The following is a 72,089-nucleotide window of genomic DNA, read 5'->3' on the forward strand; positions in this document are numbered from 1 at the left end:
GGTTTCCATTCAACTGTTTCACATTTTTTTTTACGTATTTCAAAAAATTAGAATTTTGAATTTAAAGAAAATGCGATTCATTGCACATTTCGATCCACTAAGTCATGTGCATTATCTTGAGGGAGCCTGCCTTGTCATGATGGTGCAGCTGAATGACTGCCTTGCTTCTGTTAGAGTTGTATTTGTTGAAGAGTTGAATTTAAGTTTATGCGTATATCAAGTGTTTCCATTCATGATTTTTAAGCGCAAATAAAAAATTCAGATAAAAATAGTTGGATGGAAACCCAGAAATTGACTGATTTCTAAGTGATGATGCTTGTCCCTTTTTAGCAGAATCAGCCTCCACTTTAGCTTTATCAAACTCATCATATTCCTTGCTATGTCGAGTTTTAGGATAATCAAATTAGTTGTTTTAAAAGTTCCACCTCCTGAAATTCAAGCAGCGCAAAGCTGCTTGACTAGGGCTGGGTGATATTTAAAAAATATTTTAGCGATAATCACCTTAAAAATTATCACGATATACGATTATATTTTCAACCCCCCTGCCGAGGGTGGGTTAATTTTTTTGCTTTATTGATTTCGCTTTAAAAATTACATTCATTTATTGAAACACAGAAAACATAAAAGACATTTCTAAATTCAAATTGCACTTTCAACTAAACGAAAAAGCAATAAAATAATGAAGTGATCAAAAAATCTTATATAGTGCTTTTTTTAACCTTAGTGGTTCCAAAGCACTTTACACTGTGACTCATTCACCCATTCACCCACACACTCAAACACACCAATGACCAATTTACCATCTCCAACGGCTCCATTTGCCATCACGCAAGAATCCGTCAAGGAGAACAGGTGGTAAATTACTAATAGCCTACAGATTAATAACTAAAGACAATTATAAATGTAAAGATAACAATAATTTTAATTATAAAACCAAATAAATTCCCTTGTGTTCCCAAAATAATGCTGTCAAATGTGTGTTCTTATCGAATTTGTATTTGTATTGCATTTTGGTTATACAGTTAATACTACCTAAAGAAAATAAAATAGAACTCAAGTTTAGGATCAAGGTGAACGTGTCTTGTATTGTTTTATGATTTAATCACTTTCGTCTTTGTTTCTTTAAAGTCGCATGAAATGAAAATTCACACTATCTATTTTCTAAATGCATGTTATTGATCTTATTGTGAACGATTCATCCATGCATATGTTTTTATTTTTTACATTTTTACCTCGTAATCTTTAATCAAAATGTCACAACACAATCTCCGGTGAAATGGCAGACTTCTCTCTGGTGACATATGCAGGACTTCTCCAATCATTTAATCCACTTGAACACTGCCCCTTTCTTATAAATACCACAACCTTGCGTAGAGTTGAATGACGCATCAATTGCATGTTGGTGAAGATGACAAGGTGTATTTTTGTCCGTTTTCCTTCAAAACTATCATTCCTTAACCCAAACTTTCTTGGTTATGGGCTATGAGGAGGAACAACAGCAAATTCCCAGTTGTGTTCGAGACATTTCATGCCTGAATTGCTGAGGTGATCACTAATGAATGCAATGCTTTGGATGCCTCTGGAGTTAATTTATATTTTTGAATGCAATTATCTTGGAATGCACAGCACGAGTAAGTGTTTTTTTCTTTATATTTACTGTATTATGATTCAAAACATTAAAATGTGGTTATCTTTTACTCACTCGTTTTTCAATGGCTACAGCATCTTCGTAAGCAAAGACCGCAATGTACTTGTGTTGAGATTGCTGCTCAATTTCACCGATAACCGGCTCTGACTCGAGCAGCACGGTGGAAAAGGTCCATGGAAATAAAGCAGACTAAACTCACAGCACCTCCTGAGATGATCAGAGATCATTTGCAGCATTCTCATAGATGACACAATTCTTGCAAACAGTTTTCAGATGAATGAAACAGAGAAAAAAGAGTGAAAACTCTTTACATACGCTCGTTCCACGAGACAGGCTCGCGCTGCACGCCTCTGAACAAACAGCGAGTCAGACACAAGCACTGACAGCTTTTCTTTTGTCTGTTCTTAAAAATATAATAAAGTGTGTTTCTTCAAGCACATGTCTTTGTGACTAACAGCTGTTCTTGTCATGGGTCACTGTGAGACGTCTTACAGGTCACCTGCCTGTTGTGGGCAGATGAGCAAAATTACCCAAACGTGAAAACATTTGGACGATGAGCTTGCGAACTGGATTCAGCCTCGTCGGATTTGGTGGGTGGCGGGTGCTAGTTTCACACCCTGTCCACTGTTTAATATATTTGCCAACTTCCCAGATCCATGGTTTTGCCATTTCCCAATTTTGTAGATCATCGTCTGTCAATTGAGTGTCGCAATCGGCATCGGGATCTTTGTTAGATAGCGTCGACATCCGATAATATAGTCCTATCACCCAGCCCTGTAAATTCATTATTAAACATGTTTTTCTGCCCCCTTTTGACAAGAAATTATCGTCCCAGTTGGTTTTAAACAATTGGTCAATGTCTGATTGTAAAGATAATTAATGATTTTAATGGGAAATACACTGGTGTATTTCTAGTCAATATTATGATTTTCAGAAAAACACTTATAAATTAGACTTATTCACAAAAGTCAACGCTATTTGCTTGCCGTAGTTAACATCACGCTATTACTGCCAAAAAAAAAAGCTACATTTTATTTAGAAGAGAGCTTTGTTTAGATTTTCTAGTGATCATGGCAACAGTATGCTTCTTTATCAAATGATGATCAAATCATGGAGAAGAGCGTTGCAACCTGGTAAACAGTATAGACTCTGTACCGAATTGCACCCTAAGCTCTTGCAGTTTTCTTCTGAGTCCAGACTTTGGTGATGTAAGCGAGTGCAGACCGATGGGGCACTAGTCAGCAAGTCCACGAGGGTGCATAAATTATAAAAGTGTGCATTTGGCACAGACTTCAAGACTTCAGTCAGATGACACATTTTTATTATGTTTTTCATATACGTGCAGTATCACAAATTATTTTTTGAAAAGTCATAACACTGATAGATAGGGTAAAGGAACACACTTTAAACTAGCTCGTGGATATTTGTTTTTATTGAATAATTCCAAGCAACACACTCGCAATAAAGTATTAGACATATGAATCAAGAACCTCTGAAAAAAGTGCAAATAACAACAACAACAAAAACCCCATCTTCATCAATTTCTGCATTTTAAAGAGCTGATTCAGGTGTCTGGATCACAGTGATATTATGCTGCACAATCCCAGTAAAGTATGCTAGATTGTGGTGGTCTGCAGCATCCACTACAACCTACGGTAGAACTCATGGTCAGCAAGAAGGGGAATTGTGGCATGTAAACTGCATTCAGCACTAATTTTGTGGGCAATTACCTGATTTGCATTTAATTCCTTTAGTGAATCGGGCACTAAAACTAAGCAGAAAATGTGCAAATAAAAGGCACTTTCAGCTGGCACAATGGGTAAGCTTCCACATTTGTTCAGGTAGCTGTCAAGTGAAGTGTCCCTGTAGCTCAACAGCATGGCACTAGCAACACCAAAATAATGGGTTTGATTTCCAGGGAATGCACACACTCTGGATAAAGAGTCTGCTAAATGCATGGAGGTAATGGGGATGTGCTCAATAAGTGCTCATATGGATGTCTTATGTGTGTGTGCATGATTCTGAACCACAAAGGATTTTCATTTTCCAACCGAATTCACTTAGCAATGACAGAAATTATAGCATTGAGGCCACATTTGAAGCATAAAGCTGCATTTATTACCCTCAAAGTAAATCAATGCTCTAGAGATAACCGGAGACCACAGAGAACTAAAAGAATTAGGGATGCAACTCAACATTCAAGACATTCAAGTTGCAAAAGACACCAGGGACTCAAAGCGAAACCTCTGATATTTAGAATTCCCTCTGGGAGTCGACTTTCAAAAACACATTTCAGACTGTCTTTGGCAAGAAAATGCTTCTTAGCTGCCAAGGTCACAAAAGCGAATTCAATGCGTCAGCACAATTCATATTGGATTCCAAATAAACCAGAGAGAAAGCGTGAGCTAGTGTTCATTATTCACAACAAGACAAGTGACTTCCTGCCTTTGATTTGCCCTACAGAAAAATGCCTGGGAAAAACGATACTCATCAGATGCCTATTTTCCTTCTCCAACAGCAGGTTGGCAACTTGAGAACCACAGTAAAGAGAACAAGAGAATATGAAGGAGACAGCACAACCATTACTGTCAGTCTGTATCTGAATAGAGCTGTAGATATGAGCATCGACCAAAACAGGTGATGTTACTAAAATCAACATGCAGCTCCATCAGAGAATGCATACTGGCATATGGGTCATTCTGCCTTTCGGGTTCCTCTTACAAAAATTTACAAAATGACTTAAAGGAATATTCCGGGTTCAGTACAACTTAAGCTTAATCGACAGCATTTGTGGCATATTGTTGACTACCACTAAATTTTATTTCAACTTGTCCCTCCTTTTACTTAAAAAAAAAAACAAAAAAAAAACAAAATCAAAATCAAAAATTGAGGTTACAGTACTTGCAATGGAAGTGAATGGGGCAAATTTTTGGAGGGTTTAAAAGCAGAAATGTGGGGGGCCTGGGTAGCTCAGTGGTAAAGACGCTGGCTACCACCCCTGGAGCTCGCTAGCTTGCTAGTTCAAATCCCAGGGCATGCTGAGTGACTCCAACCAGGTCTCCTAAGCAACCAAATTGGCCCGGTTGCTAGGGAGGGTAGAGTCACATGGGGTAACCTCCTCGTGATTGCTATAATGTGGTTCATTCTCGGTGCGGCATGTGGTGAGTTAAGCGTGGTCACCGCGGTGGATGGCGTGAAGCCTCCACACGCACTATGTCTCCGTGGCAACGCGCTCAACAAGCCACGTGATAAGATGCGCAGGTTGATGATCTCAGACACAGAGGCAACTGGGATTCGTCCTCCGCCACCCGGACTGAGGCGAATCACTATGCAACCACGAGGACTTAAAAGCACATTGGGAATTGGGCATTCCAAATTGGGAGAAACCCCCCCCCCCCAAAAAAAAAAAAAAAATGTGAAGCTTATAATTTTATAAAAGCACTTACATTAATTGTTCTGTTAAAACTCGCATTTTACTTGAGTTGTATAGTTGTTTAAATTTATGCTTTTTACGGTCGTTTTAGGGTATGGTGACCAGATTACTGCTTGTGGAAAACATGACAGCCCCTTCCAGCAAAAATGAAATTGACGTATTCTTACCTAGGTGCAGATCAATGCGAAGTATAGGATGCATCCGCATCTGAAACTGCTGTCAACTTGTACTTTTCGCTGGCAGCAATTTTTCTCAGTGTGCGCTTATCGTAAAATGCAGAGCAGTCCAATCCAAAATTAAGACGTACGAAAAGCATTGCCTTCAAGACTGTTACACTGAGTCGAGATTTATCCGGTGTCCACGCTGCCGTCATTAATGAGAACACGCGCTCCACAGATGCAGATGTCCCAGGCAGGCATAAAACAAACTCCACAACCTTGGCTAAGACTCCGAAGTTGATGGTCTTGCTCTCCAGCTCATGGAAAACGTCTGTCCATCTCTCAGACATGGCCGTCTTGTTCATGTTCCACTCAGTGATGCGACGAGTGACAATGTTATTCATGCCAGCCCACTCATCAAAGAGTGTGGTTTCGTCAATCAAACTGAGAGTTGGGATTCTGGAGTAGAAGTGTTCAAGGCTGCTCTGAATGTCTTTCCACTCTGGGATGTCTCTCAGTAGGGCCCACTCAAGTTTTTCTGTGTTCTCCAATGAGCGGCTCCAACTTTGGAGGTAATCCACCAATGCTGAATAAAAGTTTCTCACTGCACAAAAGAAATCATCCGCTCGCATGTCACCAGCTTCTACCAGGGCATCCAACTGCTTTTTAAATGTCAGAGGGTATGAATGATTCCTTCAGCCTGACCTGCAAGACTTTTCTCAGGTCATGAATGTGCAAAGCCACTTCTGTGGCTGATAAGTGGTCCTGCTCTACTATCTCCAGTGCATGGTTAAAAGTGTCAGTTTGCTTCAGTGTGAAGCGAGTCCAAAGTTTAGTGCAAGGATCGATGAAAATGTCTCTTAGAAACTTTGGGCATTCTTCATTGAGAAAGAAAGTATGCATGCAGACCACTGAAAATGTGTAGTATTCTTTCAAGAGCTGGACCAAGACAGAGGAAACGTGTGTTGCCATGCTGCAGTAATTTCTGATAGTCCAGCTGCACAAAAGCGAGTACGTTGCATATGACAGCTTCAGATTTGGTGAAGGCAGAAGAAAATTTCAGATCATACAATTTCTTGATCAATTTCACAGTGCAGTCAGCCGACCGAAAACTATGGCCGTGCACAACAGAATGATAAGCAAAAAGTCCTTCACTTGCATGCATCTTGTCAGATTCAGAAATTTGCTTTACAAAAAAAAAATCGCTAACACTTTGTGTGGCACATGCTTTCTTGTATGAACATGCTGTGCGATGTCTGTGTGGCCTCCATGAGCGATGGAAATGTGAGCTCCACACATCTCACACCTCACTTTACTAGGCTCTGTCTGTGACTCCTTTTTTAGAAATGTAAACTCTTTTTGAAGATCCTCATTAAATGTATATACACGCTTCCTTGACATTTTTCCAGCCACAATTTAATCTGTGTGCTCTTTCAAACTGACTCTTCAATCAGTTCACTAACTGGACGTCTGTTGATAGGAGATTGTGATTGGATAGTTTAATCCAATCATTTACTTCAAAACACAGTGTGATTTTATCGGTTTTACAAGCCTTATCCTTGGCTACCTTTAATTAGAATACTCACGTGACTGTGAAAATCGCATAGGTGATAGAGAAATTTTAGGAGAGGGGAAATATGGGACAAAACACGGGATTTTCACGAATAAGTCGGGACACTATAAAAAGTGTTTTAATACGGGACTGTCCTGGGAAAAACAGGATGTCTGGCCACCCTATTTTAGGGTATACAGCATTATGTCTTCATGGCAACAAAGTGGTAAAATTAGATAACTTTTACACAGAAAAGGTTTTAAGCGATTTTATCACAAATCAAGTTAACGCACATTACTCACAACGTGTGGCTATACTTTTGAAACAGTACGAATTTTACCGTTTACGGACTGGCCCTATTCACTTTCATTGTAAGTGCCTCACTATAACCCAGATTTTTGCTTTTTTTTTAAAGAAAATAAGGGTCAAGTCGAAATACATTTTTGAGATAATCAACAATATGCCACAAATGCTGTTGATTGAGCTTAACTTGTATAGAAGCTGGAATTTTAGGATACTTTGTGTTATTCTAGAAATTAATCTATAAAACAAGTCCCTGTTGTCAGCCATATTACTTTTTTTAAGGCATAATTATATGTTCCATGATATATTTAACCCTTGTGCATCAATTTAAAAAAGTTACTCAGAGGTGCTTAGAGGACAAAAATGTCTGCCATAATAATATTATATATTAATATTATTTTCCACTTTCACTGACATAGATTTTTTTAACCAAAACCAGTCCTGATCATAACTACCAAATATAAATTCATTTTCAGGATTTTAACCCTTTAAATGCCAGTATGTTTACATAATGCCACTGATTTTTACACATAAATTTCTCAATACACACATACAAAACACTCTGACATCCATACCAACATACCCACACAATTTAACTGCATCATTTATTCAACTGGCCTACAGTGCTCTACAGCAAACAGAAAATAGGAAAAAAGCATGTATTTGCTCCATAATATAAACATGAGAAAAATGGCGCCATCTGGTGGAAAATATTTACATTTAAATTTTGAAGACAGGGCTCCAGAATGAAAGCATAATATCATAGGATTCATGATTTTAAGCTTTAATGGCACTGGGATCAAATATTGCAGTTTTATTGGGTTTCAATGGGGACATTTTTGTCCTTAAAGTCCTGAGTGTAACTATTTTGTGTACACAGTGTATTATAGATGTATTATAGGAACTGAGGTTGAAATATCAAAATTCCCCAAAAAATACACACATTTGGTCAAATTTATGCTGTTGGCATTAACACAGCCAAAATGATCGAAAAAATTAAAATGAAAAAGACACAAATGTCCAGAATGTCGCACAAGGGTTAAATGTGTTAATGTAGCTTCAGATGGCACAATGCCATTTACTAACTCTTTAACACATTTTATACCTGATATATAATGTTTTAAATCTAATCAAAGTGTGCTCCAAATGTGCTTTTTACACTGGTCGAAGCTACTCATTTCATACAATGACCCATTTTGACCAATGTGCAGGCACTGTAAAATTTTTGAAAAGAGAGTGTATGTAAAATGATAATGCAAAAACATCACTACCAAGTTCTGTAACTGTTAATTCAAATTATGCAATTAACTGTCACGAATGCAGAGGCAGGACCCAATAGCAGAGTTAAAAAAAATAATAAAAAACACAAAATAACAGGAATTTATTAAATACAAAAAGAAAAAGGGGAAAAAACTCAAACTCTCACAAGGGGAAAAACAATAAAAAACCCTGTAGGGGAAAACTAATAATCCAGAGCTGGGGCAGAGGGAAACAGGGAACCAGGACAAACCAGAGCGGACAGGGATGGGATGAAGAACAGGACCAACAAACAGGCAAGACCAACTAACTAGACCGACTGGAGACACAAGACCAACTGAGTAACACAAGACGAACTGGCCCTGGACAGCACACATGAGGAAAACAGCTAAAATAGGGAGAGAAATCAACAGGTTAACAAGACAGGGCAGGTGTGACTAATAAACTAATAATGGGCCATCAAGGAGGCAGGGTATGATGTAAGACAGAGAGACACGTGGCGATACAGAAACAAAACAAAGCCATGTGCTCTCACAAGACAAAAAAACACCTGAATGGCATGAGTGCACATCGCCAAGACAATAAGGTAATATACACCCATGCCAACCGACAAACAAGATGAGAGAATGCGTAGCAATGGCAAACAAAGCAATGCCATGCATTCTCACACTAAACGAAACCTGAGCATATATCGCGAGGCAAACGCCACGCAATGCATGCAACAGGCAACAAAAACAAGACAGGACACCTCTACAAGAGTTCGGCCACACACAAACCCGAAATCTCAGAACCTCAGCACAACGTGAAGACAGCTCATGACCCGGGTGCGCAGCGCAATGTGAGGCGCACCCGTGTTCATGAGAGACAGACATAAACTACTGATGCGAGTGCATGCTGCCAAGATGACATAAGTGCGATGCACCCACGTCAATAACAGACAGAATATGGAGCATGAGGCTGTAGCCTTTAGCCTCCTTGTTAGAGACGCCGGTTCAAATCCCGCTTGGAGTGGGTCGAGTAGGACCAGTTACAGTGGTGCCTAGACCCCAATGGGAGTGAGGTTTAGGGGGGTGAATGTAACGGTAGCCAGCTGGTAGGTAGCTGTACAGTGTGTAAACCTCACTCTCCTGGCCTCAAGGGGCACACTAGCGACTGACGCTAGAGGCTGTAGCCTTTAGCCTTCTTGTTAGAGACGGCAGTTCAAATCCCGCTCGGAGCGGGTCGAGTACGACCAGTTACAGTGGTGCCTAGACCCCGATGGGAGTGAGGTTTAGCGGGGTGAATGTAAAGGCAGCAAGCTGGTAGGTAGCTGTGCAGTGTGTAAACCTCACTTCCCTGGCCTCAAGGGGTGCACTAACGACTGATGCTAGAGGCTGTAGCCTTTAGCCTTCTTGTTAGAGACGGCAGTTCAAATCCCGCTCGGAGCGGGTCGAGTAGGACCAGTTACAGTGGTGCCTAGACCCCGATGGGAGTGAGGTTTAGCGGGGTGAGTGTAAAGGCAGCTAGCTGGTAGGTAGCTGTGCAGTGTGTAAACCTCACTTCCCTGGCCTCAAGGGGTGCACTAACGACTGATGCTAGAGGCTGTAGCCTTTAGCCTCCTTGTTAGAGACACCGGTTCAAATCCCGCTCAGAGACGGTCGCACATTACCGGTTAAGGTAGGAGATCAAAATATAATACAAAATATGAAAATAACTCATCTTCAGCAGTAGTTAAAAGGCATCACACTACTCAGATATCAATGAACTTTAAGAACGAGATATGTAATCGTCTTTTGGGATTTCTCTCAAAGTCAGTGAATCAAAATTTTTAAGACCCTTGTATTGGCTGTCCTGCTGAAGTTTTAGGTTGGCAAAGCAGTATTCTACAAAGTAATTCCAAAGTGATGTTTCTTACATATTTCCTACACTCTTAAAACATTTTGCCAGTTAACCTATAAAATGTGCTTCTTGTCAGAACATATCAACTGCTTTTTAGTCATAAATCGTATTTAATAGGCTACAGTATAAGACTGCATCAACCTGACGCCATTAGGTAAAAACAGTTACCGTAAAGAAATTTTAAGGGTCAGATCAGGTAGAAAGAGTTTTTATATGGTGGACTGAACTAATATGGCTCTGTATTTTCTCATATTTTGTTTAATTTATGAGTAATAATTCTGTAGAGCGATTAGCTGCGAATAACATTACTAATCGTAGATCACTGCATGAAATAGCCTCAATAGTTCAAAAATGTAAACACATTAAAACACGAGTTCTTATGATATACAATTACATTCAGTATGTAATCGGAACAGCCTAATTATTTCAAAAATATTCTGAATAAATATGCAAGAAAAATTTCTCATACAGCGAACCATAACTGAAGGAGCAACAATTAAAAATGTCAGTTAACACGTAAACACTTCAGTACACAGTAAGCAACATACACAACTTAGCGCGCGCGCACTCAAGTAGAGAATAAATGCAACAAATAGACGCAAACAAACACACGCAAGTGCGCAAGGATATGTAGTTAGAAAGCTTTTCGCAGTTTCAGTACCACGGACAGCGCAACTAGAGCTCAGAATACAGAAAACTGGAATAAATGGAGCCTCAGACATTTCTCTCACGTTCAACACTCGACCCGACACATACTTCAGCGTACAAACTCCGTCCTCTAACAAACCGCGGTCAGTTTAATGACAACACCACAAAGCTCACGAGGGCTGACTTTCCCTCAGATTGACCGGTTTCAGCACCTAACTGTCCTTAACTGAAAAGTAAGAGAGACATATTTCACCCACCGGTTTTGTCGCCTCCATCATCCGGACTTTCACTGCTGTTGCTCCGTGTGCTGTGAGTGTGCGCGTTCGAATGAGCTCCGAGTTCTCTGCTCCAAGATACTGATGGTGGAGGCTGTTAGATGACAAGCGCGCCGTCCAATCAGATCGCTCTATGGCTGACTCACAGCCAATCGGCGACGAGAACAACCGGTCTGCTTTACATAGCAAGGTTGATTGACGTTGTGAAAAAATTCGAGGGAGTTTCGCTCCCAAATGTTTTTTTTTTTCTTTTTTTTTTTTCTTTTTCTATTTTTTCAATTTCTATCAATTTTTGACCCTCGATTATATATATATATATATATATATATATATATATATATATATATATATAGGTTACAGTAAGGGACTTCATTGGAAATTAATGGTTACAAGTAAATAAAATGCACATCATTTCAAAAGTATAGTGACAAGATTATACTTATTAAAATTATGATTTTAGTGTGATAAAATCTCTTCCTACTTTGCGTAAATTATATCCAATACCGGGATTACAGGGGTTCGTTGTCATGGCAACAAAGATGTTATAGTGGATATAACTTTACACAGATACAGTTAGTAAGCCATTTTATCTCACTAAAATCATGTTAACATGTATAATGTTTACGTTTTGTAGCTATACTTTTAAAATGGCATGTATTTTACTGTTTATGGACCGCCCCCATTCACTTTCATTGTAAAGTGCCTTATTGTAACCATGATTTTTGGCAGTGTAATTGAGTTTGTATGGTAATCTGCCCTTTTTAAAAACTGATGCAACCTTAAAGTGTCCAATTGTTGTGCTAAAATACTCTTAATCGAGTCAAAGAAAAAAAATGATTGCTAAATGGAAGTTAATGTGCACAACTGCCATGGTAAAAAAGCAACAATGCACTGCCTTATTTACTTATTTTTCCTCTTCTAAAGTTGCAGTTTGTTTGTTTGTTTATCCACTAAAACTCAATAAGAGATGACTGTGCCAGGAAGGTGTGCTCCATTCTTCTCTTGGTATCATTTGACAGCATCTCTATGGAAGATGGGCTTTGCTCAATGATTCATGTGCTCGTAAAGATCTTATGAAAGCAAAATAGACAAAGACACATCATATTTATCCAGCCATACAAGTGTGTGTGAAATGAGATAGACTAACTTTAAATAGCAAAGGAAGTGGCTTCATGAAGAGTGTAGGACTGTGTTTGGAATTGCATACTACCTCACTATTCTTATTTCTGCAGTATAGAGTATGCATAGAGTATGCTTTTTAAAAACATATGGCTCATAAGTTCAGAACAGCATAGGCTACTACTGTACTACTCTTACTATTTTGGCTGGCAGAAACTGTAAGTGTAGTATGGTAGTATACTATTCCGAACTACTGTATAATCTTGGTGATTCTGTTTTGAACCACTAGTGGAGTAAAATTTACACTTCACCTTTATTATTCTTACTTACTTTGGTGCAAGAAACACTGACTAAAACTACAAGGGTATTGTTATTGCTAGAAAAACATGACATTTGAAAACTGACATTTATGCCCTTTTTATTATTTTTTTGTTCATTCAAAAACACAAATATAATAGAAGATTGTATAAGATGAGTTTCATACCTTGTGATTTTCAAGCCTTATCCTTCTAATGGCATTTACATGGCAGCTGGGGTCTGGATGAGAGCTTTTTCAGGTCCTGAAGTTGCTGCTGTGAAATAATGCTGAGCGCTCACACTTCCATCAGTCTAGTGCTGCTCCCCAAGGCGACTGTACAGCAAGAGCTATTGATTAACAACCGCCTTACAGGTTTGCTAAACCACTACACCTTGAAATTCTCACTGTGAGTGATGCTGAGGGATTTCAGTAAAAGCACAATATCTGCTGAAGTGCAGATGAAATGACCAGTAGTGCTTCATGTGATCAGGGTGTCAGCATACTTTATCTCGCACTTGGATGTTCAAAGGAATACGGTTCTGCTCATTCAAAGGGTTTTTGAACTAAAATACTTTGTTCTGCAGAATCTGCACTATTGCACTAAACTGTAAAAACTAAAACAATCAGCATCCTAAAAGCTCTATAGCATTTTCATTCTGAAAAGATAATTATGCTGGTAACTGTCAGTGGAACAAATGATACGTGCTGCTATAATGACATTTTTTTATTTTATTTACTAGATTGACAAAAAATTCTATGAGCCTTGCAAATCGTCCTGAATGCATTGAAATGATATTTAATGGATACATATATTTTGATCTACCTTTAATCACATGTAACATAGTTTTTGTCACTTTTTTATCTCATAATTTCAGGAAATACCTGTTTAAATCGCATTTTTTGATATATATATATATTTTGTGTGAGGAACAGACTTGAATTTAAGTTGTTATTCACTGATAATCTTCCCCTCTGACAAAGCTCTGAAATTCACATTTGTGTTCAGATTAAAAAAGGGTGCGGTGATGCATCACACCAGATTTGATGCTAAATGCTATTGGTTCTTGCCACAGCAGAGGGAAAGATTTTCAGAGAAAAATGACAAAAATGTCAGTGTTTTCCCTATGCAACATGTACAGTAAAAAGTCACCAGAACATTTGGAATATAGATTTTTGTCATTGTTGGAGTTTGATCATCTCGGTCAGTATGTGCTGTAGTAAAAAGAGCATTGTGAACATACCACAGAAAAAAAAAAAAAAAAAAAAAACAGAATACAGGTTTGGAACGGTATAAATGTGATTGAATTAAACTTTCAATATTTTGGTGTGAACTTTTTCTTGAACACTGTTACTAAGTGAAGAGAATGGTGTATCCTTATAATATAAGATGAAGAAATCAACAAAAAGCAGTAAAAAAGAAATCAAGACTTCTTTATTGTTATCCCATCAATAAATTAGCATGACCTCTTTGTGAACCAGCCTGACTCAAATTATCAATCAGGGATTGTCCAGTATAAATCATAGAAGACAACTCTAAAAATATAATGTTCCTCACAAAATATCTTCTGTTTATAGAAGGACATAAACTTTTGTTATAAACAATACAAGTGATTTACAAATGTGCTTTGTTCATATTCGTTCCGTACGGCACTCCAGGTGCTTGTATACATAGACATAAAAATGTTGAAATGTGGAAAGATTCTGTAGGATATAGTATAACCTCATAAAGAATACAAAAATATAGGGATGTGAATCAAAAAATAGTTCAAATAAGTGGTGAATTTGTCTTCCCTCCATGGACTTTATGAAATGCAAATATTGCAAAACGTCTGTTTCCCACCAATGAAAAGCTAAGACTAATTTTGAATAGGCCATCATTTTCATACAGTATAGAGCTGAAAGGTTTTGCAATTTTCTGGATCTGTAATGTTTATAAAGTCTGCGGTATTACTGAAACAGACCTTCATATCTGGCACCTGAATATTTAATATCAGATAATCATAATAATATTATGATAATATCTTTAATTATAGCTTTGAACTTGACCATTTCAACAATCAGAATATACAAATTGTTGCATTAAAAATCTGATCTTGTTGAGTATATATATATATATATATAAAAAAAAAATCCCTAAAACTATGTATGAGGGTGAATCTCATGAAAACATGTCCAGGACACATATTACCCTGAATAATAATAATAATAATTATAAAGAAATTCTTTTCTGAATGAAGAAAATTAAACCTATTTTAGGATAATTAAGAATTTTTGCATTGTAACATTATTTTTTAAGACAATTAAGCACATATTCACCCCAAATTCTCATCACTGTAATGCTGTAGTACAAACATGTCACTTTGCAATTGCCATTATTCTTGTTAGATCCTCATTACTGTAATATAGATTTTTTTTTACTGTATTACAGTTGAAATGATTGTGATACAATGATATTTTTAAAGGCAGTACAACAAATACTACCATGATTTATAAATAGTTTAAAATTAAAATAATACAGTATATCATTACTTAACATATCATTACTTTACTGTTTTATTATTACAAAACTAAATTAAGATAATGCATTTTTCGCATTCCAGTAATAAGCATTGGGGGGTACATTTGCTTAATTATCCTAAAAATTATTTCATAATGCAAAACTTCTAAAGAATCTTACAGGTCCTAAAAATAGGCTCCATTTTCGTTCAGTAATATATCATTTATATATATATTTTGTGAGATTCCCACAAAAATTCAAAGTCTAGATTATTTTAACTAATTGGTGTTTCCACATAATCAGTTTTATATGTTTCCTTCACTTTTTCATGTTCTTTAAGTTCTTTCTTTTGCAATAACATACAAGCCCTTTAAACACCTTTTTGCTTTTTATATATTTATATAAATATATACAGGGTTGGGAGGGTTACTTCTGAAATGTATTCCACTACAGATTACAGAATACTTGCCGTAAAACAACATTTGTAATGTATTCTGTTAGATTACTCAAGGTCAGTAACGTATTCTAAATTCTTTGGATTACTTCTTCATCACTTGTTTTGACTATAAAAACTCTGCCAGTACAGTAAGACAAAATACACATGTAACCTAAATATCTTATGCAGTGTTGTTTCTAAAACAAGATCAATCAAAAAGATTTTCTGATATTTTTACAGGAAAACAATACAAAAATTATTATCGAGAATATGATTTTTGCCCTAATATCAAAGGTCTTACTAGAAAAAAAGAAATTATGATCCAACGTGAATTTTCTTGATAAAAAAATATCATCGTGCCTGGTAACATGTGCATGTAAAATGGCTAGAAATAGCATTTTAGCTTAGCGTAAAGCTGACAATTTACACAAGGTTTATTTCTATTTCTTCTGCTCCAAACTTACTTCAAACTTACTTCTCTGTCTGCTCGTATGAATGTAACACATCATAAGAAAGTGTTTCACCGCTGTTCAAATGCACTTTGGATCGCATCATTTATATGTATAAATGTTTTCCATCTGAAAGGACTAAATATTAAATGAAACAAATGACAATAAAATGCAAAGTAATCTCTTCAGTAATCAAAATACTTTTTGAATGTAACTGTATTCTAATTACCAATGATTTAAATTGTAACTGTAGTGGAATACAGTTACTTATATTTTGTATTTTAAATACGTAATCCTGTTACATGTATTCCGTTACGCCCCAAACCTGTATATATATAACATATTTATCACTTCCCATAATCCTTATCAACTTCCTGTTACCTTTTCACCTCCATTGTCTCTCTCTGCACCTTTCTCCACACATCCAAAAATGAGATTTTCACCCTGCATTCAAAGCTCTTCATCATTGTGATGTGCTTTTGTGTTTTGGAAGTTTGCACAATTTTTCATGCTGTTATGACAATCTTTGTGTGCTGCAGATAAATTAGATGTCTCCACTTTCTCTCTCTCTCTCTCTCTCTCTCTCTCTTTCACCCTCAAGGCCTTGTTGTCGTCTTCCTAAAATGTGGTCCTCTGGGATGCTTTCTGTCACTGGTATTTTGGAGACTTTTTCTGAGAACTTTAGCTTTTGGGAGGCCAAATTGGTTTAGCTAATTTCACATCTTGATCCAAAGAGAAAATCTTTTTTGGAGAGGTTGTTTGTGAGGGCCACACTACGGAAATCTTGTTAGGGTTTTGATCAGGTTTTTCATTCAGTTGATTTGCTTCTTTTTCAAACATATCTGTGAGTGAGTAGATGCTGCTTTGAGAAAGTGAGTATCTCCAGTCCGACCCTTCAAGGTCTGTGCTCCTTGCCTCCCTGGTGTCCAGTATTTCTTTTTGCAAACCATGTCCAAACCCATCCTCGAAATTCCCTTTAGACTTGAAGAGTTGTTTATAATGTGGTTGGCAGTATAAATGTCCATGGAGAGAGACAAAGTTTCCAAGGCTGTGAGGCAACAGTCACAAAAAATATACTGAGCTGTTGGCATTTGCACAACTTTTTAAATGAATACTGCACTGCAGGATGGACAATGTTATGCTGGAAACTTTATTATATATCTTAAAAATAATGATACTTTATGTACACTTCCAGTCAAAAGTCAGAAAAACTATAAATAAGTATGGGAATTATGTAGTGATCAAAAATGCGAAACATTTAAAATCTTCAGTCATTAGAAAAAAGCACACCTTTCCTCAACAAGCTGCAAGATTTGAGATATCGTTCATGGTAAATGTTAGGCACAAATGGTTTTGGATAAATTTCACATCAAAGTTTGGTAGCCCTCTTTTAAGAGCACTATCGCGAAGTCATACATGAAGTCAATAGGCATTGCCACGAAGTTTTGGTATATTCGTGCAAGCATGCGCTAAGTCTAGGCGCAAGTGGGTTTGGTGAAATTTCGTACACAAAACGCTAATGGGCTGGGTCAAGTGCAATTTAATTCTGAGGTTCTTCTCTGGTTATTGAACTGTCTGCATCCTATTATATAGTCCATTCCCTGTCAAGCACCAGCGATATAAAGACAGCACATTCATAAGAAGTTGGTAGTGTAAATGGACTGTATGCAATGAATTATTATTTTGCTTTAAAAATGTAATTAATTCATTTATTGAAACACAAAAACGTAAAAAAAATAAAAAAATCTAAATTCAAATTACACCTCAGACGAAACAAAAATATAATCAAAATAATGAAGTTGTCAAAAAATCGCATGTAATGACCTCCCCATATTCAAATATTTTACCCTCTTCAACTTCTTTCACCGTCCCCTTTTGCAGTGACTTAAAAATCACTCTACGACAACAGGTAGACAATTACTATTACAAATTAGATCATATATACATTATAAATATAAACATAACAACAACAATAATCATAATTTAAAAATAAACCATGACCTATAGATAGTTTAACAAAAATCGTATACATTTTTATTTCATAAAATGGCTACAACAGTGATTGTCAGGGACATATTCTGATGTTCCACAATATTTTCAGAGTTTGGACATTAACTTTATTACCACCTGCTGGTGGAATCTCCAAACTGCAAATGCAGGAACTGATTATAGCGCAAACACTCCAACCCACACCCACTTGCGCTTTGCTCTGGCATGAAAATTGTACTTAGAATTAGCACTGTCATGAAAATTGGTTATAACATAGCACTAGGTGGTTGCGCGTAGCTGTGCGCAGTTTAAAAACCAATGTAAAAAAAAAAAATAATAATTCTGGCAGCAAAAGGTGACGTTTAGTCCAAACGTGTTCATGCAGTGTGTGCATGCATGCAGGAGAGAGTTTTAGGCTATTAATTATTATTTAGATGGCCAGAAGTATTTTGTCAGGAACCATTTGGAAAGGAGGCTGCGGAACTTCTGAACCGGAACAAAAAAATACTGTTTCTACTCAGAATAAACTGAAAAGAAAAATATTTAGTTTTTAGTTTCTGACCCTAAGTATGTGCAATAGTGTTAGTGATGCATGCCATAGCAACCACAGTATACTAAAAAAATATATTATGGCATACCTCAATTTATTTTTGCAGTGTTCACAGAAAAATACAGGTTTTATAGAACCTTTTTTTGTCGGCTATCAGGCCTTCCATTGGGTACACCCTCTTCTTGCACATTGCACGCATCTCGGATTTTGGTACTCGAATCTGGAGAGAAAACAACAGAGATTCATTAACACTTTATAACTGGAATGAAGTTTTACATCTAATGAAATAAATGTAATTGTGAAACATATGTATAAAATCATGAGCACTCACATGAGATGAGGACTCTAGTCATAACAGTAACCTTATAAAAGCTGTTTTATTCTACATGGGGCAGGGGCGCCCTCATGGGGGCTGCCATTTTAGAATCACATGACCAGCTAAATACTACTTGCTTTATCTCAGTAATCATCTTGTTATTGGACACTTTCACTCTTGGATTAAATTAATCATGGCTGATTGTGAATAGTGAATTTCTGCACTGACATCTGTAACTGAAAACTATTGATTTTGAATGATGCTGCATCCACACCACTAGGTATCACTGTAAGTCCAAGATGACACGAACAAAAAGTTACTGAGTTCACCTTTAAATATGGATATGAAGAATTTAAAGGTCATATGAAGTCTTAAGCCTGGTTTGTCAAGGTGTGAGGTATCTGACACTTTACACAAATAGATTACAAAATAGGGCCTGAAACTCTTACTTCTTTTTTCTTTTTCACCCAGTGGTGTGAAAGGAAGGGCTTAATATTCAAAAGATTTTCCCAGGGTGCTGAGTGACTCCAGCCAGGTCTCCTAAACAACCAAATTGGCCCGGTTGCTAGGGAGGGTAGAGTTACATGGGGTAACCTCCTCGTGGTCACAATTAGTGGTTCTCGCTCTTAGTGGGGTGCGTGGTAAGTTGTGCATGGATTGCGGAGAGTAGCATGCTGGGAGTCTCCACGGTGTCATGCATGATGAGCCACGTGATAAAATGCGCGGATTGACGTCTCAGAAGCGGAGGCAATTGAGACTTGTGCTCTGCCACCCAGATTGAGGTGAGTAACCGTGCCACCACGAAGACCTGCTAAGTAGTGGGAATTGTGCATTCCAAATTGGGAGAAAGGGGATACATTTTTTTTTTTTTTTTTTTAAGTTCCCAGGAGGTAAAAATACATTTTATATGAGCGGTTTTTTCTTCTATGTATTTATATGAGCAAGTAAATGTTGCAATTTTAATAGGAAAATCTAGGAAATCCAATTAATCATATTTTTTTACACTCAATACTAATTTTATCTTATTTTAATTTGAGCCTTATAGTGTTTGGTGTTGGGAAGTTTTTTGTATAACCCACCATGCTGGGTTAGTTAAGGCCAGCATGTTTTCTCCTATATTTACCCAGTGCAGGGTTTTTCAGTTCATTTATTTTGAACCCAGTTATTTTTAGGGTGTGCAGAATCCTGAATATGAATTGGGTTATAATTTGTTTAAAGTGATAATTTACTATAAGTTATTATAGGAAATGCAAATCTAACAGATAGTTTCAAAAAAAATTATAATGTACAGATAGTGTATACAAATACTTTTAAGTTATACAATTTATGAATTAAAATGTATAACAACGCTCTAAAAATCAGCAATCTCAAATGCAAATAAGACCGAGATGAATGCCAATTAGTGAGAAAGCTCTCAGTGTTACTGCTTTACATACGTGAAATTCTAAGCTGTTAAATAGCCTAATTTGATTCTTTGAAGGTAAAAATGTTGACACTTGGTGTTCCATGTGTAACACTGCTTATATTTACTCCATGTAAATAATAATAGTTCAATCTAGGAGGAATAAAATGTCTGAGGAAAAAAATTTAAAGAACAAATGCAGTGCAGACACCAAAAAGGAGTGCTAATATTCATATTATAGAGATGATTGATGCAAAAATTACAATTCTGTCATCATTTACACACCCTCATTTTGTTCCAAACCCACTTTTTTTGTCGTTGAACACAAAAAGAAATGTTATTCAGAATGACTGCCTCAGTCACCATTCACTTTCATTGCACGGCAAAGATGCCATGTGAATGTTGAATGAGGGTTTCAGTCCCTAGCATTCTGCCTAACATCTCCTTTTGTGTGTCATGAAAGAGTCACACAGGTGTGCAACAACATAAGGGTGAGAAAATGACAAAATTTTCATTTCTGGGTGAACTATCCATTCAACCGTACCTATAAAGCAAAAGTGCTATTTTAGAATTTAAACAAAATGTCCCGATGTGTCCCACAAAGTATGGCAAAGTTAGAAACAAGCACACAGTCTGAACCAAATTAGCCATCGGCTCTAGTACCTCAGAAGATGTGCAGTACATTTCCATTCCAATCATGCACCGCAAGCGTGTTTACCAGTCACAGCAGTCTTTGTTTGAAGCACTAGCGAATGTGGCATGGCTCTCTCACCTGTGACACCCAAGCTTTTGAACACACTCTCACTTTCTGTCCATGTCTTGTGGAAATTCTTCATCAGTTCCTCTGCAGAGGCCTCGGGCGAATCCTTCACCTCTGTTGTCTTTTTCTTCACAGCATCAGCATAGGAGAAAGGCACCCGTTGCGTTGTAACACTTTGGGTGTGTTTGGAAACTGTTGTAGTGTTTCTTGATCCGATAATTTTTGTGCCGAACCCATCAACAGAGGAATAATGTTCAGTGACTGTTTTTGTCTCCGAAAAGCCTGTTGGATCGACAGACGTGTCTACTTTCACTTCTTTGCACACAGGTGCCGGGAAGCTCTGCAGGGTGCCTTGTTCCCTCTCTGAAGGAAGCTCGGGCTTTGAACCGTCAGACACAATTTCACTCACTCTTGACTCCTGTTCCTCCTGTTTGTTTTGTAGCTCTTTGATGTGGGAATTTTGCTCACTCATTTCAAAAACATTTTTAATATCCTTGAAGTTGAAAGCAGGCATATCCTCTTTTTGACTTTCTTTCTTCTCCGTATCATGCTCCAGGTCGTTGGTATCACTGCCAGTCTTCTCTGTTTTGTCAATTTGGTCTTTTCTAATAACACCTTTCTCTGAGAAAGTCTCAATTTTGTTGCCCAGCTCAGAAAGCTGCACCTTGTTGAGCTTTTCTTTCTTTTTCATTTGACTCTCTGACTTGGTGCCTTCCTTGTTGAGGCCTAAATGCTCTGGAACATCAATGGCATCTCCCTGTATGTTAGTTTTAATCACTTTAACTTTCTGAGCCCCCTCATAATCCAATGACGTCACTGTTGCCAATTCAGAAGATCCAAATGTCTCTTTTTTGGTCCTTTTCTCTTCATCAGGTTTAGAATCTATTTTGAACTGTCGATGGAATGTGGCAGGAGTTTCCACAATTTCAGACTTTTTCTTTCCGGTTACCTGCACTACGTGAGGCATCGGATCGGGCGAGGCTCCGCGGGAGAGCGTAGCTGTTGCATTTCGGAGTCGCGTCAGACTATCCGCCCTGCTCGAAGCGTGTGATGGAGAGGCTCTGCTTATGCGAGAGCTTTCAGACGTGTGTGGCGGTGGCGTAGGTGGCATTGGCACTCTCTGAGGGGAGTCGGTTCTCCTTGTAGACTCGATGGTGATGAAAGTGGGTGAGGGAGAGCGCATTCGTAACAATGGAGATGGAGCTCTGGGAGCTAGAGTTTTAATGTCGCTGTTTTGCTGCTTTCGGCTTTTGTGAGTTGTCTTTGTCTCTTCTTTGACTATCTTTTGTGTTTCACACTTTGTAGAACCAATGGTAATTTTTGAAATCCTTTGAGTTGCTCCACCAGGGACAAATTTTTCTGATGTATCTTCACATTCGTGTTTTTCAGTCGTGTCTGAACTTCTAATGAAGTGCATTAGTTTAGCTTCAAAAAGGTTTTTAACGTGAGCAAGAATTTCTTTGAACTTCTGTCCGTTGTGCTCAGCTGCTGCCCCTTCCAAAGTACTCTTCTCTTCTGGCTCAAGTAGCCAAGCTGGCATTTCATTAAGCCATGTCTTCACAGACTTAAAGTCAATTTTTTCTGCACCCTGTAAGTCTGTGATACGAGACAACATCTTCTGAGCTTCAGCATGTCTTAGCGGTGTGCCAGAGCTTTCCGCAGAGGAATCAGCAGGCTCCCTTTGTGCAGATTTGCCTCTTATTTTTATTGGAACATTTTGGCTTTCATCTTTTGATTTCTCTGGAATCTGCTGGCTTCCGTTGTCCTGTGTTTGAAGTTTCACGGTTGTGCCCTCCTGATGGAAACTCTGCTGTTGGACTGTACTCTCAGTTATGAAAACCTCTGTGTGTTCCCCTCGAAAGGTCTGCTGTGTTTGCACAACAGTGACTTCCTCTTGCTTTTTATTGGATAATAACACTGGCCATTTTGGCTCAGCTGGCTTTGCCTCTGTGGGCGAGGTGGATGCTGCACTGGCATTGCCATTTTGGGCTTGCTGAGCTGTCTCCCTGTCTTTCTTATTTTTACCCCTCCTTTTCTTTTTTGGAGTGGCAGGGGGCTCCTCGAAAGGTTTCTCTTTAGCCTTCTTCTCCACTTTAACCTGTGTTTCTTTTCCCTCATTATCCTGCATGAGTCTCACGCTCTGTGTCTGTTCCACTATTGTTTTCTCCATACTCTCTAGCTTAACACTCTTACTAACTTTCTTAGCCTTTTGACTGTCTGCCTTTTGCTCAGCATCTTTAATTTGACCCTTGGATCGTTCAGGGGAGGATTTTTCCTGATTTTTGTTTGGCAAAATTTCCTCCATTGTTTTGTCTTTAGACTTGGATCCATGTTCAGTTTGAGTGCTACTTTTTAAACCTTTTCCGACAGTTTCGGCCTCAGAGGCACTCTGCACATGCACATTTTTAGTCTGAGGCTTGTATGTGGTGACAGATGCCTTTACTCCTTCAGACACTTGTGCTGTATTGTTAATAACTGTCTTTGTTTGAATAACAGATGTCACCTGTTGTATATTAGTTGTCATGGATCTCTTCTTTTTCTTCTTAGTTGAAGTGGAGGTGGTCTGCTGGTGACCTGAAGAGGCTTGTGATGGCTGATTAGAGATAATGTTCTGTTTAGCTGAGGAAATAACAGGAGATTCTGGAGGAGATTTCTTATTTGCAACAGCGATCAAAGTCTTGCTTGGGGGAGTGTCTGAGAGAGCTGGATGCTTGGATGAATCTGTGGCTGATTCAGATTTGGTCACACTCTTTTGAGCTCTCTCTTGAGTGAAATCAAATGATATGCTTGCCTCTGATTGCACTGTGCTCGTGCTCTCAGAAGAAAGCATTTCAAGGGCTGCGCTGACAGACTCGTGCATATGGATTTCAAAAGCCGGGGAGTGCGGTGGCGTGCAGCTCCCCTCCCTTTGCTGTCTGTATTTTTGCTCAGCTTGTATTAATGGGGTTTTGAACTTGCTTACAGGGGATTTGCTCGGTGGGGGAGAGGCGGGAGGGTTAAGTGTCAAGGGGGCGAAAACTTTCTTGGGAGGCTGTGGAGACTCCGGCTGCTTTGTAAAAGGAGACTGAATTTCAGAGGAGATCAGATTGGACTTTAATGATGAGGTGGTGCTTTGAGTAAGCACTTTGTTGGCATTTTTCACCATTTCACTGATCCTGGTCTTTTGTGTAGCCTGCATGTCCATTTTGTCAAACAAAATTGCAGGCTTGAGCTTGGGTACTTTGCACAAGGTTGGCGCTTTGACAGGCTTGACAGTCATTTTAGTGGCTTTGGCTGGTGTTATGCTGGGTACTGGGAGGAGGTCTAGCACTTGCTCAGTGGGAGGGGGAGGGAGGATGTCTTGCTCGACTGTGGGCAGAGGAGGAGGAGGTGGGGTTGGTGGAGGAGGTGAATGGTCAAGTTCTGACTTTGCTGGATCACAGATTGGTGGAGGAGGTGGAGTTGGGGGAGGAGGAAGATCGTAATCACCCCTGATGCTTGGAGGAGGAGTGGGGAACGAGATGCTATCATAATTTAGAGGGGGTGAGGGAGGGGGAGGCAGAGGGGGTGAGGGATCAGATGGTGGGGGTGGCAAGCAAATTTCTAGTTGATTTTCTTTTGCTTTATCCAGTCTGATTAATCCCTTACGGCTACTTTTGAGGTTAAGGAAGTCCGTCTTTAAAGTTTTGACACCATGTGTTTGAACGATCGTTTTGTGTTCCAACATGGTGGCCTTTGTCTCATGGCTGTGTGTTGTGGTTTGAGTCTCTTGAGATGTATATCTGTTGTGCATTGATTTGGAAGTTGTAAGCTTTTTAGCCTTCCTCTGTGATTCATTGCTTATATCGAGGTTTTTAACTGCAGGAGTGGGCCTCTGTGTCTGGATCTCCTTTACTGATGGTGATGGGGTTTTGACAGGAACTTTGACCTTTCTTATCGGCTCCCTCTGGGGAATCGTTGGGCTTGCTCTCTGCGCTGTTTCCATTAAGGATTTTATTGTGCCCTTAACATCTCCCTTTATTACCTCCTCTTTGTCCGATTGTACTTGCTCTTGAGTCTCGCAGAGTGCTTTTATGGAAAGCTTCACGTCACCCTCTGTGCTTGCCTTATGTTGCAATCTGGGAGATGGAGGAGGCTCAAGTAAGAGTTGAATCTTTCCTTCCTGGACACCAATATCTTGCTGGTAAACCTTTTTCTCATTAGAAGCTTCTTGCAGACTCTGTATTGCTGTGTGAACATCACCCTTTACAATAATCTCCTTCTCTACTTCTTTCACTGCATGTCTGGCCTCCTCCAGTGATTTCAGTTTACACTTGATGTCACCTGGCACTAAATCTTCTATGACAATTTTCACCTTGGTGGAAGCAGAGTCTTTGAGTGACTTCAGTGCTCCTTTGATGTTACCAGAAATGATTTCTGGTTTCTCCACCTCTCTCGGCTGATTTTGGGCCTCCCCAAGAGACCTAAAGGCTGAAGGTAGGTCACCTCTAACCACCTCTTCTTTCTCCAGAAGAGCCATCTGGTTTATGGACTGAGTCAGTGAGGTCATTGCTGCTTGTAAGTCCCCTCTTATTATTTGTTCTCTTTGTAAGTGCTCAAATGAGACTGGAGGCTCCGTCATGAAAACTTTGACTGTATTATGAATGTCGCCTGGGACTATATCTTCCCTGTCTACCAGACGGCCAATTTGTGCATGATTACTTGTCAGGCTGAGTTTCGTCCCTTCAGTATCACCACCAATGATATCCTCATTTTCAATTGTACCTGGCTCGGTCTCATCTGGCCCTGCTTGCAACTTTCGGAGGTAATCCAGTGCACCCCTTTCAATACATGTAGAATAAAACCTCACCTTTCCCTTTTCTGCTTCATCCACTTTAATTCTCACAATCTCCTCTGTTTCTGGATTGCAAAGTCTCTCTAGGCACCCTTTCACGTTACCTCCGACTATGTTTTCTTTCAGAGTGGTTGATTCCTCATTCATATTTAATAAAGAGTAAATGGTCATACGAATACTCCCCATTTCGTCTTCCTGAATGAGAATACCCTGTTTGCCAGTGCTCTCCTCTTTGAGCAGGTTGTTTATGGCTTCTTGAATGTCACCTCTTATTATCTCCTCTTTCTCTACAGTGGTGCCACTGTGGTGGTGGAGCAGCTGTTGTATTGTGCTGCTGATGTCCCCTCTCTCTTCTGCATTTATAACAATTCCCCTCTTGGCTTTCTCCTGTCTGTTTAGGAGGTTCATCATGATGTTTTGTAGATCACTTTTAATGATTTCTTCTTTTTGGATCCGAGGAGCCTCTTTATTCATTAGATTGTACTTAGCCATGCGAACATCTCCAATTTCATCTGCCTCAATAATGATGCCATTTGATTCTACCATTTTCTGAGTGTACAGCTCATCCAGCGTTGCTTTGACACTTTTACCAACAACCTTGGTTTTCTCCAAACTGCTCTCATTGAAACCAGGGAATGGAGTGGTTTCGAAAAGCCATGTTGTCGTTTTTACATCCGCTTTGGGGATCTCTTCACGCACCACCTGTTTTGTTTCATCACTTTCTTTAATATGATCGAGAGGATTCTTCTCAAATAGCCATACAGACTGTTTGACATCCCCCTTCAGCTCTTCCTCCATAACAACAGTCTTCATTTCATCCTCTGACCTTTCACTGTGGATCTGATCAATTGTATGAGTTTCAAACATCCATTTCGCTGACCTAACATCACCTTTATGAATCTCACTCATGCTTACAGTATGCACCAATTTTTGAGACATTGCTTCAGACTCAAAATGCTCTTTGTTTGTTTTAACATCCCCTCCTTTAATGTCTTCGACAGTTTTGATTGACATTTTGGCATCCTCTGCAATGTTATCCAGGGGTTGGGTTTCAAACCGCCACCTCGCTGAGCTGACGTCACCTTTGTGGACATCTTCCTCTGTAACAGCTTTTAAAAGGTAGACCTCATTTGTGTCTCTAATTGAGTCCAGAGGCTTAGTTTCGAACAGCCAGCGGGTTCCCACCACATCACCTCTTTGTATTTCCTCTTTTGTAAGTGTGGTCACTTCATGATAATAGCCTTCTTTGTCCTGGATGGCATAGAGAGGCTGAGTCTCAAACATCAAGGCGTAGCTTTTCACATCTCCTTTCTCCTCCTTGTTCCGGTTGACTTTCTGGAGTTTTTTCATTTTGGGCTCGTCTTGAATCTTATCTAATGAGTAGGTCTCAAAAATGAATCTGCCTTTATCTACATTGCCTCCCTGAATATCTTGTACCGTGCGGGTTGCTTTCAGCTCCCCAGGGGTCTCGGAGATTGCATCTATGGGCTGGTTTTCAAATAGCCATTTGCAGTTTTCAACCTTTCCTTTCTGAATATCCTCAGCTTGAGCACTCCTCAGCTGTCTCATGAAATCCTCCGAGGTTGGGCTCATCACATCTGAAGACTGGTTCTCAAATATGTATTTCATCCGAGACACATCCCCAGACTCAATATCTATCTCAGTCACTCTCTTGAAGGCTCCCCCATCTTCGCCAGTAATATTCTCCAAGTTTTCAGTCTCAAACAGGAAGCGCGTCATGCGTACATCTTTTCCTTGAATGTCATCTTGTTTCACAGTATGAGTTTTCAACACCGTCTTTGAATTGTCCTGTATGGCATCAAGAGTTTGAGTTTCAAAAAGCCAAGTGCATGTCTTCACGTCACCTTTTTGAAGGTCCCCACAATCTTTTTTGTTCTCAATCTCTTCCTTTTCATAAAGCGTATCCATTGGTTTTGTCTCAAAAAGCCACTTACAAGTTTTAACATCACCTTTCACTATTTCTGCCGTTTCGCTAATAAAACACTCCTCCTCTTTGATATTGCTAAAGTACTTAATAGCATCAAGCGGCTGGGTTTCAAAAAGCCATTTTGCTGTCTTAACATCCCCAGATTCAACCTCTTGTTGAGTTATGCCCCTGATAATTTGGAATTTGGTGACACTCTCGTCAAATTGGTCAATAGGGCGAGTTTCAAACATCCATAGGCAGCTTCTGACATCTCCTTTGACGATTTCTTCTTGTCGTACGGTTCTGACCTCGTGATAATGCCCTGAGCTGTCTTGCATGGCGTACAAAGGCATGGACTCAAACAGATCTTTATTTGATTGCACAGATCCGGTTATGACACCCTCAACTTGAATCTTCTGACTTTCATCACATTGGCTTAAGTCGTAAGTCTCAAAGATTTGCTTGTAATTGATAACATCTACATTTGCAATATCCTCCACATTCACCATTCTTGTTATTTCCTTTTCTTCCTCTCTGATCTGCTCTAAAGGCTGGCTCTCAAACACCCACTTCTGGTGTCTAACGTCACCCCTCTCCTCAGATGTCACCATTCGTTTGAGTTTCCCCACCTCTGCAAGCTCCTTCATTTCATCTTTTGGAGCAGGTTCAAAAAAGTGTCTGGCTGATTGAACGTCACCTCCGATAATTTCTTCTGGGTCTACCGGCCTGGCATTTGAATCATCCTTTAATGCGTCCATTGGCTGCATCTCAAACACCCAACAATTTCTGCGGACATCACCCCTGTAACTTCTATCTATTTGTTTGGTTTCGATTGTTTTTGTAAACTCTCTCTTTTCTTCTCTAATGTCTTCCAAACAATGGTTCTCAAACAGCCATCTTTGATGTCTAACATCACCTCTTTCTTCACTGGATGCTACAGTTTTCTTAAGTCGTCCTACCTCTTCTTCCTCATCTTTGATGTTCTCCAATGGCTTATTCTCAAACAGCCATCTCTGGTGTCTAACATCACCTTTTACATCCTCAAATTCAACCTTTTTATTTAACTTTCTCACCTCTGGCAGCTCTTTTAGTTCATCTGGTGAAGAACTTTCAAATAAGTGTCTAACAGAGCGAACATTACCTCCTATAATCTGTTCTGTGGTGACAGGCTTGGAGTTGGAATCATCTTTCAGCATGTCCATCGACTGAGTCTCAAACACCATGCAGTGTTTGCGTACATCTGCCCCAAGAATCTCTTCTTTCTGCTGCTTTTGCAGTCTTTCCCAGTGTGCATTTATGGAGTCAAGACTCTTTGTCTCAAACAGCCATCTTCCCCTTTTCGCATCACCCAGTTGGTTGTCCTCCATGGAAATGCTGGAGATGAGTCGAATGTGAGAAAGATCCTCTTCAATCTCATCCAAAGGCTGGGTCTCGAAAAGCCATCTTGATGTTTTGATGTCACCTTTTTCCGTTTCCTCTCTACGGACAGATGTAATAAGAACCATCGCACCTGAGTGCTCCCTCATTACACACATGCATTGAGTCTCAAACATCCAGATGACCTTCTTCACTTCTGATTTGATCTCCTCCAGCACAGACTTTAGACTTAGAAGTTGTTTCTCGTCCATAGTTTCTGTGTCACCAAGAGAGTCCATTTCCTGGTTTTCAAACATGTACCTCACAGACTTCAAATCCCCTTCAGTTGCCTCTTGCGTGAAGATGACTTCTTTAGTTTGCTCTTCATCAGCATGAATTTTATTCAACGTATCCATTGGCTTTGTTTCAAACAACCAAGCCGCAGTACGAACATCTCTCCTCCTGACTTCATTCATTAAATGGTTGGGTTTAGCTGAATCACGATCCAGCCCCAGCACGTCAGTGGGCTGCGTTTTGAACATCAAAATGGTGTTCTTCACGTCACTCCCAGCGATGAATTCCTGTTGAATGGGCTTCTTGCCATCCTCCTCATAATCTGAAGAGTCATCCTTAATGCAGTCCAAAGGTTTGTTCTCAAACATCCAGCGCATGGACTGCACCTCGCCTCTCAGAATCTCATCCCACTCCAGGTATTCGCGTTCCGGGCTTCCGTTTGAAATGCTGCCAGTGTGTTCAAATGGGTATGCTGCCTCCTGAACATCCCCTACAGCTTCGATTTCCGCATCCATCTCGTCGTTATAGAAATCTCTTTCCAAATCTTTCCTGACATCCGGGTGAATGTGTTTGCAGAGTCGTTTTAGCTCTAACAGTTCTCTTTGTCTATAGTATTGCTCTCTGTTCATTGTGTGCTTCACTGGGTGAAGTGGGGGTTCGGGGAAGTCCTCTGCTTCTTTTGAGGGTTCCTCCAGTAAGTCCTGTTGGGGTGGTGGCAGATATTCCAGATCATCATTTTCATCATCATCAATAGCAGACAAAGGTCTTGGTTCACACTCCTCTGCTTTATCTGTAGCAACACTGTTCAACGTCCTCGATATCTCGCTTTTCACAGCTTGAAGGGATACATTCGCATCTGATGGCAGTTGTGAGTGGCTGATGTCACGTTCAATCTTTTTTTAGGGAGAGAGTATTGAAAAGAATAATTCAGTGGATCTCACTGAAATTATATTTATCTCAACTGTATCAGCTTTGAAAAGTACTTAAAGGAATAGTTCACCCAAAATCATTATTTTCTGACCTTCATGACCTTCCAAATTGGTACATTTTTTTTTCTTTTTTTTTTTTCTTTTTTCTGTGTAACACAAAAGGACAATTTTAAAGAATCTTCACATACAGTAGTTCTTGTCTATACAATGCCAGTTCATGGTAATTTCTATCAAGCCATACAAAGGACAAAAATGCACCATCAAGCACCATAAAAGACTTCTGTATTTATACAAGCTTAGAGCTTGACAGGCATGGTCACTACGAATTGTCGATGTATGTAAAAGGGCTGCGTTCTTCAAACTTCTCCTTTTTTCTCCATGAAAAAAATTAACAGTTTATGGGTTTGGAGCCAAATGAGTTTGAGTAAATAATGGCATTATTTAAATTTTTGGGTGATCTATTTATTACATTTCTTGATAACATTTTACAATAAGTTTATGTTTATTTACATTAATTAGCAACATTAGATAACATGAACTAACAATGAGCAATTCTTTTACAGCACTTATTAATCTTAGTTAATTTCAACATATACTAGTATATTTTTAAGATTAAAAGTTGTATATATTAACATTAGTACATATATTATGAATTAACAGTAAACAACTATATTTTTATTCTTTAACATTAACCAAGATGAATAAATGCTGTAAAAATATACTGTTCATTGTTTACTAATGTTAACAAATACAACCTTAATGTAAAGTGTTACACATTTCTTTAATCAAATGTTCAAAGACATCCTATACCCTAAGGCCTCTATACAAATGACTTTTGAAAATGTATTATGTAGATTTACAATAACATACCACATACCACAACATATCTGGTTCTGAAAACAGACTCTCAAGTGTTATAAAGCTCACTAAAATGAAGTGTTGTACATAGGGATGTGCCAAAGCCGAATACCCTATTCAGAAAGGCACGAATAATGACTTCAAAATGAATAATGGATTCATCTGAATAATATAAAAAGTTTGACTGATAATCCAAGAAACACAAGCATAAAGTGACATGGAAAAATTAACATATTCTAAATTACAACGAATGTATGAATCTGTGGAGCCAATATTTATAAAGTGTAAACCTTATGAATAAAAATGCACATGTTGTAATTTCAGATAGGATGAGCTTAACTCCCTTTGCGGTCTCTGTACATTGTTTGCGTCTGGAGCCTGTCAAGTGTAATATTAACTAAGATATGACATCATGTACACTTTCCGCTTCTTGAAATGTCAATGTTAATGTATCACAAGATTCACACGTGATTCCCATGTATTTATTTATAGCCTAAACCTGAGCATAATGTTAAATTCCTGACCTAAAGTGATGATTTCACGTCGGAGCTCGTCAATCCGTCTCTTAAAGTTGACCACATTTATATTCACATCAGCGATTAAGGTAATTATCTGGTTAAGACTTTATTCTGAAAAAGTTAAAATGCTCCATAAAGGTTTAAATGCTCCATATAGTATTCATCTATTCAGAATATTCCTGCTTATGTAAAACAAAGAAACTGAAACTTGATCTGTCTTTTTTCTTCTTGTTCTTCTTTAAACTGTGCTAAATTTGAGAATGTTAAGTGTTCTTGAGCTCTGAAAAGGAGCTGTAAAAATTTTACATTATTATTATTATTATTATTATTATTATTATTATTATTTAACTAAATAATGGTGTCCTATCGTAAAAATTCACTGCAAAATGTGTGCTTGACATTTCACATTTTACTTGACACCTCCTGCCTCCAGAATAATATTGTTATACATGAACAGATGAACGAAACTTCGGTTTCAGGCAGATATTAATATCAGAAATACCAGGAGAAACCACAACATATTCCACAGTTAATGTAGCCTACAAATTCAGCTTCATCTGGTAAGACATTTTTTTTAAATTATCATTTAATTAAATAATAATGGTAAAATAATAATAATAATAATAATAATAATTATTATTATTATTAGGCTATTATTATGAAAAGGCATACACGAGGAAAATATTTTTAATATAAAGTATAAACGTAAGAGTAACATTTAAAAAAGGGCGTTTCATTTAATTTAAACTCACTTCCAGTTTAAGCCCCGCCCACACCAGTTTCTATCCAAATACAGAGACAGAAACAGATAATTTTGTCATATGAACAAATACAGATACAGATAATAGCTTCGCTGCACACCCCTAGTAGTACATAGTGCATAAACAGAGAGATTGAAAATAGGCCTATGCCAGGGTCTCACAAGAGGGACTCTTGGAAACATAGGGAAAAACAAGGCAAGTAGAGCCTTTTTATGTATTGCATCCTATGCATAATGCATTTATATGCCAGAGTAGATATGCAGGCTAAACAGGACTTACCTTAATTTTCTTGCTTGGGGCTGCTTCCTCTATAGTCTTTTCAAAATGCTGTGCTAGTTCTTTAGTTGAGAGTCGTGGATAGTACTCTTCCTGCTCTGAAAGAAAATGTAAAAATTATTCTTAAGAAAGACGAGATGAGTTGTTTTTAACATTAAAGGGACAGTTCACCCAAAACTGAAAATTCTGTCTTTGTTTATTCACCCTCATGTTGTTCCAAACCCCTTTGACTTTCACTCTTCCATGGAACGCAACAGGAGACATTCGGCAGAATGTTCAGTCTCAGTCACCATTCATTTTCATTGCATGGAAAAAGATGTAAAGAAAGTGAATGGTGATTAAGACTAACATACTGCTTACATCTTCTTTTGTGTTCCACGGAAGAGAGAAAGTCATACGGGTTTGGATCAACATGAGGGTGAATAAACAAAGACAGAATTTTCATTTCTGGGTGAACTGTCCCTTTAATGTTAAAAACAACTCATCTTGTCTGTCTTTATAAAATCTACTGTAAACCAAAGAGTGTGCTGCTGTGGCTAATTTTAATCAGGTTAATTACATATTGCTAATTAATTAATCAAATGAATTGCCATTTATCACTGAAATCAATATTTGTTGAACAAAGCCCCCAAATGAAGACAAGACAATTCAGTATAGTGGCAGATGTGTAAATCATTGAATAGACACAGTGCAGGGTAGTAAAAAATTACATGTAATCTATATTACATAATCAGATTACAAAAATCAAGAACTTGTAATTAGATTACATTGCATTAAAAAATATCTTAATCAGATTACTTTTACTTTTTTATGGATAACATGATTGTACATTAATCAGACGGCAGTAAATTGCTCATAATTTATTGATCATCCTAATTATTCTTCTTTAATCATACATTTGTTTTCAAGTTTTTTTTTTGTGTTTTTTTTTTACATAAAAAAAAAAAAACATTCTAAATTAGCCTAACACTCATCTACATTTGGTAAGTCTTCGAGTCATCTTTTTTTGTAATAAAGAATGGAATATATTTTCTTCCTCTTTGTATTTTAATTTCAAAATGGTACAAAACTATCCTAATTGAATGCAATGTTCACACAGAATGCATTCTTGATTGATTCTAAATGTGCTAATTTATAAAGTTAAGTTTTATATGATTTGTTGTACTAAATTGACATTAAATTGACAATCATAATTACAATCTATATACCATCACTGGTAAACTTACCAGTCTCATTGTGATAATTTTCATAACTGGAAATAACCTCCTGGTCATCATGTGCAGTCTGTAATATAGCAGAATAAGAAAAAAAAAATTTTTAGAAACATTTGCAAAAAAAGAACATTGTTCAACAGCAGTACCCAATTAAATATTTCTTACTTTTATTTTTATTTATGCATTTGGCAGATGCTTTTAGACCTGCGTTAGCACGATTCTGCTCTACCAGCTGAGCAGAAGTAACTCAGTAACTCAGAAACCTTTTTCTTTTCCTCTAATGACAGAAAATAGTAAGAATAATAGTGCTTCGTACTGTACTTAAAGCAAACCAATTTTCAAAACTCCCAAGTTCCAACAATTTGGACAGTAAAATTATCTCTTTCACATAAATACAAGTGACTATTAAACAATTTAGATACTTTAACATTTCTTGCGTCTTTATTGCCCAATGCATTAAACTCACCAGCAAACGACAGCCTCAAAGTTCAAACTATTTCAGCTTTTATCCCATTTGCAGCTGACCTTTCAAAGTGCAGCCATTGATAACTAGACAATTTGTATGTCTGTCTTTGCAATGAACGACATTGCACCAACCGAGGTCCAACTTTGCACCTAAGTTTTTGATTTTCACATGATTTTAACCAACCCAATTTTAAGAAGAATATTTGAAAATCTCCATTTCTTCTTATTGCTTTTTAGCCACAGCGGCTCAGTGAACTCCATCAACAAGAGCATCCCGTAACATATTTCTTTCTGTAATGTATCAAAGCAATCGGCAGGACTTTCTAATGTTCAAAGCTCAAATATATGTTTTTACATTATTTACTTTGTTTACTTTCTGCTTTTTTTTGTCTTTTCTTTCTTCTTTATTTTATTTTTTTTACCTAGCACTCTCACCCTTCCATTGCGCTTTTCATGTGGAGGTCAAATCGGTCCATGACGCTTGTGTTGAAGCCCATCTTCAAAGTTAGATTTTTACGATTATAGAAAATTGATCAGCTGCAGTGCCATTTCACTCCTGACAGAGCATAAACCACTTCAGCACAGTTTATTGGGTGACACAGAGCTGTAAATTAAGAGCTGTGTGCTGTGCCAGCGTGGCTTCTGTTGGCCAGTGCAGATACAGTACTGTTAGCTTCAGACTTTTGTAATCTTGTGAAAGCGAGAGTTATTAGTAGAGGGGCGGTTGGCTTTGGATTGATGTTGGATACTGTTTAATTAATTCAATGTATTAAATGTCACAGTAAAATAATGAATTGACAAATTGTGCTCTTTTTGACGAAAGTTGTTTTAATTTTTAAATTAAACTATCCCTTTGAGTCAAATGCTGATGATCAACTATGTTTAATGTTTTCTAGTTTTATTGATAGCATATAACTTCTCAATGGTGTCGCCATAATTGAGATATTCACTGCTTTTGTGTCAGATAAATACAGCTCTTATTTAAAATATATATCTAAAATGGCTTCAATGTAGTTATGTAGCTAATTATTTGGGCATAAATTCTAAGGCACTTTCTTTAACATGTGTGGCAGCTAAAACGTTTGGAAACACTGTTGAAATGTTGCCTATATATAAAAAGAACGTGTACGTTTGACTGACTTTGGGGAGGTTCAAGATTTAATTGGCTGAGGTCAGACCTCCCCAAACCCTCTTAATTCGCACCCTGGTTGCACCTGTGGGTCAGATTCTAACAAGCATCCATTACAGCCATCTATTCTAACACATCATTGCACCAGTCGTACTCTCTACTCTGTTGACTGACAGGTAGAACAACAGAGCATATGACATGTAGACAGAATGACACAAGTAAGTTCAATTGCAGACAGATGGACAGACCTGCAGTACATCTCATGGATGGAATCTTAGGCCACATTCACATTGTAAAGTTTTGGGAGTGAAAACCACCACTAAATGCATGAGTGAATCCCCTACATTATTGTTCAGTGTGTGTGTGTGTGTGTACGGAAACATGGCCTGTCCTGTTACAGTGAGGTAATCAAGAGGAAGTAGGATAGATACTGTTATTCCTAAACACCAGAAGAACTAAAAATAAGAGTAAAATGTGGGAAAGTTTGTTAAACTTTGTGCTGTTTGTGTCTGTGTGCAGCAACTGCCGCTCTGCAGATCCTGAAGTATCCAAATGTTACAAATGAGCAGCTTTTACAAAATCCCTGATCACCTCAGTTTGATCTTAATAGTTTGTGCGTCACATTTCAGTGCAGATCTGTCACAATGTAACACAGCTTGGCATAGAGGTTATTATTGAAGTATGAGGCAGTTAAAAATATATACAGTATCTGACCCGACAACAAACCTTAAACTCGCAGCGTGCTGTATCTCATTTCACAAGCGAAGTAAGAGTTTACATACTGTACTGTAACTGTAAGGGTCAATGAGAGGTGAAAAACGATCATAAAAAGGGTCAAATATGACTGTCTAGCACAAAAAAAGAGAAGTTTAGCACACTAACATTTTAGTGTGAGATAAGTGTCAAAGTACTTTAAGGTAAGATAGCGGTGTGTCAACTTGAGTTTAAAAATCGTCCTGGTTACTTTCGTAACCTCCGTTCCCTGATGGAGGGAACGAGACGTTGTGTCGATGTAGTGACACTAGGGGTCACTCTTGGGAGCCCGAAACACCTCTGGTCTTTGATAAAAGGCCAGGAAAAATTGGCAAGTGGTATTTGCATTCCACTCCCCCGAACATACGGGTATAAATGGAGCTGGTATGCAACCACTCATTCAGGTTTTGTCTGAGGAGCCGAGACAAGGTCCCGGCCATTTCAGCAGGTAGTCCAGCATTGTGGCAGGAGGGACACAATGTCTCGTTCCCTCCATCAGGGAACGGAGGTTACAAAAGTAACCAGGACATTCCCTATCTGTCACTCACTTGACGTTGTGTCGATGTAGTGATGCTAGGGGTCCCTATACAAAATGCCACAACTAGCTGGACTGTGTTACGTGAACTGGAGGTGTGTGATGGGCAGACCACTGTGTGCATCATAGCCAGCGCACCAGGCTGACAGATAACTTCCCCCAATGCTGTTATGAGGATCGAAAGGCCTTTCGGGAATGAGTCGACTGCCCAAAAGATAGAGACAGGCTAGCCCAGTCATGGCCTTTTATCCTCTTTTTTCTTCTCCCCAAAAAAGAGTGAAATTCGTTAACCGACTGGGGTCACCAGGTCTACGTCAGGGGGGTGGTGTCACTCCCAAGGGGAAGACACTGTGGAGACCATACCCTGCCTGGGGGGGGTGGAGGGGGGGATTTTGAGTGGAAATATGTCACATGGTCTTGCAGAGCCTTGTCGGAAGTATGTCATGTGGAGAAGTCCCATGGTAGGTCCTACCCTACGGGGGAGGAGTTTCTACAAACATGGTGACTGGGGCAGAGGGGCCTCTGCTCAAGGTTTACCAACAGGGAAATGAATTAGCGGAAGATATACATCGCATGGGGTTACCTATGGGGAATCAACACATGCGGAGCACCTACCCCAGTACAGGGCTTAGTTAGCACATGTACTTAGCCGGTAGCGATTTTCTCTGCAAACTCATCTGCCACAGGGCTCGGAGGAAGTCATCCAGGGAACACAGTTTGTGAACACTACTGGGATTCAACAGCGCACGTCTTCAGCTCAGGGGAGGTGAAAGGCGCTATGCACAAGCGATACACCCAGCCAGCTGTCCCGGACTTACCTGCTTGTGCCTGCCACTACACGGGACGAAACCAGCTCCACCCGGAAATTGTAGAACCTCGCAAAGGTGTTGGGTGTTGCCCAGCCTGCTGCTCTGCAAATGTCTGTTAGAGAGGCGCCACTGGTCAAGGCCCAGGAGGCCACTACACTTCTGGTAGAATGGGCTCGTAGCCCTGCCGGGGGTGGCACGTCCTGAGCGTGATATGCACATGTACTTCAGACATGGAGATTCCAGAGGTCTGGTCGTGGGTGCCAGATGGTGCTCCGTCCCTGAGAAAGAAGGTCCTTCCTCAGGGGAATTCGCCGGGGGGGCTGTCGCGAGGAGCGTGAGGTCCGAGAACCATGTCTGGGTGGGCCAGTAGGGTGCTACCAGGACGACCTGCTCCTCGTCCTCCCTGACCTTGCACAGGGTCTGTGCAAGTAGGCTCACTGGGGGAAACGCATATTTGTGTAGTCCAGAGGGCCAGCTGTGTGCCAGCGTGTCTATACCGAGAGGTGCCTCGGTCAGGGCGTACCAGAGCGGGCAGTGGGAGGATTCTCGGGAAGCGAACAGGTCTACCTGTGCTTGCCCGAATCGACTCCAAATCAGCTGGACCACCTGAGGGTGGAGTCTCCACTCTCCCCTGAGGGTAACCTATCGTGACAGCGCGTCCGCTGCAGTGTTGAGGTCGCCCGGGATGTGAGTGGATCGCAACGACTTGAGGTGCTGCTGACTCCAGAGGAGAAGACAGCAGGTGAGTTGTGACATACAACGGGAGCGTAAACCACCTTGACGGTTGATGTATGCCACCATTGCCATGCTGTCTGTCCGAACTAACACATGCTTGCCCTGGATCAACGGCCGAAACCTCCGCAGGGCGAGCAGAACTGCCAACAACTCGAGGCAGTTGATATGCCAATGCAGCTGCGGGCCAGTCCAGGAGCCGGTGGCTGTGTGCCCGTTGCATACAGCACCCCAGCCTGTTTTGGAGGCGTCTGTCATAACCACGACGTGCCTGGAGACCTGCTTTAGGGGAACACCTGCCTGTAGAAATGTGAGGTCGGTCCAAGGGCTGAAGAGGCGGTGACAGACTGGCGTGATGGCCCACGGTGCCATGCCCATCTTGGGACTTGAGACTGGAGCCAGTGCTGAAGCAGTCTCATATGCATCAACTTTACACAGACTCCCATTCAAGATGCTGACACAAAAACGCATTCTAGTGAGCATCCGGCATCAAGATTGCTTTGCGGCGGTAGACCTGAAGGACGCATACTTCCACATCTCGATTCTTTCTTAACACAGACCCTTCCTGCGGTTTGCATTCGAGGGTCGGGCGTATCAGTACAAGGTCCTCCCTTTTGGCCTGTCCTTGTCCCCCCGTGTCTTCACGAAGGTCGCAGAGGCAGCCCGTGCCACATTAAGGGAAGAGGGCATTCGCATCCTCAACTATCTTGACAACTGGCTAATCCTAGCTCACTCTCGGGATGTGTTGTCTGCGCACAGGGACCTGCAGCTCTTGCACCTCAGCCGACTAGGGCTTTGGGTCTACTGGGAAAAGAGCAAGCTCCTCCCGGTTCAGAGCATCTCTTTTCTCGGTTTGGAGTTGGACTCAGTCTCGATGATGGCGTGCCTCACGAACGAATGCGCACAGTCGGTGCTGACCTGAGGTTCCACGTCGTGCTGTGGCTGTGCTGAGTTCAGGGACATCGAAGCACTTACCTGGCTCCTTGTGACCACCTCTGGAACAGCCTGGGATGGGAGAGGAAGAGGCTTGTCCTCGTGACCCGTGGAGACTGTCACATCGGGGGCGGATTTGTTCCACACCTGGGCGCGCAGGGGCAGGGAGACTGCAGCTGGAGCGCCAAACCTGCCGAAATGGAATGGTGGACGGTGGTTGTGATGACGGCCGTGCGCACTGGGTATGTGACCCAGGGAACAAGGAAATCACTCTTTTGCTGAACTCTTGGGTACCGCAGCCACTTGGGCATGCGGCGAAATTAAATGAAAAGGTAACAAAAGATTCTCCTCCCGGCCCTCCACCGGGGGATGGAGTGGTCTGCTTACCAGCTCCAGAGCAGCGGGTTTCCTCATCCCTGGGTCGCTCGTCTCAGGGGTGCTTCGAAGCCTTTCTCTGGTTCTTGGCGGCCGGCCATGAGACAGGTGGCGTCTGCTACCTGCGGTGGCCTCCACACCAGGGCAGGGCTGCGGGGGCAGGCTGCGGTGGAGCCGGTGCAGTCACTGCAGGAAGACGCCCTTGGCGACGAACAGACGGGTTGCGGGATCTTGAGCAGCGCCGGGGCAGGATGTGTTGGATAGCTTCCGTCTGCTGCTTCACCGCCGAGAACTGCTGGGCAAAGTCCACGATGGTGTCGCCGAACAGGCCAACCTGGGAAATGGTGGCGCCAAGGAACCGTGACTTGTCGGCCTCTCCCATCTTGACCAGGTTGAGCCAAAGGTGGCGCTCCTGGACTACCAAGGTCGACATCACCTGACGAGAGTCCGCACCGTGACCTTCGTCGCCCGTAGGGCAAGGTTGGTCTCCGAGCACAGTTCCTGCATTGTCCCACACGTGAGGCAGTGTCCGTGGCCATCGGATACGGAGAGATAGTGACCGCATCCAGGAATCACACAAAGATGGAAAGGCATCTTGAAAAAGACGCGTCTTTAAAAAGACATTCATGTCAGTGTGTTTGTTCTAATAGAGAAAATATACTCTTTGCAGGAATATAAACTCTCTTAGCACTGTCGAAGCACCCAAGGGCGTAATCTGCACAGATCTGTGCAGAAGGAGAGAAAAGCCGCTGGAATGTACCGTATATCCAACAGCAAACGCTTCTTGGGAGGTGAATGGACCGGTAGTGGAAGACAGCTTGCTGACACACAACCGCTCGGCTCCGAAGAAAAAATCTGAATGAGTGGTTGCAAGCCAGGTCTTTTTACACCCATATGTCTGGGGGAGTGGCATGCAAATTCCACTCACCAATTCTCATTGGCCTTTTCTCAAAGATCTGAAGTGTTTGGGGCTCTCAAGGGTGACCCCTAGTGTCACTACATTGACACAAGTTCGAGTGAGTGACAGAAGGGGAATAGTGTGTACATTAATTAAAATTAATGAAAAGCCATTCATGTTATTTGAAAACAGTTGTGATTCTTTTGTTAATCTTGTAAACTAAACAAAAAATGTTGAGGGATATTTTAGACTTCATTAATGACAACCAAGGCAACACGAAAAAGAAACATCATGCCGATAATTAAATGATTTAAATGTAAATTTACTGTTGTCGAACATACAGTATGACAAGAAAAAGTACTACTGCTAGACATTCACAATGTACTAACAATTTTAGAATAAGAATAATCTAGAAAGACTTTGGACATTGTTCATAAGTCAACTAAAACTTGTTATTTAAAAAATAAATAATTAATCAGAGTCAAATTGTCTACAATTAACGAATACCACATGTTGAAATCTTGACTAAATGTAATGGAATTTTGTATGGATATTTTAGTCCCAAAATATGACTAAAATAAAAATAATTACAGAATTTTATATACTAGCCAATGAGATTTAGCATTTTATATCTATTTTATATAGTAGCCAAATAGATAGGGTTCATACTGCGGTTATGGCAATATTCCAAAAAAGACAGAAATTTTGGTTGTTATTCCCTGAAAATTTTAACAGCCCTAGTTTTCGTTGGTGCATTCATGAGAGAAGTTGTGAGGTCTGATAAGTGAACAAATTGTTCTTTTGATTAAGAACTTGTCAATGAATCGGTTAATCCTATCCAAATGATTTGTTCACAAGTCGGATTTAGGTCACAGTGGTTATCAGCTCACGGGACGGAAACATTATCAGTGAATAATGACTAAAATTTCAGACCCCATTCATTGTTCGTTATATGGAGAAGAGTGACAACACAGCCTTCAGACTTTCTTGTTTTGTGTTCCATGGAAGAAAGAGAGTCATACAGGTATTATGTGACATGAAGGTGAGTAAATAATGGCAAAATGTTCATTTGTAAGGCATGCAGACCTTCCACTCTAAACCTTTAGAGCAATTAACTGCTGGTGTGATAACAGAAGAGGTTAGATCACATCTTTCAGTCTCCTCTGTCATTCAGTATTCAGGCTGGAAGAACTTGACTGGCCTGCACAGAGTCCTGACCTCAACCCGATAGAGCACCTTTGGGATGAATTAGAGCGAAGACTGCGAGCCAGGCCTTCTTGTCCTACATCGGTGTCTGACCTCACAAATGCGCTTCTGGAAGAATGGTCAAAAATTCCCATAAACACACTCCTAAACCTTATGGAAAGCCTTCCCAGAAGAGTTGAAGCTCTTATAGCTGCAAAGGGTGGGCTGACGTCATATTAAACCCTATGGATTAAGAATGGGATGTCACTTAAGTTCATATGCGTCTAAAGGCAGATGAGCGAATACTTTTGGCAATATAGTGTACATAAAAAAGCTGAAACCGTTTAAAGAACCATTCAAATAATCATTTTTTATTTATTTTCCATTTATTAACATGTAATTTTTTTATTTATTATAGAAAATCAATGATTCCATATCTTCTGTAAATTAAAGTTTTATAAAGCACCACAATAACCTAGTATTACAATGAATGTCACATTTAGCTTGGTCGATCTTTAGAGGAGTGAATGAACTCCAGATGATGTTTCTCTGTATGTCATTAACTTGTGACTCAAGTCTTTTGAATTCGTTCAAAGGAGAATATCGTTTTGAAAAGAGATTTTAATTTCAATAGAATAACCCTGTTAAATAAAAAGATTAGTTCAGATTTGTTCACTTATTCGCTAGTAGATGGCAACAAATCATCATTTTTTATGTGTTTTGAGTCATTTAACGATTGATAAACCAAAGAGATGTTCACGGCCAAAACAAGCCTAATTATATTTTATTAAAATCAACGTGTCTAATAAGAGACTTTAGCAGTGTTTAAATATCATAAGCATTTTCCCCCACAAATGACAACAACTGATGTGCATGACCATAAATGTAGGCCTATACAAAAAAGACACCATTATTAGCCTAAAAGTTTTAATTAGGTCCTGATGTCATTGTAATGTCATTAGTCATTTTCACTCTTTTTTTTTTTCAATTAACATTTTTATTGATTCATAGACATATAACAAATAAAAAACACAACATATATGCATTGAATCAACATTTAACATTTAACCCCCCCCCCCCAATACCTCTCCCATCCCCAATCACCAACCCCTCCCTGACCCACAACGAACACCCCTGTGGTCACAGATAGAATACACACACACACACACACACACACACACACACACACACAAAGAAAACAAAAAAGAAAATATATTAATCATATATAATTAAAACTAAACATCTCTCTCCACAGCCCCTCCCTGAAAGTCCCCCAAAAACACTATGTAATTGCCCAACTTCCTATCAAAGAAGTTCCAAACCCCCAGTCTTCTGCTTGACATCTCCTTGAAAGCAGCCACCCTCCCCTTCTCTGACACCACTTCGGAAATGAGGATGCTCCATCCGACTTCCATCCCCTTAAAATAATTTGCCTGCCAATCATAATATTGGTCAGAACCCAATTATTTATGTGTTTATCCCCCAAATTTATGACCGCCCCATCGCCCAAAATACAGGGTCTGGAGCGGAATAAAATTTGGGTGCCCAAAACGTTACATATATAACACTGAACCTTCAACCAAAATTCTTGGATCTTAACACACCCCTAAAAAACATGGGTTGTGTCTCCATCTTCTGACTGGCATCGCCAGCAGGTGGGTGTGTCTTTAAGACCAAGCTTATACAATCTATAGGGGGTCCAACAGATTCGATGTAAAATCTTAAATTGCATAAGGTGAACCCTTGCATCTCTAGATACAGACTTGACATTTTTTTGAATCCTAGCTCACACTCCTTCCTCCAATACCAAGTTTAAATCTTTCTCCATTAATCTCTTGATAGAAGTTAAAGCTCCATCCCCCAGACTCTGAATTAGCAGGGAGTAATACACTGATGCCTCATGACCTTTTCCAAAAGCAGTAATCACCTCTCCCAGAGTATCTGCTGCTTAAGGGTGAGTCATTTTTATTCTTAATTAATCCATCCCCTTTCTCTCCTTGTTAAACAAGATTACCAAACTAAATGAGCGACATGCCTCCTCTCCTTCAATCAGTCAAAAGACACTGGTCCTGGCTCGTTCATGAATCGAATGAGGGAATGGGGCGTACTCTTTCAGTGGGTCAAACCAATGATGCTCCTTCACAGCTCACACTCCAAGGATATTTGCTCACGATAGAGTCAGTCTTTACAGGTGGAAAAAGTCACCAAAGTGCCTCACGCTTCAAACAAATGCTTCTAAACAGAAGCTACGATCATTAAATTAATTCTCACATAAATGCACAGACAACACCAGAGCTGGTTCATGGCAACGTGTGAACAAAAAAAAAAATTAAAAAAAATAAAAATAAAAAATGGCTTGCAGTCGTTTTTGCACTCATTTTCACAACACAAATAACAAAAGGGCCAAAAAATACTCATGAGACAGTGATTGTGAGGATGTGGGGAGCAGTTTTTTTTTTGTTATTGTAAAAACTACAAATTGTTACATGTTTAAAACTGAAGATCTAAAAGAGTAAAATAAACATAAACCAATAGAATATATATTGTGAGAAAATTATTTCTATCAATTTGTTAATAAATACGACCACAGGGAGACTGGCCATAGGGAGAACTGGAACTTTTCCTGGTGGGCCGGGCACAAACGGGGCCGAACGGGCAGCAATAAGCTGAAACGGGCCACCTTGTTATGCAGAACGGGCCATGACTGGCTGGAGAGGGCTGCAAAAATGCACCGCGATATGCAGAAAAGCAAGTTGACAGCGACAACTCCCAATAAGTGTACTTATTAACAAAGTTAACTAAAGTGTCAGTGAAGAGCATGCTTGAGATTAAATATGAAACAAGTGATGTTTGAAGAAAACAAGGAAAATTCAAGGTAAATATTGTTACTGAGCGTCATTTCCAATCATGCTGTAATTTTGTCAAATCACGCAAAAAGTTTAAAAATATGATTTAATTGTGTGTGTGTGTATTTAGAATACATAAAATGTTAGCTATGAAATTAGCCTTAGCAAGACAAAGGAGTTGGCCATTCCCTATCTGTCACTCACTCGACGTTGTGTCGATGTAGTGACACTAGGGGTCACTCTTGGGAGCCCCAAACACCTCTGCTTTTTTAAAAAAGGCCAATGGGAATTGGCGAGTGGAATTTTCATGCCACTCCCCCGGACATATGGGAATAAAAGGAGCTGGTATGCAACCACTCCTTCAGATTTTCTTCGGAGCCGAGCAGTTGCATTCAGTGCACTGAATTCAATTTCTCCCTACCATTCACCTCAAACTGCTGGATTTACGGTGCATTTCAGCGGCTTCTCCCCCTCTGCACTGATGGAGTGCAGAGAACACCCCTGGGTGCTTCGGCAGAACAAAACAAAAGAGTATATTCTAAAAGAATATATTTTCAATTCTAAAATAGCAGCACACACGGAACGTCTTTTAAAAGATGCCTTTCCATTTGTGTGTTATTCCTGGTTGCGGTCGTTATCTCTCCGCTTCTGACAGCCATGATCGATGTTTTACGTGTCTGGGTGCTGCACATGCGGAGACATCGTTCGTGCATGGATCTTGTTCTCATTGCAAGAACATGACCATGGCAACGTTGCGGCCGTGGCATGCCTTCGTAAGAAAGCAAGCCACCCCAACGGCTCCCCGCCTCAGTCCTTCTACCTATGGGTATGAGGACACGTTGGTTAGCACTGGGGGCGATTTGGGGACTTCAATGGGAGCACCTCTGCTGGATAACCCCCCACGGACCTTCCATTCCTCAGCATGCTCGCTTGCCCGGTCGGGCTCTCGGATGAGACCGCTGGCTCGTCTCAGGGTGAGTTCGACCTCTTATTCAGAGCCCGGGAAGATGATGAGTTATCGAGCACAGCATTGGAGAGCGGGTTTGTCCAGTCTGACACGGAGTCTTCGGCTGGGCTTCCTCCTTTGGGTATGGTCGCCCAGACTCAGGCTGACGTGGAGATGACGGACATGCTTTCCTGGGCAACCGCAAGTGTCGGGCTAGAGTGGAACCCTCCACTCTCCCCTGAAACCTCGCGGCTTGAAGATTGGTTCCTGGGCCCAGAGCGCCGCTCACGGCCTTGCCCCGCCCAGGTCCCTTTCTTCCCAGAAGAGCATGAGGAGCTGACAAGATCATGGGGGGCACCTTTTACTACCCGATCCCAATCTTTCTGCTGCCCTGCTCTCACTACCCTCGATGGTGGGGCGGCCAAGGGGTATTCAGTGATCCCCCAGGTGGATAAGGCGAAGCTCCCGTCCAGGGCCTGTAGGTTTACGTCGTCCCTGGTGACTAAGGCCTACGGTGCTGCTGGAAAAGCCACTGGACAAGCCACCTCCGCCCTGCATGCCATGGCTCTCCTGCAGGTACACCAAGCCAGAGCGTTAAAAGAGCTGCACGAGGGTAGTTCTGACCCGGGATTGATTCAGGAACTGCACTCGGCGACCGACCTCACTCTCTGGATGACGAAGGTCACAGCGCGGTCTCTCGGGCAAGCAATGTCCACCCTGGTGGTTCAGGAGCACCACCTTTGGCTCAACCTGGTCGAGATGAGAGAGGATGACAAGGCACGGTTCCTTGATGCCCCCATTTCCCAGGTTGGCTTGTTCGGCGACACCGTCGAGGACTTTTCCCAGCAGTTCTTGGCGGTGAAGAAGCAGACGGAGGCTATACAGCACATCCTGCCCCGGCGCGGGTCAAGACCCCGCACCTCATCTGCTCATCGCCAAGGGCGTCCTCCTGCAGCAACAGCACCGGCTCCGCAGCAGCCCACCCCCACGGCCCGGCCCCAGCGTGGAGGCCACCGCAGGAAGCAGACGCCACTCGTCTCACGGCCGGCTGCCAAGAACCCAAGGAAGGCTTCGAAGTGGCCCTGAGATGGGCGACCCAGAGACGAGGAGACCCACTTCTATGGAGCTGGTGGACAGACCACTCCATCCCCCGGTGGAGGGCAGGGAGGAGAATCTTTTGTTTCATTTTTCGCTGCATGCCCAACAGGCTGCGGTACCCAAAACTTCAACAAAAGAGTGGTTTTCTTGTTCCCTGGGTCACATGTTCCCTGGGTCTCCTCCCCCCTCCTCGACCAATCTTATGGTGGGCATCAGGAGCCAGGTAAGTGCTTCAATGTCTCTGGACTCAGGCTCCGCCCCGCCGCAAGGCCCCACCCGCTGGTACATGATTGTCCCCTTGGTTCCCCTCACCCGGAGTTTGGACGAGTGGCTCACGCTTTCCAACCCGTTGCGATGGCTGACCCGGACCGTCCGACTCGGCTATGCGATTTAGTTCGCCAGGGGCCCGCCCAGGTTCAGCAGCATTGGCTTCACCTCGGTGAAGGGCGAGAATGCCTCTACCTTGCGTGCGGAGATCACTACCCTTCTATGGAAGGGTACGATAGAGCCTGTCCCTCTGGCCGAGATGAAGAAGGGGTTTTACAGCGGCCAATCTTGGACCTGCGAGTACTGAACTGGGCCTTGCACAGATTCCCGTTCAAAATGCTGATGCAAAAACGCATTTTAGTGAGCGTCCAGCATCAAGATTAGTTCACGGCAGAAGACCTGAAGGATGCATACTTCCACATCTCGGTCTTACCTCAATACAGACCCTTCCTGCAGTTTGCTTTTGAGAGCCGGGCAAACCAGTACAAGGTCCTCCCCTTCGGCCTGTCCTTGTCCCCTCGTGTCTTCACGAACGAGCACACATAGTCGGTGCTGAACTGTCTGAAGTCATTCAGACAGAATACAGTGGTTCCACTGAAACTTTTTCAGAGGCTCCTGAGGCATATGGCATCCTCAGCGGTGGCCACATCGCTTGGGTTGATGCATATGAGACCACTTCAGCACTGGCTTCAGACTCCAGTCCCAAGATGGGCATGGTGCCGCAGGACACATTGCATGGCCATCACACAGATCTGTCGCTGCCTCATCAGTCCTTGGACCGACCTTGCATTTCTACGGGCAGGCGTTCCCCTAGAGCAGGTCTCCAGGTGTGTCGTGGTTACAACAGATGCCTCCAAGACGGGATGGGGCACCGTATGCAATGGGCACACAGCCGCCAGCTCCTGGACTGGCCCGCGGCTGCATTGGCACATCAACTGCCTCGAGTTATTGGCAGTACTGCTCTCCCTATGGAGGTTCCGGCCGTTGATCCAGGGCAAGCACGTGTTGGTCCAGATGGACAACATGGTGATGATAGTGTACATCAACCATCAAGGTGGTCTACGCTCCCGTTGCATGTCACAACTCACCCGCCATCTCCTCCTCTGGAGTCAGCAGTGCCTCAAGTCGCTGCGAGCCACTCACATCCCAGGCGACCTCAACACCGCTGCGGACGCGCTGTTACGACAGGCTATGCTCAGGGGAATGTGGAGACTCCACCCCCAGGTGGTCCAGCTGATTTGGAGTGCATTCAGTCGAGCACAGGTAGACCTGTTTACTTCCCGGGAATCCTCCCACTGCCCGCTTTGGTATGCCCTGACTGAGGCACACCTCGGTATAGATGCACTGGCACACAGCTGGCCCCTGGGATTATGCAAATATGCATTTCCACCAGTGAGCCTACTTGCACAGACCCTGTGCAAGGTCAGGGAGGATGAGGAGCAGGTCGTCCTAGTAGCACCGTACTGGCCCACCCAGATGTGGTTCTCGGACCTCACGCTCCTCGCGATTTGGTCCAGGTTACTCTCACGTGATCCTGAGACCCCGACTGGGCTATGTGCCCAAGGTTCCCACGACCCCTTTTAGGGATCAGGTGGTGAATCTGCAAGCGCTGCCCCAGGAGGAGGCAGACCCAGCCTTGGCGTTGCTGTGTCCGGTGTGTGCTTATGCATCTATTTGGATCACACGCAGAGCTTTAGAAGCTCTGAGCAGCTCTTTGTCTGCTTTGGTGGACAGAGGAAAGGAAGCGCTGTCTCCAAACAGAGGATTGCCCACTGGGTCGTCGACGTCATCGTGATGGTATATCACGCTCAGGACGTGCCGCCCCCCGTGGGGTTATGAGCCCACTCTACCAGGAGTGTGGCGGCCTCCTGGGCCTTGACCAGTGGCACCTCTTTGGCAGACATCTGCAGAGCAGCGGGCTGGGCAACACCCAACACCTTTGCGAGGTTCTGCAATCTCCGGGTTGAGCTGGTTTCGTCCCGTGTATTGTCAGGTACGAGCAGGTAAGTTCCGGGACAGCTGGCCGGGTGTACCACTTGCGCATAGGGCCTTTCCCCTCCCTTGAGGTGAAGACGTGCGCTTTTGACTCCCAGTCGTGTTCACAAGCTGTGATCCCTGGATGACTTTCCTCCTTAGCCCTGTGGCAGACGAGTTTGCAGAGAAACTTGCTGCCAGACCAGTACGGGTGCTAATTAGGCCCTGTACTGGGGTAGGTGCTCCACATGTGCTGGTTCCCCATAGGTGACCCCATGTGATATCTTCCACTAAATCATTTCCCTGTCGGTAAACTGTATCTTCCTTGGGCAGAGGCCCCTCTGCCCCCGGTCACCATGTTTGTAGAAACACCTCCCCCCTCAGGTAGGACCTACCATGCGAGGTCTCCACATGACATACTTCCGACAAGACTCAGTAAGACCATGTGATGTATTTCCACTCAAAATAACCCCCCCCCCTTCTCTGGGCGGGGTGTGGTCTCCACGGTGTCTTCCCCTTGGGAGTGATACCACCCCGATGCAGACATTTATGGCCCCCAGTCGGTTAGCAAATTCCACTCTTTTTGGGGAGAAAAAAGAGGAAAAGAGGCCACGGCTGGGCTAGCCTGTCCCTATCTGTTGGGCAGTCGACTTGTTCCCGAAGGACCATTCGATGCTCATATGAGCGTTGGGGGAGGTTACGTGACGGCTGGTGCACTGGCTACGAGGCACACAGCAGTCAGCCCGTCTCGCACCGCCAGTAAACGTAACAGTTCAGCTAGTTGTGGCATTTTGTATAGGGACCCCTAGTGTCACTACATCGACACAACGTTGAGTGAGTGACAGATAGAGAACGTCCTGGTTACTTTCGTAACCTCCTTTCCCTGATGGAGGGAATGAGACATTGTGTCCCTCTTGCCATAACACTGAACTACCCGCTGAAATGGCCGGGACCTTGTCTCGGCTCCTCAGCACAAAACCTGAATGAGTGGTTGCATACCAGCTCCTTTTATACCTGTATGTCCGGGGGAGCAGCTTGCAAATTCCACTCGCCAATTCCCATTGGCCTTTTTTCAAAAAGCAGAGGTGTTTGGGGCTCCCAAGAGTGACCCCTAGTGTCACTACATTGACACAACGTCTCGTTCCCTCCATCAGGGAAAGAATATTACGAAAGTAACCAGGATGTTTTTTGTTTTTTTACAAAAACATTAAAAATTTCATTTCTATCATCGTCATTTCCACCACAGAATTCAATTTAACACAATACAGAATTTCAGATGTGCTGGAAATGACACTGTGCTGGAAATGTTCATGACTTTCAGGCAAAAATGACACAAATCTCCTGTGATGCATGATACACACACTGTTGGGCATTGTTAGCAGACACATTAAATAATATAGTGAGAGTGTAAAAAAATTTTTACCTTTACTTTCTAGAAATCCACAGTGCTAAAAGTGCCCGTAGTAATAGAAACACCTGAGTCATCAATATTTTTTGGTCTGTACACTAGAAGGCATAAACGGTGTCACAAACATTTTAATTTCATGGGGTCTTTAACACATGAAAGGGTGATAAGCCTGCTTGCATAAAAGGGGGGAGTCACATACTTTCTTGTAGCATCTGTTAGTACCTGCACAGATCTGTGTGTGAGGTGAAACTGTGTGACCGTGTGAGCAGAGGACATCTCTTTACTCTCAAACTGTCTACGGATGCTGGCAAGACCCCCAGGAAGAGAACAAACCTCGGCTTCTTCCATGACCTGATGAAAACACAAAGAAACAGCCACCGCCTATGTTGAAAATCATGCTTAACAGTTTAATGCCTTTAAAGGAATAGATCAACCACAAATTAAAATGATGCCACCAATTACCCTCATGTTGTTCCAAACCCTAATGAATTACTTTCTTCTGCGGAACACAAAAGGTGAAATAATAATAATAATTAAAAAAAATCTCCTGGCGGGTCATTTCCAAATGATGAAAGTGGTACATTTTTTACATTATAGAGCTTGACAGAACCCATCAGCATTCCGTTCCATTATATATTCACCTCTTTTGTTCCAAAGAAGAAAGAAAGTCATATGTGTTTGGAACAACATATAGGTGAGTAAATAATGACAGAATTTTGATTTTTGGATGAACTATCCCTTTAAAATAGCTGCAAGACTATGCAAAGGAAAATGCGATTACTTGTTACTTTCCTCCACTCAAACCAAAATGTATTCATGTATTCATGAGACAATGTGGCTTACACACACACACACACACACACACACACACACACACACACACACACACACACACACACAAAACAGATTCCAGCCATCATCTCATTATCTCTGTGGCTGTACAGAAACATATTTTAAGATTTTGCTGGGCAGTTTTATTTCAGTCTGTTGCTCTGATGCTGTGAAGTTTCATTTACCCAGAAATCCATTTAAAGTAAACATGAATTCAAATTTTACCCTATTTACATTCATAATGCATGTTCCTGCTCTTATTGTGCATGATTCATCTGTGCACCAGTGAGTCTTGTAGGCTAGTCTATACCCTGTTAACACAAGTTGTTATCATTATCTGCCTTAACCACATGCACTGCTTATTAATAACAACAGTCTGGGACAACCTACATTTTTAGGAATTTTTTTCAAAGTCCATAACTATAAAGTGATGTTAATGATAGCCTAATATAAGCATGTGTATATGTCTTACGGTATGTTTGGAGTCTGCTATTTCTGTCCTTTTTGTAATATCATACAATAACTGAAATAGTTTTATTTGATGTATTTTACATATTTACAATATAGTTACATTACTGTTAGATACCTGACAAAACTTCAAGCACTTAATTTTGTTCTGTTTTTTTATTGTTCTGTTGCTTGCAATTTGTTTCTTTGTTCTTTAATTTATCATTGTGTGTTTGCTTGAAATAAACATATGAATAAGTGAAGGAATATATTGGCCTACTTGGAAAAGCTTGAAGCAACACTGTTAAAAATGAAATAGCATTTTATCCAGCTATTGGGAGGTTTTGAGTCACAGATACTATGAAATGTGAATTATTTGCATCTACATAATATATATATATATTTGACCAACAATATTGCCCCAAATGATGTCCCAACTAGCCTAACATAGTTGTTTGAATGAGCAATTTCGTATTAAACAATGCTGTTGATTTGAGAGTTCCCAGCATGCATTGCAACATGAATAAATTATACGGTTAGTGCTATAGGCTTATTTTTTGTATTTTTTGCTGACTTTATTTATGCTTTTATTGTTGTTGTGTGGTGATGTTAGGAGCTCATCTTTTAACTTAATGAGGTTTGTTGATTGTCACCAATATTGAGGTTTGTGAGTTGAGGTCTTTTGTGTTTCTACAGTATTACAATTAAAGTAATCCTCTCTCTTCAGAGGTAAAGATTGCAGGTAACTTCATGTAAAAGTAATTGAAAAGTTCACAAAACGAAAGTTACCATATTGCAAATTGATAGTTGGCAGAAAAAGAAAATTTTAGTTTTCCTCTCAACAAGAATTTCTGCATTGAGTGAACAAACAAATTCACATTGACTAAACAAACAATGTTACTGAGGACAACTATTATGACAGTTGTTTAAAGAACTCAAAGAGCTTACTGTATCATGTTGCCTTGATTTTTTAAGTTTGCTCAAAAAGTCTTTTTTTACAGTGATTTTTTACTAAAGGCTGCATGCCATTATGCATATTTTTGTGAATATTTAACATTTTAAAACAAGAAGTGTGTTTATTAGCATATTAGTTGATGCTGTGGTATTGAAATTTGTAGCAAGAATCATGGAATTTTACTGGTATTGGTATCGACTACTAATATTTTCATAAAGTAACAATGTTTAATTATTATTAATTATAATAAGTACAGTTTTGACATAGTATCCATACTTTAACTTAAATGCATAGTTCACCCCAAAATTTAAATTCACCCCTCATGTTGTTCTGAACCTGAATATGGAATGCCAAAAGGAGATTTTAGGCTAAATGCTAGCCTCAGTCACCATTCATTTTCATTATATGAGAAAAAAAATATATGCTATGAAAGTGAATGGTGACTGAGACTTTTCTTTCCGCAGAAGAAAGAAAGTTATAAATGGTTGGAACAACATGAGGGTGAATAAATGATGACAGAAGTTTCATTTTTTGGGGTGAACTATCCGTTCACTATCTGTTTGTATATGTTTTATTTCTCTTTACATTTTACAACCCTGCTGTGACCTGACGTGAAGAGGGAGCAGAGGGGTCGTGCAGTGCTGTTTTAGCAGCCAGTCAAAGTAAGAGGGAGGGAGTTGGGTTTCAGGAGAGGTGCTGAACACCCACCGCTCAGCCATCTTCACATTCCACTCTCAAACTGGGACAAAGTCATCAGACCAAAGCACAACAATGATGTCACTGGGCACATTCACGACCCCTTTACAGCAGGGTTTGCAAAGACAAATTACAGGCACCTGCCCCCTCCACAAAACTCTGACTTTGGACAGTCAAGGAAATAAAGTTGCAAGCCAAATGAGGTTTATATGAGGGAGAACATCACCAAATGTTGGGTCATATCATGAGGAATCAAACTTTTCTTGATTTGTTTTTAGGTAAAAGTGTTCACTGTACTTAGAAAACATACTGTAACTTTCAGAACTCAAAACTTCCTCCCCAGACAGATGAATACATTTGAAGACATGAACATCCACATTTACACATCAGCACCACATATTCAGTAAGGAAATAAGAAGGAAGTATGATAGATATTATAATTCCTAAACACCAGAATAACTGAATGTGGTAAAGGCTGTCAAATATTGTGTTGTTTGTGTCTGTGTGCAGCACCTGCCGCTCTGCAGATCCTTCAGAAGAACCCAAACGTTAGAAACGAGCAGCTGAATGTTATTCTTCACAAGATCCCTGATCAGTTTAGTCTGATCATAACAGTTTGAGCAGAACATTTCAGCGCAGATTGTTTGGTGAATTTGTAATTCAACTTTGCAAAGAGATTGAGGATGCGATAGTTAAAAAATATTCAATCTGACAGCAAACTCTCGGCTCGCAAGTAAATGCAGAAAAGCACTTGTAGTCAAGTGGAGAAATTTCATGGAATTTTACTCTAGTCATAAATTGGACGTGGCACCTTTAAAACCAGAGTTTTCCAACACCAGAGTTTTGCAACACCTGCTTTCCGGCACTCTCTCGTGTTAGAAGCGTGAGAACATACATTGTGCAAGACAGCTCCTGGTTTTGTTCATCGGTTGATAATTCTTCGGGTAAATATCAAATTTTACACAAAATGCTTGTAAATTGCTTTAAATATGTGTTCAGAAAAATCGTATGTTAAAATTGAGCATTTGTTATGGATAATTTTTAAAGGATGCATATAGACTGCATGTGTGGAGCTTGACCACGTTCTGTGCACACATGTGAGGACTGGGTATGTAAGTTTAGTATTAATCATATCTTATTTAATGATTTATAGCCCAGAGTGTTTTCCAATTAAGTGTAATATGTGTTACATGTGAAAGTATGAGTGGTATTGAGATGAGATATATGTCCTTAAAGCCTAGTTTAAAATGCATAAAATGATTTGAGTGGTTTGAGCAAGTACTTAAATGCATATAATGCTGTGAATGATATAAGCATGTATTAATTATGTGTTGAGGCATGTGGGTAGGCTAATGCCCTTTTTGTATTTTTGACATTAGCCTCTACTGTATTTCACTGTACCTTATTTCATAACCATATTTCTTTGAACATATTTCATTTTTATGTTACATTTCCGTATTCCATTTTTTGCAATTCATTTTTTGCATATATATATACGGCCCCATCGACCGCATTTTATTTTTTTAATTTAACAGCCATCAGATAAACTCCCCAAAAAAGAGTTTTGTATCCTGTGTGATTATACAACCCACCGGCTACACAATGTTTCTCATTTTGCATGTAAATGTGTTGCTTACATCAAGTCTTAAAGGCACAGCAGAAAGAAAAAAAAAAATCTGTTTAATGCTAAGGGTCAAAGAAAAGATTTAAGAAAAACGAAATTATGAATTTTCACTTGCTTTGATTACTGGATAAGACCAGTGTGACTAGGAGGAGGGCGGGGCCGGCCCTCAATTGGGCTAATCAGCCGAGGAGAGGGAAAAGGCCGAGCCGGATATGGCAGTTCGAGAGAGAGAGAGCCACACGCAGCTGCCGTGTGTGTAATTTTATGTTTTCATTAAATATTATTTTGATGGTTTGTCCAGTTCCCGCCTCCTCCTTGCCCATTTTAAACCTTGTTACATTGGTGCCGAAGCCCGGAAAGGAAGAGGGATGTGCTGTCGTGGAGTCCTCGCCACTGCCGTCCGCCCAAAGGAGCAGTCACGGCCGTCCGCCGGGGGATGGTGGAGTCGCCTGGACGCGGAGGAACGGCCGTCATCCGCGAGGTGAGGAGGGGCTCGCTGCCGGTCGCCTGGAGCTGTGGAGCCGCCACCAGGGGCGGAGGGGCTCACTACTGGCCGCCAGAATGCGGAGGGGCATTCCATCCGCCACGGGTCGGAAGACTCACTCTGGTCCGCCCGGGGAGGAGCGGCTGTCGTCCACCAGAGGGTGGAGGAGTGGTCGAGGACCAGGTGACAGAGTGTCAGGGAACCGGCGAGCAATTTTTTTTCTATATCTCTCTCTCTCTCTCTCTCTCTCTCTCTCTCTCTCACTGTCGCTCCGCCTTACCCTTTCCCTCTCCTCTTTTCCCTGCCCTTGTCTCCCTCCCAGGTCTCGAAAGGCAGGGAAAGCCTGCCGGCAGGTGCGGCCAGATGGGCCGTACATCCCCCCTCCTTTCCCCTTGGAAGGGGAGGGGGGGAATGTACGTCATGCTGGGGGTTCCCTTGCCTGAGGCAAAGGAGGGAAGATTGTGACGAGGAGGCCTAATCAGCCGAGGAGAGGGATAAGGCTGAGCCGGATGCGGCAGTTCGAGAGAGAGAAAGCCACACGCAGCTGCCGTGTGTGTATTTGTTTGTGTCTTTTTAAGTTTTCATTAAACATTATTTTGATGGTTCGTCCGGTTCCCGCCTCCTCCTTGCCCATTTTAAACCTTGTTACAACCACACTCACAAAGAGCAATTTCTAGCCAATAAATGTTTTGGCGCATAGCACAACTTGATAAATGTACTGTATGTTCACTATTGAAATTTCCAGGGCTTTTCCATTTACCTCATTTCTATGACTTTTTGAGGCCTGAAAATCCCTATCATAAAACTCCCTGATGTTTTCCACGACCATGGGAGCCATGAAAAATGTATGATATGGCCCCTTTAAGAGATTTTGGCAAGGACTTCCTAAGACTTCAAAACTTGAGGTTTCTGCATAATTCAATGCCTTCAAAATTCTTCTGAAGTCCATTTCTTTTCTTCTATTCCTTTCTCTCTATTTTTGTCTCTCTCTCTCTCTGTATTTGTCTGTCAATCTCTCTCACTCCCTATTACTGTGACAAGAGAGGAAATCAAACACATGCCTTCCTTTGTGATTTGATGTACAAAGGCAGCAATTATTGTATATATCAATGAGTTTGGAATAATACATGAATTTGACCCCGAAAGCTCTGTCCTCACACTGTGTTTAAATGCTGAACAGTCAGAATTCATTAGTCTTCATCGTTTGCTCTAATGAGACGTTGACATAACAAGCTTGCAGGCTGCACAAGTGCCTCATTTGCCTCATTCGAAATTATATTGGCTGATCAGTTGGATGGCACTTAGACAAATGGCTTAATAGTGATTTCTGTTGATTTCAATGTGTAAATAGCTTTAATCTTCTCAACAGATGAACTTATAGATAGTTCACCCAAAAAGGATAAGTCTGTCATTATTTACTCACCCTATGTCATTTTAAACCTGTATGACTTTTATTTTGTCCGTGGAACACGAAAGGTGATGTAAGTTAGTCTCAGTCGCCATTCACTTTCATTGCACATTTTTCATTACAATGAAAGTGAATAGTGACTGACACTGTCAGTCCCTAACATTCTTCCTAACATTCTTATAATTTTAGTTAGTGGTGGCAGTGAACTATTCCTTTAAGAGGGATTTTTAGTAGTACCCTACCCCACTGGAGAAGGCTGATCTGTCCTGTTTAGAGACCACCGCTTGGTACATCGCCATGCGGTTCTTCAGAGGGACGGGTTTGGAATGAGCCGGGCTCGTCTGACTGTCGTCAAGCCCACCTGGCCTGGATACTATCACACCTCCTGCAGCTGTAAATAAATTAACAAACAAAACAAACCAGAAACAAGAAACTAGAACTGATCATTAGTGTGTACAAGCAACTGTGATTATTAAACACACAGTGAGTAACTGTAGGACATGTTGAAATTGTAAACCTGCGAGCTGTATTACTATTTTAAATGTCATGTCAGAGAAAAACGCTTGAGGAAAATAGATTTATAGGTCCTCACTTTGTGAAAACAGCCTTCAGAAGTGGAAAGTGACTGCGAAAATTTCAATAAAGACTGATTACTGCAATTTGGGAGTCATACAGTGGCTTCATTAAGACTTTAATTGTGTTGCTCATAAAAAAAAGTAGATGAAGTGCTTCATTCACAACAAATGACAGCTTGTTATAATGACTCGGTAATAAAATTACATAACTTACTGCACTCTGTAGTTGGGCTCAAATGAATAATCAAGAGCCTTATTCATTTTTTGTAAAAGTGCTGCAACTGATTGTTTTTCTTTCATGGAATATCACGCATAAAATATCACTACTCTCTGACAGATATCACTAAAATGTGTCATGAAAAATCACACCAGCCTCTGTGACAGCAAAATACTGTAGAGTCAAGAGAGCAACCCGACCTGACCTTACCAAACAGAATTGCAAAAATGGTCAGATAACCAAGACAGACATTTATTTATTTGAAATAACGTGCACCAATGAATTATGCACAATAAACCTGCCTTTTCCCTGCATGCGAAAAACAACAGATGATAGACCAGAAGATATACATTTCCAATGGAGAGTTCCGACTGTTTGCAGATACAGAATTTTCAGTTGCATTTTGAGCTTCAAATGCGTTAAAATATTTTAACTTGAGCGACTAGACTGTATGCCCGACTGGACGTGATGTATTCCATTCAAAACTAAGAGTGTGAAGTGAAAAATATAAACGCTTTTGTCCGAAACTGTATTCTAAATGCCTGCTAGGTCGGTAGACTGGACAGTTATAAATGTAGAAGTCAGACTGAACATTATCACTGCAAATCTCTCAAAAAAGGCATTCGTAATTAAATGTGTGATTAAATGTGTACAGTAAACCATAAAAACAGTAGCTTTTATAGTAAATAAAAAATACTGAGTGAATATTAATAATGAATTTAATTGAATTCACCAATCTGCTCAACAAAATCACACAGAGTAATGCCATACAAACTCACAAAACCAACAACCTTACTAACTTTCTTCACAGCTTAATTTTTTATTTTTGGATCTTTCTAGGGACTGGGAGCTCTGACATTGTGATTTACAAGTGCCTCCTTCCTTGCAACGTTTTCAAGCCATTGCAACCAAACTGAAAGTGCATCATGACAGCCACTAGCTCTTTTATTGTCTTAAGATACTGCACACTCTTTTTGTTCTTCAGGTCATTTTTGACCTGCATTGAAAACCATTAAAAATGTATAAATTCTTGATTACAGCAGCACTTAAGACCCCCCTTAACAAAAATCTGTTTTATTGTGGTCCCAAAGTGTATAATGATAGTGAATAAAAATATATATATTGAATATTAATGGAGTTACATAATTCTTAAAGATTTTTGTATTTATTAAATAAATAAATAAATAAATAAATAACTAGCAAACATTGGCCAATGATGTCTAAATTTATGTTTATTTCAGTCACTTTTGGCATTTTATAATATCTTTACTTTACTACAACAATTTCTGATTTATTCTGCTTGTAGAAAATCAACAGTGCACATTTTAGAGTTACAATTTTAGCACATGCCTATTTTTCAAAATGGGCCCCACTTTGCACATCCATTGCAGCAAATCTATTCCTTCCCACTAATGTCAAACCATTTGTAACAGTGTTACAGGGATTTAGGAAGAGTCTGTAATAGTTCTTTATTATAGAAAATTATATTCGATAGGTCTTTTACCACTGGGGGGCCTTTAGCCCCATTGTACCCTATCATATAAAGTCATGTAATTAAACTTATTTACTAATATATTACCTGTTAAAAATTGTGAAACACACTTTCTTTTTGTGGACATATGCATGTGTGCACAAACTCCTATTTGAGAGGAAAGTTTGCAACTTGTGGGAAAGATGCAGAAATCAGTGGGGGAGCTAGAGAACAGTATGGGGCAAGGGGCTGAATTTGAGAAAATGTGAAATATGTTTAGGTCAAATTTGATTCATACATGGGTTAGGGTTAGGTGTAAAACATCCAGAAAGTCCGAAGGTGAAAGATCACAGCTGGTTCTTCGCATATGGCTCAAAATGACCTGTTGAGATAATGGAAGAATTTTGTTTTAAATTGATATATACAGTGTGTATATATATATATATATATATATATATATATATATATATATATATATATATATATATATATATATATATATATATACACTGGTGGCCAAAAGTTTGGAATAATGTACAGATTTTGCTCTTATGGAAAGAAATTGGTACTTTTATTCACCAAAGTGGCATTCAACTGATCACAATGTATAGTCAGGACATTAATAATGTGAAAAATTACTATTACAATTTTTAACTACTTCAAAGAGTTCTCATCAAAAAATCCTCCACGTGCAGCAATGACAGCTTTGCAGATCCTTGACATTCTAGCTGTCAGTTTGTCCAGATACTCAGGTGACATTTCACCCCACACTTCCTGTAGCACTTGCTATAGATGTGACTGTCTTGTCGGGCACTTCTCACACACCTTACAGTCTAGCTGATCCCACAAAAGCTCAATGAGGTTAAGATCCATAACACTCTTTTCCAATTATCTGTTGTCCAATGTCTGTGTTTCTTTGTCCACTCTAACATTTTATTTTTGTTTTTCTCTTTCAAAAGTGGCTTTTTCTTTGCAATTCTTCCCATAAGGCCTGCACCCCTGAGTCTTCTCTTTACTGTTGTACATGAAACTGGTGTTGAGCGGGTAGAATTCAATGAAGCTGTCAGCTGAGGACATGCGAGGCGTCTATTTCTCAAACTAGAGACTCTGATGTACTTATCCTCTTGTTTAGTTGTACATCTGGTCTTCCACATCTCTTTCTGTCCTTGTTAGAGTCAGTTGTCCTTTGTCTTTGAAGACTGTAGTGTACACCTTTGTATGAAATCTTCAGTTTTTTGACAATTTCAAGCATTGTATAACCTTCATTCCTCAAAACAATGATTGACTGATGAGTTTCTAGAGAAAGCTGTTTCTTTTTTGCCATTTTTGACCTAATATTGACCTTAAGACATGCCAGTCTATTGCATACTGTGGCAACTCAAAAACAATCACAAAGACAATGTTAAGCTTCATTTAATGAACCAAATAGCTTTCAGCAGTGTTTGATATAATGGCAAGTGATTTTCTAGTACCAAATTAGCAATTTAGCATGATTACTCAAGGATAAGTTGTTGGAGTGATGGCTGCTGGATCAAAAATGACTTTTTTCAAATAGTGATGGTGCTGTTTTTTACATCAGTAATGTCCTGACTATACTTTGTGATCAGTTGAATGCCACTTTGGTGGATTAAAGTACCACTTTCCTTCCGAAAAAGCTAAATCTATACTTTATTCCAAAATTTTGGCCACCAGTGTGTGTGTGTATATATATATATATATATATATATATATATATATATATATATATATATATATATATATATATATATATACAGTATATAGATGGTCTTGACAAAGTCATGCTTGGTTGCAATACCAAAAACTATGTGATTTTATAACATATCATTTACTTGTCCCAGGTCAAATATAAGACAATAGGAGGGCTAGTGGTGAAATGTGACAGTCGTATGCATATGTCAGAGACAGTGAAAAGCAGCTTAAGACCATGAACATGCATTAAGAACATAAACACAGTCAATTTTAATTTTGCATTGATTTTAAATAGATTCAAGGCACCTTACACAGAGTTTATACTCTTGGACACTGAGTAGTCTCATCAAAGCTCATGCTTGCAGAGGTCATACGTTTAACTTCTGACACAAAGCTACACAGTCCACCATTTGCAATTCTAACTCAAACAACAGACTGTCTGTCAACAGCACTGTCTTCTGCGTTGTTACAGTATGAGGTCACACTGTAACTCTTAACTATCCTAAACATAAGCCAGAGATCAAAATGCTGTCTAGGTAGGCAGCTCACTAGGTTTTGGAACAGAGCTAATTGCATCATACAGGAGTGAAAAAAACAACCTAACAAGCACACTGGATCAGTGCTGTTGCTACAGAACTGCACTAGCTGAGCTGTATCTCAGAAACGTGTCCAATCAAATAAGCCGTTATACACAGCTCAGTCAGTTCGAATTTGATTCAGTCAGAGGGATTGGATAGTTAAACACCCACATTAGTGCAGATGAAGCATTTTAACCCTGCTATACATCAATATAAACACAAGCTAACACAGAGGGTGGAATTAGATGCTCAGTTCTGATGTGCAAACGAGCTGCCAACAGCTTATTACCTTAATGATGCTTTACAGCTGACAGAAAGACAAGGCTCCATATTCAACAATGTTAAATTGGGTTACCAATGGGTGGACTGTGTAATCAAAATTATCTTATTAGTTTTCATATGTAATTGTTTGTTGGTAAAATACCTTTACTCACCCACATATTGTTTCAAACCTGTATGACTTTCTTCTGTGGAACACAAAAGGAGATTTTAGGCCTCAGTTAATTAAGCTTCAGTTAAAAGTGAATTGAATTAAAGTGATTGGAAAATAAGGTTAACATTCTGCCTAACTTCTCCATTTGTGTTCTGCAGAAGAAATTAAGTTATTTAGAGTGCCTATTTAATGTTCCAAAACAGTCACTTATGATTTGTCCATTTCAGTTAGGATGTTGCCTATGTAGTGCAAGATAGCTCACTTTAGGTTTTGAAACAGAGCTTTTATTTTCTTCAAACAGCAGCTTTTTCAAAAAAGGATCAGGCACGCTCTGAAACAGAATAATCAGCTGCTCTAACAAGCAAAAATCTTTCTTTCTGCAGAAAGCAATTAAAATAAATGATTGTGTTCTGGATGCGTTAGCAAATGCATGAATATGAGAGGCAGAAGGGGTTTTATTTGTGTTTTGTTTGTGAGATAACCGTGCACAGCACTGACAGCAGGACTGTGGTAAAATGTTTTGGCCTCTCTGATGGTCTAAGCAGGGGAGCTGATCACATGCCAGTAAATGAAAACATGTTCAGTGGACAAATTTGTTATGCTGAGGAAATATTTATAAAAAAAAAAAAAAGGATTTGCATAGCATTCATTTTTACATTTTCAAAAGCACACCAAACGCTAAACAAATTCTGTATTTGGAAACTAAACTGGCAAAACAGAATTATTTGAGAAGCACAATAGGAATCCTAACATTAAATGGGCTAAGCCCATTTCTCAATGCCAGATTCCCAATGTGCTCTAAGTCCTCATGGTGGCATAGTGGCTTGCCTCAATGGCGGAGGATGAATCTTAGTTGCCTCCATGTCTGAGACCGTCAATCTGCGCATCTTATCACGTGGCTTGTTAAGCATGTTACCGCGGAGACCTAGCACATGTGGAGGCTTCATGCTATTCTCCACAACATCCAAGCACAACTCACCACATGCCCCACCGAGAGTGAGAACCACATTATAGCGACCACAAGGAGGTTACCCAACATGACTCTACCCACCCTAGCAACCGGGTCAATTGGTTGCTTAGGGAGCGTGAAAATGAAGCCTTCATTTAGGACCATTAAGATTTTTGCAACTTGAAATATTCTTCATGACAATTAAAGGACATTTTACACCTCTAATATATCTGGTAATTTATTTTACTATTCCCATTATTTTAATCTATGATTTATTATGGTAACATGTTGCAAAAAGGTTCTATTTGTTAACATTAGTAAATGCATTAGGTATCATGAATTAACAATGACCAATATTTTTAAACAACATTTTTATGTTTGTTAATGTTATTTAATAAAAACACAATTGCTCATTGTTTGTTCATGTAATATATGTTGTAGTATTTGTTTCTGTTGTTTGGTTAAATGTTGTGTAAATGTTGTGTAAATGTTATTGATGTGAAACAGTGTACATCTTGGGACGCAAGACAAATTTCGGAAGAAATTCTGACAATAAAGTGAAATCAGTTCAAATCAAATCAAATGTCAGTTCACAATGCATTTTGTAATGGTAGCATACCCAACTTTTAATAAAAAAAAAAATGCATGTTGAAATTAACATGAACCAAGATTAATAAGTGTAGTTAAAAGTAGTTTTCATTGTTAACAGTTCATGTTAACTAATGTTAACGAATACAATTGTCCCACTTTATACTGGATGACTATAACTACAGTACTATGCACTAATATTAAAATACATGCAATACAATATACTTATTGTGTAATTATGTTGTTCTGTAAAATTCTCATAAGATTCAAATTTGCTGCTATACTGATATTGAGGTACGGGTGAGTCTGGAGTGAGGCTGCTGTTTCTCTGTTTGTATGTACTCTGTAGGGTGGGTGGGCGGGTTATTGGGTGGAGGGCGGGTCTGTTTTGTTCTTAAATGCCCTACTGTTTTGTTTGCAACTATAATTGTAATACTATGCCATATCTCATAATACAAACAATTTATCATTTAATTTCTATTTATTTCATATAATTTCTATTTTTTTTCTTTCTTTTGATTTTGGATTGAAATATGACATTTTCTTGACAAGTTTCATAAGATTTGTCCAGTTAAAATCTCATAGTGTTTATAAAAGAGTTCACTAATGGTTGGTAAATGCCTGCAGTTACAGTAAAAGCAGCGGGGTCTGTCCAAACATAAAATGCTGTATGCTGCATGATCAGCACATCAGCCTCTTCATTAACTTTTAATGACTGTGTTCTATTTAAAAACGTATTTATGATAACAAAGAATTTATAAAAAAGAATAAGACACTTGTATCAGGCTGCGTGTTTTGGGGTCACTGCTGGAAGCCCAGTGTTTTAAATCTTCTGTAATTTAAATGTACTGTATTTCCTTAATCTTTAATAGCTCTGAATGCTGCAATGTTTGTTCAGGCATTACTAGGTGTTACTGTAAGTTACTCCAGGGTTAGATCTGTGTTCTGAGATCTCAGGTACTTTAATTTACTTATTTATCTGTCATGCAGCAGAGGCTTTTATCCAGAGCTTAAAGTACACTCATTACCTCCCTGAAGCAACCTGGGGTTTAAAGTGCTTTCCTCGAGGGCACTATAATGTTTCCACTATAATAATTTCTTGTGGGTTTGGAGCCTACAATCTAGTGGTTACAGGTCCAGATCATTTACCACTACGCTAAACCATGCTTAAAAGCGTTAAAATCAGAAGCAGATTTTTATAGATTAAGTGTTTAATTTCTGCCATCCACCCATTCCCTTATTTTCCATTGGTCGGGAAAACAGAAAGCTCTACCCCAAACTCACACTACTGGTTAAACCATTGCTAAAACAAACAAAGCTTTTTAAGACAATTATAATCAGCCCAATAAGCCAAAAATTGCTCATTATATTTGTTTCTACATATCAAGTTGGGTTAGGAGTATTTAAACTTCTATTAGAAGTACATTAATATTGAAAAAATGGTCACACTTTAAATTAGGTGGCTTTAACTACAATGTACTAACATTTATTTATTTATTGTGAAACTACATGTTGTTCTGCAAAATTCTTACAAGATTCACATTTGCTGCTACTAAGGCTGAGGTATGGGTAGGTTTGGGAGTGGGGGTAGGGTTAGGGTTTAGGTAAGGGTTGGGGTAGGGTTAGGTTTAGGTTTAGGGATAGAGGTAAGGTTAACAGTGTGACTACAAATGTATTAAATGCAGGTACTTTAAATGTAAGTGCAATGCAACAACATGTGTGTATATTTTAAGTACATTGCTTAAGTGCTAGTAATAGTAGTTAAAGACATCTTATATAAAGTGGGACAGAAAAAATTAGACTACCTAAAACCTCCAAGAATTTGTTGAAATGTTAAAACTTAAAGGTTCCAAGAATCACTTCAAACTGCTTGTTTTAAAGGGATAGTTCACCCAAAAGTGAAAAAATGTCTCATCATATACTCACCCTCATGCCATCCCAGATGTGTGACTTTCTTTCATCTGCTGAACACAAATGAAGATTTTTAGAAGAATTTCTCAGCTCTGTAGGTCTGAATCCACTCAAGTGAGTGGGTGCCAAAATTTTGACGCTCCAAAAAGCACATAAAGGCATCATAAAAGTAATTCATCCGACTCCAATGTTTTAATCCATATTTCATGAGTGATATGATCGGTGTGAGTGCAAAACAGATCAATATTTAAGTACTTTTTTGCTTGAAATTCTTCTCCCTGCCCAGTAATTGTCGATATGCATGAAGAATGTGAATCATCAAAAACACGAAGAAGAATATGAAAGTGATCTGTTTCTCATCCACACCATATCGCTTCTGAAGATATTGATTTAACCATTGGAGTCTCATGGATTACTTTTATGCTGATTTGTTTGATTTTTTGGAGCTTCAAAATGTTGGCACACATTCACTTGCATTGCATGGACCAAAAGAGCCGAGAAATTACTTTAAAAATCTTCATTTGTGTTCAGCAGATGAAAGAAAGTCACACACATCTGGGATGGCATGAGGGTGAGTAAATGATGAATTTTACTTTTTGGGTGAACTATTCCTTTAAGTGAATGGGTGAAAAAATATCTCAATAAATGTTCACAGAAGTCTCCGTGTGGCATTTTTTCATGTATTATAAAAACTAAATGATTTAGTAAAAAAATAAAATAAATGAATAAAAAAAAAATGATAGAATTTCTCCTCGTGTTCATTTAGTAAAAAGCATTCCTTGATTTGTATTGTATATTACTTTCTGCATGAAACATTTTGCACATTTTATTGTCATCTGCACACCTTTTTTGTCATTTCAGAGTAAAAACATAAATATTGAGATATACCTTAATATTTTTTTAGCTATATTGCCCAGAAATAATGCCTACTAAAAAAAACGACATCTAAAGAAATCTTAAACAAAATAAAATGAAATAAAAACTCATATTTTGACTTGTTATTGATTGAATATTTTATTACATTATTACACAATTAAATGTGATGATTTTTTAAAAATGAAACTGAAATGCGTAAATCTTAAAAATAGGTTCAAATATGTTGTGTGGTTATGTGAGTGTGGACTGTCTGGTTCATATGATGCATGATCATGCATTTTGGTGCTGGTAAGTCGCATTACCGGCTGAAGAGAGTAGCTCTGTCTCTGACTCTTTTTTAGCTGTCCTCGTGTGTGGGGGGGTAAGTTGGTGTAAACCCATCAAGCTGTCAAAGAGAATGAGCAGCTACCGATATCCGGCACCCAAAATACGCCTGCTAACAGCTAGTCCTGCGCTTCAAACACATTTAAAATGCTACTCTGTTACAGAGCATGATAAAATATCCATGCTCTACAAATGTAGGACAACACTCTGTTTGACAGGCTTGGTTTGCTGTTGGTTTTCTAAAACCTTGTGCTGGTTCAAAGCTTTCACTCCTAAGATCAAACTCAAATCTTCATGTCTAAAACATTCCAACAATCCAGGGCTATCTTGTGATGAGTTATGCACAGTCCACAGCTCACATGGCAAGAAAATGTAGTAATCTAGGCGCCACGTACATGCAAAAATAAATCTAATTTATTTTAAACCAGACTGGTTGGTGTCAGGTTGCTGAGGGAAGCTGGTAAGCGGTCAAAACCCAGAAACTGCTCGCAGAACTGAACTCGTCTGACTAACCCCAAGAGGAAAATGTTATGACAGAATTTTATCACACTACATTTTAGTGTTGATACTAAAAGTACTGAGTAATACTAATGAATTAGCCTAATCCAGTGTTGGGGAAGCTTCCTTGAAACTGTAAAAACATGACACTAGTAAGACCAAGGTAATGGGTTTAATTACAGGAGACACACAAACTGATAAAATGAAGCATTTGAATGCACTTTAAGTTGCATTAGACAAAAGTGTCCGCCAAATGCGTACTATAAATGAACAGTATATTTAAAAAAACACAACAACTTTCAAGGCCACTTTCTCAGCTGCATTTGTTATATATGTACAATAAACACCTCCAACTCTTCCACTTCTTGCCACTGGCCAAGTGCAATCACCATAGTTCCTTCCAATCAATACACACTTGCATTAATTACAGAACTCTCTGTAAAGTCATCACTTCCAACACATTGCATTTTAACAGAACAGTTCACCCAAAAATGACAATTCTGTCATTGATGTAATACCCAACCCCCACCCCCCGCTCCTGTATGTAAACACTGTTAATGGATTTCCGTTATCTGGGTACGGTCATTAACTATTTGCATAAACACAGACATTCTTACTGGCTTATCCAATGTGCGCATGTGTTGTTTACGTATTAATGTCAAGAGCAGAGAATAACCCAATGATTTTTAATCTCAGGTAAACACAGTTTACTTGCATTGCCCGATTTTTTGAATAAGCTGATTTTTGGCAGTTATCAGCGTAATTGTTTTGCATGTAAACACACTCAATGGCATAAAATCTGATAGGACCCGTCGTGGAGCAAATGTTTTTTTTTTAAAGTTCCATTTGTTAACATTAGTTAACAACGTTAGTTAGCATGAACTAACAATGAACAATAATTTTACAGCATTTATAAATCTTAACGTTAATTTCAACATATAGGCCTACTAATACATTTTGAAAATCAAAAGTTGTATTTGTTAAAATTAGTCAATGCATTATAAACTAACATGAACTAACAATGGACAATTGTATTTTTTTATTAACAAACATTAACAAAGATTAACGGATGCTTTAAAAAATATATATTGTTAATTGTTACAACACACACCACACACGTCACGTCTATAGTCTTTCAAAGCCATAGAATAGCATAAAATTAACTTTTCTGTCAAGGGGCAGTAACTGTCTGCTGAATTTGATTTTTCAGGGGCATTTTGTACTTTTATGAGGACATATTTTATTCTAAACATAAAAAATATACAGTGTCATCCTTTCATTTTAAATACTTTAATTTAATAAATTCACTGACAGTTCTGATTGGCAATTTGTGCCCCCCACATTACGAATTTTAGGAGCATTTTTGTCCTTTCGGTGGCATTTTTAATTTCTGAAAGTCCCCCTTAATCCCCCCTAATTTCTGACCCTGATATATAGGCCTATGTATATTTTCTAATTGTATTCTTTTTCTTAAATTGTTCTAACTTTTGTCTTTTTATGTTCTATTATGTTAGCACAATTTTTTCAAATGCATAAATTAACTATTCCTGATCTGCAGCAAAAATGTCACTGCTTATGCATCATGTGTATATGTGTGACAAAATATATTTACAAAATATACATACTGTTATGGTGTTTTTGTCCTTTTTGGAGCTTGACAGACTGTGGTCACCATGAACTGTCCTTGTAAAGAAAAGAACTGCATGAAGATACTTCAAAATTTCTCGTTTTGTGTTCCGCAGACAAAAATAACAGCATTTGGGTTTGGAAAAGCACCTCATGTGAGTAAGAAATGAAAGAACCTTAATTTCTGGGTAAACTATCATTTAAATGCACTACAAGTTGAACGTTCCTCATTATCTATTTTAGACAATCCAAGCAAATTGTCGGTCCAGGTACCTATCACACTCACCCAAGTGTTAGAGATCCACTGACTGGGCCTGTAGTTTAGTTCCTGTCCTGCAGGTGTTCTCCTTGCTTAGTACTCCTGAGGTTGATGGAGACCAGCTCCAGCAGCACCCAACATGTAATGCATATCCAGCGAGCCCAGAGGAACAGCAGCTTTTATTTCACACCTTCTTCTTCATTCCCTTCCCCTCCGTTCAGCTCTGCACACTGCCAGCAGGGCTTTTTTTGGAGGCCTTCATACCTTTCATGTCAATCTTGCTGGGTAGCAACAGTCAGTCAATCATTCTTGCTCTCTCAAATATCAGTCTATCAAATATGTATCCGGTGTTCTGTCAAAGAAGTCAACACACTAATGCATTAATTCCTGAAAAAGTTACTTTGACCAAAATTATTTAGATCAAAAATACGGAATGATAATTTAGGGGATTCAAAGGCACCATGAAAATACTTGTCTAGCCCAGTTTTCTTTGCAGTGTTGAAATATTTATGTTGGCTTGACAAAGTTAACATACTGTTATTCTACAGATTTGGTTTAGGGTTTTTCCAAAATCCTTGAACCAACATTAAATTAACCAACTGTAACTCCTATAGCTTTTAAGCTACATCCACCAAACTTGGTACAGACCTTCAGACTGTCCTGGACTTGTGTGCTATGACTTATTTAAATGATCGGACTTATAAAAATTGGAAAAATCCCATAGATTAAACTGAATAAATGTTCAAATTGGCCAAGACTATACAAACTCCAATTGTCAAAATAAAAAAATTGAAACAACCCCACACAAGGCCTTTGGTCTGCTTTAAATTGCTCGCTCTCTCTCTCGCGCTCTCTCTCTCGCTCCCCCCCTCTTTCTCTCTCTCTCTCTCTCTCTCTCTCTCGCTCTCATCAAGCTAGCTGGCTGTTTGTCTTGTATATTGTATGTATTTATGTATAACCATCAAACTTTTAAAACTATTTTAAACTTTCAGACAAGGCTTTGTCAAGCAAATATCAAAGTCTGTCCACAAACTTTATCTAGTTTCTATTGAAACAGGGAGTTGGGGTGGGACATATTGAAGGGCTCATCCCTCTTTTTAAATATATTATGACCTTCAGTTTACGTCCCAGCCATATACCATGTTTTGGTACTTGCTATGGAGCGCAACAGTGCCCAACCACTTTTTTAGCCGTCTTGGTTCCAGAAGTATTTTTCCTGTTAATTTTTTTCATAGGGATTTTATAAAAGTCTTCATAAAAGAGTTCTAAGCCATGAACCAAATCTACCAGCTTTTATTTACAAACTTTTATTTGAAGCAAAAAAGTATTTGAAAATCAGACAAAAAGACAGAGATACAAGACTGTTTACTTACATCTTTTATAAGGGAATGAACTACAATGCCATTTAGCATTCAAATGACGAAACTGAATTAAAAACGATGGCAAAATATAAAACTATTGATTTAGAGTTGTTGATGATAAGTTTAGAAACAATACATTTTGTTTTTTGAACATTATTCAGATATTTACAGTAGTTTGAAAGTGCAGAGGTGAGCGACTCAGTTGCGTCATTGTGTTCTAAGGGGGCTGAAGATCAGGGTGGGGGTGTTGAAAATTCTGCAAACCAGGTCAGTGATGTAATGAGAGGCTCGAGGGACTGAAAGAGCACAGCAGACACCTGAGACCCACAGAGATATGGGAATGGGAAGATATATGAGAGATTCTGTCTCTCTACTCACAGAAGGGTGCCAGACTGCCTGAACCATCCACTTAAGACCAAAGAAACGGACAGCGATCCAGGATTGGGGGGTATCTAACTACAAGTAGCGATGCTACAAATTTAAAGGAACAGTTATCAAACATTTTAATTCATTATTTACTCACCCTCATGTCATTCCAAACCCGCATGACTTACTTTCTGCTGTGGAATACGAAAGAACACATTTTGAAGAATGGTCACTCTTTTTCATGCAGTTAAAAAAAGGGGAACTGGAATTTTCAAGCTTCTAAAAGACACAAAAGACCAATAAAAGTATCATAAAAGTAGCTGGATACTTCTTCTGAAGCCATAAGTTAGCTTTGTGTGAGGAACAGAATGAAATTTTGTTGTTGTTTTCTAATGTCCTTTTTCTATGATAGCAATGAATTGGTTCACTCTGAGATTTCATGCAAATCAAGCAATTAAAAAAAGATACATTTGATTCATCCCTGTTAAAAACTTCAACTCAGTTATATAAATTAAGGAATTTTATATGTTTATTGGTTGTATTAAGTGTAAATTTATCAATTTAAGTTGAATGCTATCACCCTAATTGAGATCCTCATTGTTTTTGTGCCAGAGAACACTGCTCTGATTGTAAAAAATATATTATATTATCGGAAATATTTATATATTTAAAATGATTCTGCCTCCTTAAACAGCTTCAGTGTATACTCAAAAAACATTTCAGTTTATTTTAATATTTACTTTCATTTTTGTTTTTTATTTAATATAACACGTCAATTGTATGACAAATTTCCATCAAACTGAATTGAGTAATCTTAAAATAATATACATAATTATAAATTAAACAAAAATACGATCAAATTTGCCTATTTTTATGATTTACACATTTCAACTTCATAACAAAATTTCATCAAATTGAATTGTGTAATGTTTAACAAAAATTACATTAATACAACTTAAAAGATTATGGTTTTTTAAATTTTATTAAACATTATTACAGTTAATTTGACAGAACTTTTTTAAGAAATTGAAATGTGTAAATCTTAAAATTATTTAAAATTATTTAGGTTTTTTAAATTTTATTAAACATTATTCAATTTAATTTGATAGAATTCTTTTAAGAAATTGAAATGAGTAAATCTTAAAATTATTTTTTACTGTCACGGTCCGGCCACCTTGTCAGGTTGGGGTTCTGCCTGACGGGACCGTTGCAGTATCGGCCTGCCTCAGTATTTTGTGTACCCCCTTTGTGTGAGCGTACGGGTCCGGTTGTTTGAGACCTCTGTGCACGAGTTACCGCTGTGCGCCCTTCGGTGATGTCATGGTCCTATCAACCTGTCAGGTTGGGTTTTGTCTGACGAGGGCCGTGGCATCATTGTTCCCTGTCTGTTTTTGTCAAAGCATGCTTATGTTTTGCCCTTAAGTGTTTCAGGTGCTGCTGGCATGCTGAATCAGTGTTTCCATGGGAACCCTGATTGTTTCCATGGGAACGCTGTTCATTACAACCTTCAGCTGCGAGTGGTACCTGCCCCTTGTTTGTTCCCCATTTATTTAAATTCCCTCATGTGTCATGTCCGATGTTGGATCTTTGTCTTGTTGTTATTGTGTTGTTCAAGGTGACCAATGTTATGTTGAA

The 72,089-nt window shown here is 39.7% G+C and overlaps 1 protein-coding gene across 1 annotated transcript; it reads right to left on the reverse strand.

Moving 5' to 3' along the window:
* Positions 1 to 16,882: 16,882 nt before the first annotated feature.
* Positions 16,883 to 57,011, reverse strand: LOC127448428 (xin actin-binding repeat-containing protein 2-like). The gene is made up of 7 exons (XM_051710934.1): positions 56,955 to 57,011; positions 50,490 to 50,618; positions 33,927 to 33,984; positions 32,704 to 32,798; positions 20,981 to 30,251; positions 18,579 to 18,710; positions 16,883 to 16,999 (listed from the first exon to the last, which is right to left on the reverse strand). Exons 1-6 carry the CDS (start codon positions 57,009 to 57,011, stop codon positions 18,619 to 18,621), a joined length of 9,702 nt encoding a protein of 3,233 aa, XP_051566894.1. The 3' UTR covers positions 16,883 to 16,999; positions 18,579 to 18,618.
* Positions 57,012 to 72,089: the final 15,078 nt, after the last annotated feature.

This window comes from Myxocyprinus asiaticus, chromosome 11, assembly GCF_019703515.2.
Source record: "Myxocyprinus asiaticus isolate MX2 ecotype Aquarium Trade chromosome 11, UBuf_Myxa_2, whole genome shotgun sequence".
In the NCBI taxonomy this organism is placed as follows: Eukaryota; Metazoa; Chordata; class Actinopteri; order Cypriniformes; family Catostomidae; genus Myxocyprinus; species Myxocyprinus asiaticus.

What these genes read in the sequence shown, in the direction of transcription:
- LOC127448428 (XM_051710934.1), bottom strand. Translation starts at nt 57,011, where the DNA reads ATGGCGATGTACCAAGCGGTGGTCTCTAAACAGGACAGATCAGCCTTC. An exon ending in GATCAGCCTTCTCCAGTGGG is followed by an intron (nt 50,619 to 56,954) that starts GTAGGGTACTAC and finishes TGTTTTCATCAG; the next exon opens with GTCATGGAAGAAGCCGAGGT. An exon ending in AAATTATCACAATGAGACTG is followed by an intron (nt 32,799 to 33,926) that starts GTAAGTTTACCA and finishes ATTTTCTTTCAG; the next exon opens with AGCAGGAAGAGTACTATCCA.